General features: G+C 37.5%; 1 protein-coding gene and 2 long non-coding RNA genes across 6 annotated transcripts; 2 read left to right on the forward strand and 1 right to left on the reverse strand.

Annotated features, from left to right (window-relative positions):
- Positions 1–15194: 15194 nt before the first annotated feature.
- LOC131003010 (uncharacterized) lies at positions 15195–17644 on the forward strand. Its single transcript, XR_009094506.1, has 3 exons — positions 15195–15295; positions 16681–16759; positions 17379–17644. It is a non-coding gene; the product is annotated as an uncharacterized LOC131003010 (long non-coding RNA).
- LOC131003009 (uncharacterized) lies at positions 15297–16670 on the reverse strand. The gene is made up of 2 exons (XR_009094505.1): positions 15691–16670; positions 15297–15600 (listed from the first exon to the last, which is right to left on the reverse strand). It is a non-coding gene; the product is annotated as an uncharacterized LOC131003009 (long non-coding RNA).
- A 4879-nt stretch (positions 17645–22523) lies between the features above and the next one.
- LOC131003000 (6-phosphogluconate dehydrogenase, decarboxylating 2-like) lies at positions 22524–25148 on the forward strand. Of its 4 annotated transcripts, none has more exons than XM_057929476.1 (2): positions 22524–22738; positions 23534–25148. In XM_057929476.1, the coding sequence occupies exon 2, from the start codon at positions 23569–23571 to the stop codon at positions 25024–25026; it is 1458 nt and encodes a 485-aa protein (XP_057785459.1). In that variant the 5' UTR covers positions 22524–22738; positions 23534–23568; the 3' UTR covers positions 25027–25148. The 4 variants fall into 4 exon arrangements, with proteins under 4 accessions (XP_057785459.1, XP_057785457.1, XP_057785458.1 ...); XM_057929474.1 differs by having other exon boundaries at positions 22537–22738; positions 23547–25148; XM_057929475.1 differs by having other exon boundaries at positions 22569–22738; positions 23490–25148.
- The last annotated feature ends 46941 nt before the right edge of the window (positions 25149–72089 follow it).

The following is a 72089-nucleotide window of genomic DNA, read 5'->3' on the forward strand; positions in this document are numbered from 1 at the left end:
CTTTTTTTTTTATCTTGATCCTTCTTTTTCTCGCTCTCGCCCTCGTTATTCTTCTTTTTCTCATTATCGGGCTTTCGGCAAGCCCATGTTGGCCCTTCGATGAAGGCTTGCTCTCCTCACACTTTTTATTCTCGCCCTCGTCCTTGTCCTCGCCGTTATCCTTCTTCTTCTTTTGATTTTGATTGTTTTCGTTAAAAGTAAAAGCCAAAGATCGCCCTTAATCTTAATAGGGTGATCAAAGCTACTATAAGGCGAAGACCCAAAGCCCCTTTATAGAAACTGTTCGCCCGCATGGTTAATAATAATAACGTATATAACCAGCCAAGAGCAATTCCATGAGCTTTCGATAAAATAAATTAAAAATAGATAGATTCTCGGCATAGGCCCCACTTCTTAAAAGAGCTTATTAAGAAGGACCATAATCGACCAGGGATTCAATTTGTTAATGTGGCTTCGCTCGATTGGCTCTTGCCTTCTTTTGAATAAATAAATTATCTCGTGCCTTTGGCCAGCGTCTTTACGCCAGAAGTAATTAATAACACTTACTTTTCCATGGTTTTTAATGTTCTTATGATGTTAATTTTATAGGGAATTGAGTGTTTGATGAGTGTTTTGTGCTTAAATTGTTTTATCTTGTGAAATATGATAATTGCTCATACTTGGGTGATGATCACTAATTTATTAGCAACAAAATAAAGCAACTAACACGGTGCAATTGTAGCACAAACGTAGCAATCGAGTATCGTATCCACAGAAACTGTAAAACGAAATTACTAAATCTATTTCCTAAACAGACTCTAACAGTATGCAGGTAAAACAATTATGAAGGTGAATTACGAACTAAGATTAAACAAATAAAAACTGAAGAGCATATAAATAACGATACTAACTCAAATGTAAGGAAAACTCTGACCCTAGGGATGTACTTTCACTAATCAACTACATGCATTCAACCTATTGATTCAATTACCAATTTTAATCCAACCCTGATGAAAGATCACTATATTATTCACAATCTTCTCTAACGAACACCTATGAACGTAGATTAATTAACCCCTTTTCGTATTCAAGACTCCAAGGAATCAATTAACTCCAAATAGCACATAAAAAATAGCTTCCTATAGCTTCACCTATCGCATTCAAGACACAAGGCTAACACTATATCATGCATTCCTGAATCGGCTGAACAATTATCGCATTCAAGACTCAAACTGAACAGCTAGACATGTAAATCATTGATCAGATAATTCACAAGAAAATAAGCACCAGGAATCATGAATCACAAGTTGAAAGGCAAGTTGATATCAATAAATCAAAAACACATAATTAATCAGCTATGTACAAACCCTAGGTTCAGAATAAAAGAACTAGCCAGACATGATAAAATCAAACATAAACATAATTAAATTGAACGCAATTGTAAAAACAAATTGTATAAAAACCGAATGAAAACGATTGTAGCGGCTTGAATCTTAAATCTTGATCCAAGCCTTGAAAACTGGAAAGCTAAAATATTCTACAACTATAAAACTGAAATATGAATGCTCGAGTTTTTTGAATAGGTCAAAAGAAGACCTATTTATAGTTTTCAGATTTCCTTCGATCACCATGAAAGTTGCCATGCAAAGTAGAATTCTAAAGATAATAGAATCGTGTAAAATAAGGCAACTCTCCAGTTGGATGCGCGCTCTTAGAAAATGGGCCCACTCTTGCCGAATTCGCAGCTCTCGCCAGAGGAACGGCTATCGTCAGAGAAACGGACCTCGCCAGAGAAATGGTTATCGCCAGAGGAATGGGTCGCGCCAGAGAAATGGGTATCGCCAGAGAAATGGTGATTTCTCTACTCTGCATCCTTCTCCTCTGCTCAGAGAAATGGTGATTTCTCTGCCCTGCATTATTTCTCTGCTCTGTCTTATTTCTCTGCTCTGACTATCGACTTCTCTGGCGATTGGTTTCTCTGCTCTGCTCTGCAGCGCGTGGCTTCTTGATTTCGCTGCACTGGAGATATCGATTCCTCTGCTCTGGAGACCAGAGCACCTAGAAAACGCCAAATTCATCCAAAATTCTCCAAAATTGCATTCTTCCATCTCGAAAGCCTAAATCTCCTGCAAAGCATAAAATGCACCATAAAACGCACCAATTCCAGAAGATTATCTTAAAATACGCACATACAAACCCTTAAAAATATAGCAATTTAAGCATAAATCAACTTCCCCACACTTAGCCTTTTGCTTGTCCTCAAGCAAAATCTATATGAATCCTAGGAAGAGATTGATTTCAACAAAGTTAATTTCCATCCAAACATTCACAAAGTCAATTCAAAACTTTACAATCAACACACATCTCTCGGTCATGCAAGTAACTCAAAGTTTAAGAAGCAACAAAAGAGTAATGCAAGTAATTCGATCAGACCCAATTCTCCGCTAGAAGTGAATTCCCTAATGTGATCGCCTTTATAATCAATATCACCATTTTTCACACTTTGTGTGCTTAGAATTTTCGACAGTTGAGCCATAATTCATGAAATAAAACCATTTGGATGTAATCCAAAGTCTTTTCACTTGGTTTCCCATGCTCATAGATAGACTAGAGGAGCAGAGACTCAGAGCTGCCACTTTTTCAGAACAGGCCAGATGTTTCAGAGCTGGCAATTTCAGAGTTGGCAATTGGTCCAACTTTTTCATTTTTCACAGATAAGATATGATCGTAGGCAATCACAATGACAACACTCCTTCTAGCATCTACCGGACAAATCACGTTTTACTAACTTACCAAAGTGTTGCAACAAAACTCATAATTCTTTGCACAATCAAAAAACATATATTAAAAGTAAAATAAGAATAACCACCAAACAAACACAAACCCGAAATGCACATTGAAAACCATCTTCTCTTCCACAAATTCATAAAAATTAGCAAGATTCGAGACCAAAAACTAAGCGTAGAAAGATTGATCTCACCCAATTTTTGAAAAAATATAAGCAACAAAACACCCCCCCACACTTAAAGCATGCCATGTCCTCAGGGCATAAAAGAAATACGAAGAGTGTAGAAAACATCCCTGATTATTGGCATTGTCAAACTGAATCATCGTGAGAGGCGGTGAATAGGGGGCTTTGCGGTCTATTGCAGAGGGGAGAATGGCAGCGCTGGACAGGGCAGCGAAGAGAGTGGCTGCCTGAAACATGAAGACCTCCAGAAACCTGACAGAGAAACACATGCCCATGGCGGTGGCATGAACAAAGCGCGAGTTCTCGCAACTTCCAAGCTCAACACCACACTAAAAACCCAAACAAAACAAAGAAACAAAGAGAAACAAAACGAAACAAAACGAAACTGAAAAAAAAAGGAAAACAAGACAAAGAAAAACAGTTGGGTTACCTCCCAACAAGTGCTAAAATTAACGTCTATAGCTTGACGATACCTTCAATCACGGATCAACGAAGTTGACCACTTCCACGTCGCGGTCCAACTCTGCTTTGAAGTACGGTTTGAGGCGATGGGCATTAACAGTGAAAGTAGACCCATTCGACGCAAGCAACTCATAGGTCCCATTCCAATTACTCTTGTGAACCACGTAAGGACCTCTCCATCTAGACTGCAGCTTGCCAGGAAATAGTCGAAGCTTAGAATCATACAAGAGTACCTCATGTCCCGGCTTGAATTCCTTTGTGCGGATGCTCAAATCATGGAACTTCTTCGCCCTTTCCTTGTAGATACGAGAACTCTCGTAAGCTTCATTCCTCCACTCATCCAACTCCGTCAACATATCTCGCCTTGTATGACCGGCCTCCTTGAACTCCAAATTGATTCTCCTCGTCGCCCAATATGCCTTGTGCTCAATCTCAACAGGTAAATGACAGGATTTGTCAAAAACAAGTTGATAGGGAGACATACCAATTGGAGTCTTGTAGGCAGTGCGATACGCCCAAAGAGCATCATCTAAGTGCTTTGCCCAATCTTTCTTGTTGGCGACGCTCTTCTCCAAAATCTGCTTGATTTCTCGATTTGCCAATTCTGCCTGCCTATTAGCTTGAGGATGATATGGAGTCGTCACCTTGTACTTTACTCCATACTTCGCCAACACGTTTGCTAGTAACTTGTTGTTGAAGTGCGACCCCCCATCACTAAGCAACGCTCTCGGTGCTCCGAACCGAGTCAAAATATTCTTTTGCAAGAATTTAATGACTACCTTTGAATCATTGGTGACGGTTGGGATCGCCTCCACCCATCTAGACACATACTCCACCGCAAGCAAAATATAGGAAAAACTACATGAAGGAGGGAAAGGACCCATGAAGTCAATTCCCCAAACATCAAATAGCTCTACCTCGACAATGATGTTCTGCGGCATCTCATCCCGCTTGGTAATGTTGCCCATGCGCTGGCATCGATCACAAGACTTCACGAAAGCATGGCAATCTGCGAAAATAGAAGGCCAATAGAATCCACTATGATTTACTTTCATGGCAGTGCGGTTGACAGCAAAGTGACCTCCACTAGGTGAGCTATGGCACTCCTCAATGATCTTCGGCCATTCATGCTCCCTAACACATCGTCGAATAAAGCCATCGGCGCACCTCCGGTATAGGTAAGGATCCTCCCAATAATAAAACTTGACATCATGGAGGAACTTCTTCTTTTGATAGTGCGACAACCCCTCGGGAAGAGCTCCAATAACCAAGTAATTGCTATACTTTGCATACCAAGGATCCTTAAATAGCACCGCCCAAATCTGCTCATCGGGAAAAGACTCATTGATGGCCATCTTCGGATCATCCCCCTCGATCGGATTCTCCAATCGAGACAAGTGGTCAGCTACCACGTTCTCACTTCCCTTTCGATCACGGATCTCCATATCAAACTCTTGCAGCAATAAGATCCAACGAATCAATCGGGGTTTGGAGTCCTTCTTCGTGAACAAGTAGCGGATGGCGGCATGATCAGTGTAGACAATTGAATGAGTTCCAATCAAATAAGAACGGAACTTATCAAAAGCATACACCACAGCTAGCAGCTCCTTCTCCGTGGTTGTGTAATTCCTCTGAGCAGAATCCAAAGTTTTACTAGTGTAATAAATTACCTTGAATAACTTATCTCTCTTTTGCCCCAACACAGCTCCCACGGCCCAATCGCTAGCATCGCACATCAACTCAAACGGAGCACTCCAATCCGGCGTAATCAACACTAGCGTAGAGATTAGCGCGGCTTTTAACTTCTCAAAGGAGACGCGGCATTCATCGGTGAAGACAAACTTCACATCCTTCTCTAGTAAAACACAAAGTGGCTTGGACAACTTGGAGAAGTCTTTGATGAAGCGCCTATAAAATCCTGCATGACCAAGAAAACTCCGCACAGATTTCACAGAAGTAGGCGGCGGCAACTTTTCAATAGCCACGATCTTAGCACGATCCACCTCCAAACCTTGGGCAGAAACCTTATGCCCCAAAAAAATGCCCTCACGAACCATGAAGTGGCACTTCTCCCAATTGAGCACGAGTGCCGTCTCCTCACAACGCTACAACACTTGAGCAAGATTGTCCAAACAATTATCAAAGGAGGAGCCAAAAATAGAAAAGTCATCCATAAAAACCTCCATAATGTTCTCAATCAAACCATGGAAAATCTCCATCATGCAGCGTTGGAAAGTGGCAGGAGCATTGCAAAGACCAAAAGAAATCCTCCTAAAAGCAAAGATGCCGTAGGGACAAGTAAAAGCGGTCTTATGCTGATCCTCCGGGGCTATCATAATCTGATTGTAGCCCGAGTACCCATCCAAGAAACAGTAGTACTCATATCCTGCCAAACGGTCAAGCATCTGATCAATAAACGGCAAAGGAAAGTGATCCTTACGTGTGGCTGCATTCAAAGCTCGGTAATCAATGCACACGCGCCATCCTGTAACTAGCCTTGTAGCTATGAGCTCATCTCTTTCATCTTTTACCACAGTCATGCCTCCCTTCTTAGAGACAACTTGCGTTGGGCTCACCCACTCACTATCAGAGATGGCATAAATGATTCCTGCATCCAACCACTTGAGCACCTCCTTTCTCACAACTTCTTGCATCGCCGGATTCAACCGTCTCTGCGGCTGCACCTGAGGCTTGTATTCCTGCTCCAATAAAATACGATGCATGCAAATAAAAGGACTAATTCCTTTGATGTCAGCAATAGACCATCCTATAGCAGACTTGTATTTCCTTAAAACTCGCATAAACTTCTCCAACTCCAACGGAGATAAATAGGCAGATACAATAACAGGAAAAGTTTCATTGTCACCTAAGAATTGGTATCTCAAATGCTCGGGAAGCGGCTTCAGCTCAAGTTTGGGTGCGGCTACAGCTTTGGATGATCCCGCTGCTCTGGATGATTCTTCTGCTCTGGATGATTCCTCTGGCGCAGGGAATTCTTTTTCTTTTTCTTTTTCCACCGACTTGCTTCCCCCATCAACGGGTTTGTGAATATCCATGTAAGGCACAGGATTGATGGGATGTCTCTCTACGGCCTCCAGCTCTGCAATATAATCTAAGATCTCATCACACGCCTCGTCTAGATTGGAATAAAGGTATAATATAATGACTGTGTGATGCCTTCCTCCAAGGATCCTCCACGGCTGCAGGGAAATCCACTACAGACTCAATTGAATTGCAATCCTCGATTTGTGGCTCAGCTGGCTTCTTCATCGCATCATAAATGGACAACGTCATCTTTTCATCATTGACGCGGAAAGTCAAATCTCCCTCTTGCACATCTATCAACGCACGGCCCGTAGCTAGAAACGGACGTCCTAAGATCAATGGAGTATTCTTGTCCTCCGGCATGTCCAAGACTACGAAATCTGCAGGAAAAATAAACTGCTCCACCTGCACTAGGACATCATCCACAATTCCCTTGGGATATGTGATGGAACGATCTGCCATCTGCAATGCAATAGAGGTAGGCTTGATATCTCCAATCTCCAACCGGTTGAAAATAGAGAGAGACATCAAATTGAAGCTTGCCCCTAAATCACAAAGAACGCGGGAGAAATTCTGCCCTCCAATCACACAAGCTATAGTAAAGCTGCCAGGATCCTTTTGCTTCAAAGGTAGCTTTCTTTGTAGCACAACACTGCATTCCTCGGAAAGATTTATCGTCTTATATTTCCCCAACTTCTTCTTGTTGGAGACTGCGTCCTTGAGGAACTTGGCATAGCCTGGCATATCTCTCAAAGCATCAAGTAAAGGAATGTTGATGTGAAGCTTTGAAAACATCTCCATGAACTTGGCTAATTTCTTATTCATCTTCGGCTTTGCCAGGCTATTCGGGAAGGGTGCTACAGGCTTGTACTCTGGCCTGGGAAACGTAGGAGTAGGAATAGGCTTCTTAACAGCAGAGGTCTTCGACGATACCTTAGAAGTAGGCGGCGAATCGCACACAATAGTCTCCAGGTCATCCTCCTCCATAATCTCTATATTTTTTTCCTTTCCATTCTTGCCGTCCCGCTGCTCTGTATGATCCCACTGCTCTGTATGATCCCTCTGGTCTGTATGATTTTCATATTGAGTCCCGCTCCTTAGATGAATCGCATTACACTGATTTTTAGGATTGATCTCAGTGTTGCTAGGAAACTTTCCTGGTGTGTGCTGCGCAACTGCTTGGTTGGCAATCTGACCAACTTGAGTCTCCAAAATCTGCACTTGCTTGGACAATGATGAAAAATTATTCCCAATATTTCCCACTTGAGACTCCAAATTAGTCATCCTTGAATTAACAGTTGTCTTCATGCTAGACATCTCTGTTAACATCTGCTGCATCATATCCTCCAGTGCTACTTTCTTCGGCTCATTTATAACTCCTCCGCTAGATACAGAAAATCCAGGTGGAGGCTGCAAAGCATTGTTCGGATTGTCGTAAGAAAAGTTAGGATGCGGGCGTGCTCCTGGCTGGAACTGCTGCTGACCCTGCTGAAATTGTTGATCTCTTCCATACATTCCTGGCTGTCCTCGCTGGAAATTCCCATAGTTTCTGCCATTCACATAATTGACATCTTCCATTCCTGATGGGTCTATCACAGCTTGCTCAGGACGTCCAACATTCAACTCACCAAGTTTTGTAGTCAACTCTGCCAGCTGTGTAGCCATCGCTGTCTGTTGTGTAGCCATCGCTGCTTGTTGAGTCACCATTGCTGCAATAGGATCAAAACTTGACGCAGCTGCAACCTTCTTCAATTGAATTCGCTCAGATGGCCATTGATAGCTCGTAGAAGCCATACTATCAATAATGTTCCATGCGTCAGAACTGCTTTTCTGGAGTAGGGAGCCACCTGCAGTTGTATCCATGTGCATCCTTGTACGCTCCCCGCAGGCATTATAGAACATTATCACGAGTGTGCCCTCATCAAATCCATGGCCTGGGCACTTTCTGAGCTTCTCCTGATACCGCTCCCAAGTTTCCGCTAGCTTTTCTCCTTCGTACTATTAAAACTGCACGATGTCCATCTTCAATTTCAATGTAAGGCCAGGCGGATAAAACTTGCGTAGGAACACATGAGCTAAGTCCTCCCACATAATATTCTTTCCCAGCTGTAGCGTATAATACCACGACTTCGCCTTATCCCGCAGTGAGAAGGGAAAAAGACGAAGACGGATAATGTTATCAGGGACACCATTCATCTTCACCGTACTACACAGCTCCAGGAAATGCGCCAGGTGCGCATTAGGGTCTTCGATCGCTTGTCCACCATATTGGCTCTGTTGGACCATCGTGATCAAACCTGTTTTCAGCTCAAAGTTGTTAACGTTCACTCGAGGAGGCTCCTGATACACATACTATGGTATGAACGCTTCATTGATGGCTGGTTGTTTCTGAGCCTCTCTCGTTTCTTGTTCATCAATCAGCTTCTTCAACTGCTCTTGCAGAGCTCGAATTTGGATTTGCTCAGGAGTAGCCATCGTATCTGTCTCAACTTGATTCTTCTGCTTCTTAAGATCGCGCAAAGTCTTGTTGATTTCAAGGTCCAACTCAAAAAGAGGATTTCTGTGAGATCTAGTGTTCATACGCAACCTACAGAAACACACCTTTTAAAAGTTAGAAAAGAAAAATAAAAACAAATAAAACCTGTAGTACTATAGAGTCCTATCGAAAATATTAAAGCAACTTCTTAACAGTCCCCGGCAACGGCGCCAAAAAGTTGATGACTAATTTATTAGCAACAAAATACCGCAACTAACATGGTGCAATTGTAGCACAAACGTAGCAATCGAGTATCGTATCCACAGAAACTGTAAAACGAAATTACTAAATCTATTTCCTAAACACACTCTAACAGTATGCAGGTAAAACAATTATGAAGATGAATTACGAACTAAGATTAAACAAATAAAAACTGAAGAGCATATAAATAACGATACTAACTCAAATGTAAGGAAAACTCTGACCCTAGGGATGTACTTTCACTAATCAACTACATGCATTCAACCTATTGATTCAATTACCAATTTTAATCTAACCCTGATGAAAGATCACTATATTATTCACAAGCTTCTCTAACGAACACCTATAAACGTAGATTAATTAACCCCTTTTCGCATTCAAGACTCCAAGGAATCAATTAACTCCAAATAGCACATAAAGAATAGCTTCCTATAGCTTCACCTATCGCATTCAAGACTCAAGGCTAACACTATATCATGCATTCCTGAATCGGCTGAACAATTATCGCATTCAAGACTCAAACTGAACAGCTAGACATGTAAATCATTTATCAGATAATTCACAAGAAAATAAGCACCAGGAATCATGAATCACAAGTTGAAAGGCAAGTTGATATCAATAAATCAAAAATACATAATTAATCAGCTATGTACAAACCCTAGGTTCAGAATAAAAGAACTAGCCAGACATGATAAAATCAAACATAAACATAATTAAATTGAACGCAATTGTAAAAACAAATTGTATAAAAACCGAATGAAAACGATTGTAGCGGCTTGAATCTTCAATCTTGATCCAAGCCTTGAAAACTGGAAAGCTAAAATATTCTACAACTATAAAACTGAAATATGAATGCTCGGGTTTTTTGAATAGGTCAAAAGAAGACCTATTTATAGTTTTCAGATTTCCTTCGATCACCATGGAAGTTGCCATGCAAAGTAGAATTCTAAAGGTAATAGAATCGTGTAAAATAAGGCAACTCTCCAGCTGGATGCGCGCTCTTAGAAAATGGGCCCACTCTAGCCGAATTCGCAGCTCTCGCCAGAGGAACGACTATCGTCAGAGAAACAGACCTCGCCAGAGAAATGGTTATCGCCAGAGGAATGGGTCGCGCCAGAGAAATGGGTATCGCCAGAGAAATGGTGATTTCTCTGCCCTGCATTATTTCTCTGCTCTGTCTTATTTCTCTGCTCTGACTATCGACTTCTCTGGCGATTGGTTTCTCTGCTCTGCTCTGCAGCGCGTGGCTTCTTGATTTCGCTGCACTGGAGATATCGATTCCTCTGCTCTGGAGACCAGAGCACCTAGAAAACGCCAAATTCATCCAAAATTCTCCAAAATTGCATTCTTCCATCTTGAAAGCCTAAATCTCCTGCAAAGCATAAAATGCACCATAAAACGCACCAATTCCAGAAGATTATCTTAAAATACACACATACAAACCCTTAAAAATATAGCAATTTAAGCATAAATCAGGTGAATTCTACAGTATGATTTTAGTGAAACTTGTTGATCATCTCGATACAAGTTCATAGGAGCAAACGGTTCGTAACTTGAAGTTCGGACGATAAAGATATGGCCGAAACAAAAATGCGCACCCAACACTTAATAGTGTTTTACGGGAATTTTTGGGCTTTTGAGATTTTATCAGTATTTTCGAGTTCTGTACTGTATTTATCCTCTGTGCCTATATTTAGGTCATTTTCCTAACCTATTAGACACCTCTCTTTACCTCTTTTCATATTTTTTTTCTTTTAGACTTAGAACTTTATTGCTTTCATAGATTAGATTTATTTTCCTGCAAGATTGAAGACTTTAAGATTCAAGCTCTTACTTCAGAATTTTTTCCCAGTTTTATCAATTTTAATTCTTTTAGTGCTTTCTTCTTTATTATGCGTTTAATTTATTTGCTGATGTCTGGCTAGTTCTTTATCTGATTCTAGGGTTCGTAAATTGTTAATTAGATTTATGTGATTGATTTATTGATATATTTTTGTCTTCCAGTTTTTTATTCATAATTCCTGGTGCTTGATTTCTTGTGGATTATGTGGCCAATATTTGCATGTGTAGCTATTCAGTTTGAGACCTAACGGAGATAACTGTTTAGTGTATTCAAGAATGTATGATACTCCCTCCGTCCGTCAAAAGTGGACCACTTTGGTTGGGCACATGATTTAATTAAATTGGTGATAATTTTGATGTAGTGGAGAAACAGTCCCACCACTTTATGAGATGTGTGTTTGAGATTGAATTTGGGGTAGTTTTTTTGTAAATAAAGAGTGTTTGTAAGGATAAAAGATTAAAGTGGACGGTGGGACCATTTCTATAAAAGGAAAGTGGTATACTCTTTGTGGACGTCCGATATAGTAAAAGTGGTCCACTTTTGGCGGACAGAGGGAGTATGATTTTAACCTTGAGACCCAGCGGAGATAGGTGGATCATAGGAAACTATTCTTGTGAGTTATTGAGACCTAGCGGTGATAGAGAATTTATTAATCTACTGTCATATGTTGTTCTAGCGAGAGTGTTTGATTATATTTGTGATCTCTCATCATAAATGGATTAAACTGGTAATTAGGATTAATAGGTCAATTATGTGAATTGGATTAATGAATTTACATCCATAGGATCGATATTTTATTATCTGATTTTCTATTTGATTTTTAGTTGCTTTAGTTTGCATTATTGAATTTAGTTTAATTCATTCATCGTCTTGGTGTTTGCCTGAATATTGGTAGAGTGCTTATTAGGATTATTTAGAGTGATTTCATTTATCAGTCCCCGTGGATATGATACTCGACTTGTTATTTATTGCTACAATTACACTGTTATAGTTGCCATTTTTTGTTGCTATAGTGATCAACTTTTTGGTGCCGTTGCCGGGGACTGTGTAGGTTTTACTCCAATATTTCTGATGTACTTAAGCATTATTTCAGGTTTTTATTTGTTTGTTTTATTTTTTATTTTCTAGCATCTGATTCTTGCCTTTCGTTTCACTTTATAGGAAGCTTGCATCATTTTGATGCCTCTCTTTGCTTTCCACTGTGTGGGGATAGATTGAACCATGAGGTATCGTTGAGCTCTAAACGTTAAATTAAGCACTTGTTGGGAGGTAACGTAACCCAACTATTTTCTTGTTTTTGTTTTCCTTTACCTTTTCTTTTTCTTTGTTTCTCTTTTGTTTTCTTTGTTTTGTTTCTTTTGGGGAGAAAATCACAGCAGAACTTAGAAGATGCGGATTTTGAGTCTCGTCCACACCACCACCTTGGAGCATGTTTTACTGTGAGTAGTGACACACATATCTTCATCCCTCCAAACTTATTTTTTAACATGTGTTCTGTAATAAGTTGGGGAGGGGGAGTGAGATTAGGTATGTGTATGACTTTTATCATTTTGTTGGCTTTATTGTCTTATTTTGTTTGGTTGGGTGGTGTGTGATTTTTTTTTTTTTTGCTCTATTAGATTTTTGGTAAGATGACGGTGATGATTTCTTCTGAAAATTCATGATTTAATTTCAATTTTTCTTAATGATATGAGCATGATTTGAACAAATTTACATGATTGAAAAGTGATTTTAGCCTTGACTTTTGACGTTGAATAAGCCTGTGAGGATTTGAGCCATAATTGTATATCATACACAGTTTATTCTTTGTTGTGAATTTTTTCATGCATGTGGTGATCGTCCAGAACTTGTCAGTGTTTCTGTGTCGAGATTATAGTTTTTGTTGTTAATAAAATAGTGATCAGTAACATGCGATGCTTCCCTGCTGCTATCGATCAACCGCCACATAAACATTTTTAGTTCGTAGTTAGGGACTTAGTTTCTGGCCATTGAGCCTATTGATTCCACACGTGTACTGCTATTTCTGGTTGAAGTCGAAGATATATGCATTTGGCGACATCGAAATAGATGATGTGAAAGGAATTTTTAGCACAGTAACATGCGATGCTTCCCTGCTGCTATCGATCAACCGCCACATAAAGATTTTTAGTTCGTAGTTAGGGACTTAGTTTCTGGCCTTTGAGCCTATTGATTCCACACGTGTACTGCTATTTCTGGTTGAAGTCGAAGATATATGCATTTGGCGACGTCGAAATAGATGATGTGAAAGGAATTTTTAGCATGATGAGTGTGTTGATTTTGAAAAGTTATGTTATGTTCTTAGTAGCAATCAATGGCCTTTTGTTCTTTCACTTCACATAGCTTTTTGTCTCTTTGATAGCCGGAAGTGGGGATGTCAATTTAGCCCGAAACTCATGGGCTGGCCCAATTAGCCCCCCCCCCCCCCCCACCCGAGAAGGTTAGAGCTGAAAATTTTCAACCCAATAAAAATTACAACCCGAATAGCCCGAACCAGATAAGGTTGACCCGAAAATAATTTGAAATCTTATAGGGCCGACCCGAAAATAATTAATGTGTTCACTTGATTATATGATATTTTTCTCATTATTTGATTTCCAATTTCATTACTTTTGCTTCTGAAAATTAATATGATAAAATATTTTTCAAAAATTTGTGAAATATATTTTGATTCAATATTAGAAATTCAAGATTAATCATTTCACTTATCTGTATTTTTAATCTAATACTTAACATAAAATATTTAGATGTAAAAAATAGAAAATGATAATTATTTAACAAAAATGTTGCATCTTTATATATATCTCTAAGAGCTTCATATTAGTTATTATGTAAGTCGATGTTGAAATGTTACTTATTTATATGTGTATTTGTTTATTACAAATATAATATTTTCTAAAGAAATATATTAGTTAATTTTTTATATAAAAAAAAAATTAAGCCCTATGGGCTAGCCCGAAATCCAAATGTTTAGGGTTAGGGTTGAAACTTTTTAACCCGAATTATTTTTAACCCGATTAGCCCACACCCAAATAACTCGATAATCCGGTAGGACTAGCCCGAAACCCGATGAATTAGCATGATTGACATCCCTAACTGAAAGTTATCAAAAAATATGAAAACCTGGAGGACTTTATTGTTGGATTTGTATACTGAAAGTAAGAACCTTTTATGCTTGTATACAATTATTCCTGTGTTCACTGTTTTAATCTCCTATCTGTTTGTGTTCATGATTGCATATGTATGTTCTCTATCTCTATTTAAGTAGATTATATGGTGTGTTGTAGATCACAGAAGACCATATAATTGGATTAACCTTAAGAGATATAATATGATCACAGCCGAGATGACTTTAGGACGAGTCATCGTTTTAGGCTGCGGTATAGATGGAAGTAGTTTGTCTTGACTACTTGTCTATACTGGTACGTCATAACTTATTGATAGGACCACAGTGAGATGTATTCTTCTATCTGACTTAAGTGAAGAATCAAGATCTCGGAGACTTAATAAAATCTTAATACTAATAAGATTTTGAATATATATGTTAATTCGTGTATCACTTTGATTTACTATGAGTGAGAGTTATATAGTAACTTGAGTACTCTGTATGTAATACCCCGTTTTTCCCTACTAAGTTTAGAATAATATTCGAACTTAGAATTACGATGATTCACGCCGGATAAAGAAAATAAATTTATTTAATTCCAACAAAATGATTTACAAAAACGTTTGTAAATATTTCAGCTATTTAAATTTTTGTGCATTGCATATTAATTTAAATATGAGTATAAATATATGTGAAATATTCTACATTGATTTTTACAAGATTTAAATTAAAGTTTATGTTGGACTTTAATTATTCACGTGTGTTAGACTTTGATTTTATGTTTGGGCCTTAAACTTTTAATTGCTATTGAGTAATGAAGATAAGAGCTCATTTATATTTAGATCCAACCCACAAATCAAGCCCATTGAACCCAAGTTCATTGAGCTCAATCAAGTAACAAATTCTCTAGATATTTTGCTAATTACAATTAGCACTTGATTAATGGTGATTAAGGAAGTGTGGAGAGGGTGCATCCACGTTCCAGTTACTGTTGTTCTTCTTTCTTTCTTTCTTTAAAAAGCCACAGCCTGTTCTCATCTCCTTCCTTAAGAAGCCACTGCCATTCATCAATTTCCATCCTGCAGCAAGCCTCCTCGATTGAACCAACATTTCCTCAACACCACCAACTTCAAGGTTTCTCCTAAATCAATATTTTATTTCTTATGTTTATTTCAGAATCGAACAGAGCACCACCAACAAATCACTATATTTTACAAAGCATCACAATTATTGGTTCATTTACATATCTGTGTTTGTAATAAAGAAATGGAAAGAAAAGAACTAAAACAAAAACCCTATTTCTATGTGTTAACTGAATTGGGGGGGGGGATGAGTCTCCTGTCCTTGTGTGATGAGTCGAGAGGGAGGTGAGGTTCAGCCCGGTGGCTACTCGACGCCGGCGACGGCATGGCGGCAAAGGCGCCGCCTTTTTCCTCTTCCTGCCAACGAAAGAGAGAGAGAGAGGAGGAGGAATTAGATTTTCAGATTCTGTATTTTGAGAGGAAGAGAAGGGAGATTTGGGGGTTTACCTGTGCGAGGCGGTGCGAGGTTCCTCGCCGTGAGTCCGGCGGCGATAATGGGTGACGGCGGTGAGCTGTCGTCGCTGGTAGTTAGAGGTAAGCAGAGGCAGGGGGAGGCGTTTTGTGAGCCGAGGTAGGGAGATAGTGACGGTGGTGGCTCTATGGGCTGCTGTCGCCGGAAAATCGCAAGGGGTGGTGACGATTTGGGGGACTAGGGCTCAATTTTGGAAAGGCGAGAGCTGAGGGAGGCGGCACCGTCGCTCGATATACGGGCGATGGTGGCTGAAATAGAGCGACAGAGAGAAGGAAGAGCCGAGGGTGGCGCGGCTTGTCGCTGCTGCTCCTCCGGCGAGCTCCACGGCGGCGGCGGATTCTGAGAGAGGGACGGTGGGCGGCGTGAATGGAGAGAGAGAGAGAGAGACGAAATAGGGGAGAGGGGGCGCAGCTGTGAGTGAGGGGAAGGAAAGAGAGAGTGTGATAGTGAGTTTGGATTTTACGTTTGGGCTGGGGGTTTGGGCCTTGGCTTTATTTCAGTTGGACCTTTTAATTCAAAAGAGTTGGGCCTTGTATTTTGGGCTACGAAATTTTATAAAAATGGGAGGGTGTCTTTGATTTAATTATTTTTAAATGGGCTACTCAATATTTATTAATTAGACTTATAATAAAGTTTGATTAATTATTTTAAAGATAATTAGCATAATAATATTATTATTATGAAGTGCATATTTTAAGTAATTACTTATATGCTAAGCATGACATGACATTGCATTTGCATCATGCAATAAAAGTCTTTATGATTTAATTGGTTTATTTCTAAATCCAATTATTTAAGAAAATCAAGTAAGGATATTGTTGGTGTCCTTGACTCAAGAAAATTAGTTTTCAATCTTTATTATTAAATTTTGAGAACTCGGCGTGATGAATCAAAGAATGTCTAGCACTTCCTCTATGACTTAAGATAAGATTAAGGAGACCTATTAAGAATAGAATTTCTTGTAGGCTTTGTGGACCAAGGGGATTAGCGCTGCTTTCCCAAGACAAGTTATATGTGTATGATCTTCAGGCTTTGCCTATCCAGGTGGGCTTACTTTCCAAATGTACAAAGTATGATTGAGTTATTAAGCTCTAAATGTTTCAACGAAATGCAAATTATTTATTTGATGAAATGCAAACTGTCTATCCAATAAAATGTTTATGTGCACTCTGCTCTGTTTAAGGCTCGCCACAACGAATCAATTGAGGTTCTCTTATAGCCTAACACGTTATTTGAGAATTGTGTATACCGTTAGCTGACTCGGTGGGTTGATCTCCATTCGGGCACTATCTAAGAGGCGTTATAAGGGTGCTTGCTGGATGTGTTCCGAAGCATATAATGTAAGGGCCTGCCTGGGTAGCGTCCCGAGGTCAATTCAACTTGTCTGAGTTACGTCCTCAGGGCAAGTGTAATGGGAGAAATGGATCCGTCGGTGGCTAAAAGGTCCGGGATCATAGCGAGTAACAGAAAGGGAGTGTGACATGTGCGCACAAATGAAAGAAATGTTTTAACATGCTTAGAAGTTATTTCAATTTAAAACCTTCTAAGTCATGTCAAGTATGATTGGATAAACCGTGTTTACGAAAATATGAAATGTTTATGAAAATGCATGTCCACTAAGTACATTAGTACTTAGCCCAAAAATACTTTCAAATGTTTTCAGGTTGGCTGGCCGGTGCTGACGGGACGGAGCTGAGGCTAGGGTTAATTTCCTATGTTAGACTTCCGCTGTAGCAATTACTCATATCAGTCTTTTGTTTTCTCAACTTAAGATCTTCATGTTAAATTTCAAATGATATACCTGACCGAGCTTAGACTCTTCACTACTAAATTTATGCTAATGAATTTCGGTTGTCAGAAGCATGAAACAAAACTTGTGATCCAAAGGGGACTAGCCCGACTTGTTATCTTATTATTCGGGTTCAATAAGGATTTTTCCTTATGTTATTTCTATAAAATGGTTGCACCTCGATTGTATTTATTCCTTCAAGAATTGGGGTGTGACACTGTATCTTGGGTGATAGCGGTTAATATATGATATTTGATTATCTGTATTAGTACTCGTATCCGATATAGGATAATGACATCCCCTTAAGGAGCTCAATAATGTTTATTGCGCTAAACCCTGCAGGTTGATTAAGTTCAGGCGCAATAATAAGGTTTGAGTGGTACTGCTTAAGGATTACAAAACGATTAATTAATTTAAGCTGTCAGAGCTCTAATTAATTAATGGATGTCGGATATTTTAAATACGGGGATTTAATAAGTCTAAATACAAGCCCCGACTCATCACCGACAATAAAGGGGTAAGTCAATATTGGTTCTCTAGTGGAATGAACTAATATTTATAAATTAATTATGGTCTGGGCCGACCATAGATAATTAATTTATTTGAGGCCCATCTTTATTCCTTGTATTTGGTCCCTGGACTGGCCCAAAGTCTCCTAGCCCTAGAAAAGCTGGAATTTGCCCCTCACCCCAATACCTGCGCCCCCTCTCAGTATTTTATTATTATTATAAAATACAGCTGTCAGCTCTCAGGAAATACACACTGATAAAATTAGGGTTTTTGAGAGCTGTGAGAGGCGCAGGAAACATGTGGGAGTTTTCTGGCTTGGGACTTTCATAGTTCGTTGTCCATCCAACGGTGAAAGCTGAGCGGGATACAGTTCAGAAGATCAGAACTGGAGTCATTCGATTCGATCATCGACAGCCTCTGCATACACTTTTCAAGTAAGTATTCCTAACACCAATGTGCAGCTGTTAAATTCATAGGAGCATGTTAGGGATTAATCGTTGTATGATGAATTAATAACAATCCAAGAAACGATCATCGAGCATTAGAGTATTAATTCAATTTAATATTCCTTCAATTTTAGATGAACCTGAGTATCATCAATGAAATAGTAAAAGATGAGTTAAACACTTGAAGAACACCAGCGAAAATATCTTTCTCTCCATGAAAGTACTCAGTTGTATTAGATAGCATCCGGTTACAAAGGTAATGATCCACTATTGATATGAGTGTATGAGTGATACAAATGAGGGTAAAATAGTAAGAACAATTATATTCACGTACGTTGCATGTTAATGTCTAACTTCCTATCATTTATCAGGAGCACTACTACTAACTAACTTCTCAACTTTTGTCGGGTGTCTTTATCCATTAAGTATCTGATATATATTGATTCTTCTCAACGTTGGCTTCTTTGGATTACATCGGCTCCGACTATGGTAAAATGGATGTTTGTGAAATCCCTTTAGATTGTAGCAGCTCTGTTAGGGTGAATGTCAACTCTGAATATGTACATATATATTATTTCTTTTATGCCCGTTATTTATGTTTATTATAGTGAACACAATTATTATACTAGTCAGCGCTGATGTAGGATTTACTTATCATTAATCACAGAAATTATTAATACCTTGCTTGAATGATTCAAAATTAAATTTAAACGAGAAAAATATCGATGTTAATAACATCTTTTATTTTCACATTTCCTCCACACCAACTCTTTTTGTCTTTTTTATTCATTGTAACGTTTTTTTTCAGTTAATTAAATTTTCGAGCTCGTCCCACTTATCGAGGAACTCCGAATTCTCTTTCCAAACCTCACAATTGGTATTAACTTCCTTATTCCGTAATCATGTATTTGCTTATGTCAATGGCTATATTCTCCTCCAATATCTCGGTTAGATTGATGTCTTTTTCCATTGTGGTCATTATTACTTTGTGATAGGGAATATTCCAGAACATTCTCAAGTTCAACGGGAACGAGATGAGAGAAAAGAGGGGAGAGAAGCCATGAATTGAATCGAAACTTCACTGGAGAAAGTGTATGTACCTGTAAAAGTGTAAGATACTTTTCAAAATAATGAAAAGTTACTGGAGAAACCGCCATTGGAATCGGCAAAAAAGATGAAGAAGAGAAAATGGTGATGTCCATTTTGATTTTGCTACAAAATAATTTTTGGAATTGGGGTAAATTTTGTGAAAAATTAGATATTTTAATTTGAAGGCTAAATTTATAAGAAAAAATAGTAAATTTATAATTACTACTCCCTCCGTCCACGAAAAAGTGCTCCATTTGGATGCCGGCACGGATACTAAGAAAGCTGAAAAAGTTGTTTTGAGTGGGGTGAAAATTACAATAGGGGTAGTTCTAATGACATTGATTAGTTTGTTAATATTTTCTTGTCTTTTAGTTGTTGAGAGTTTAAACAATCCTACTCTTTATTGAGTTCGATTATAATGTTAAAGACTAGTATTTAATTTTTATGCCTATTTTAATTGTTGTGTTTTTTTTAACATATTCATTCTTGTTTTTTTTTTATGCCTATTTTAATGTTAAAGACTATTTAATTTTTATTTTATTGTACAATTGTAGAGAAATCAATTGATTAGTTGGCACTAATATATAAAAATAAAATTAGATTTACTTTAATTTGTTAAAATATAAATATAAAAAATATTATCCACACATATATTATGTGTGGTTTAAAAATTTAATAGAGGGTGCACACCAAATATAAAAATAAACTTCATTAAATAAAATAAAACTTAAAAAAGAATTACCGCCATATAATAAATGTTACAAATAAATTTTCTGCTACACATTTTAAATGTCAATAATAATTGAAAGTTTCAAATTGTTTGACCTACACATTTTTCAAAATATGTGTGGATAATTATGTGTGGGTAAAACATCAATTAAGATTTGCATAAATAATTAATTAAAGCCAAAATATAAATGTAGCTAAAAATATTTTCCCACGTTTCTTACATGTCAAGAATAAATAATGATAAAAATTCATTACCCACACATAGATAATTTTGAATTATGTGTGGTTAATAATTTTTATTAGTTTGCCACGTTGGCGAAACAAATTTAAAAATAAATTTTATTATCCATAAATAAAACTTAAAAATAACCGTAAAATAATAAATATCACGAAAATATTTTTGCCACACATTTTAAAAGTCAATAACTAATGAATTTTTTTTGTGTGAATTACCTACACATTTTGAAATTATGTGTGGCTAAACTACCACACATTATTATGTGTGGGTAATTATGTGTATGTAAAAACTCAATTTCTTGTAGTGCGGAATTCACACGTGAAATCGAGTTAATTTTCAGAACATATTTATTATTCCATTGAGCTAATCAACAAACACACATAGCCCAAAAGCCATTAAATCGGGCTGTAGATACAATTTGGAGGGTTTGTGTGTATTTCTTCCACTTGTTTGAGTTTAGAGAAAGAGTAATTTAATTTTGGGGGAAATGGGATTGATTAGGCGTGGGGGAGTTGGTTTCGTAGTTTTAATTAGTGAGTTAATTGTGTGGGTTAATTGCATAGATTAAATAAAAGTGTGGATTTATTAGTGAGTTAATTGTGAGGGTTAAATAAAAGTGTGGATTTATTAATGACATAAGTTGTAAATAAATTGAAAAGTAAATCGTATGAATGTACAAAAAAATAAACAAGGCACTTTTTCGTGGAAAAAAAAGGGGTAAGTAGGGCACTTTTTCGTGGATAGAGGGAGTAGTATTTAAAATGTGGGCTAAAGAGTAAAAAGTGGAGCTATGAATGGAATCAACCTTTAGGCCCCTAACTATCATAAATCATTGGGTGATTCTATTCGTAGCCCCCATTTTACTCTTTATAGCCATTTATTTAATAAAATATTAAAATTATTAATATATGTACTATTTTATCCCTATAGCCCCCAATTTAATTTACATATAACTTCATTGTAGCCCTAAAAATTTGAAGAAAGAATACGTTGTGATTTAATTATAAATTCTTCGAGACTTCAACTACAAAATTTTCAAGCTTTATTTAGGAGTCTGACTCAATAATCGGAAACTTCTCAAGCACATACATTCAGGATTCAGCATTGCAATCACCATGCTAAAGCCATGAAGAAAAAAAAAATTAAAACATCAAATTATCACAATTCAAACCGCGAATTCCGTGAATGTGTGAGTAATAGAAGCGTACAGAGGAACGGAGGGAGATGTGAAAGAAACCCTAGTTTTTGGGCGAGGGACGTGCGCAATCGGAAGCAAAATGCAGAAAAAATTTATCACTGTTTTACTGCTTTGTTCGATTCTCTGGTTTCTCTCACTCTTCACCAATGATTCTTTGCAAAAATCCAAGGCCACGGATTTCAGCGTCGGAATGTCAACAAGTTCAGCAGGGATCTCCTTCAAATCTACTGAGGAAAGATGAAGGTGCTCGATCATCTTGCAGGTTGATGATTCATGACATTCCAAATTTATGTGGGCTTAAAATTAGTTCCTTGCATTTGTTTTTAAAAAAGCAGAGATGTTATTTAGTTGTGTTTGTTTTGGATTATGGAGGGGACACAAAAAAAGGCAATCTGCGTTGGTGTTTGATGCATTGCCGGATGACATACATGTTAAAGATGATAAATTCGAAATTTGTGTGGAAATTAATTAGTACATGTGTTACTTACGATGATGAAATAGAAAGAAGAAAATATTGCTGCAATTTTTAGAACTTTGGTATATACTGGTAATTGAAGGCTTGAAGGATTTGGAATGGAAAGGTCAAAGAATTTATAATTAATTCTCAGCGTGTTCTCTATTCATATTTTGAGGGCTACGAATGAAGTTTTATGTAAATTAAATTGGGGCTATGACTATGAGGATAAAATTGTACATATATTAATAATATTAATATTTTATGAAATAAAAGGCTATAAAGAGTAAAATATGGGCTATGAATAGAATCACCCTAAATCATTAGGCCTAGATTATTGGCCCATCCTAAAAAGTCCACATCGAATAGCCCAATTTACAATTTACCCCACAAGCATCAATGCCGGCCGATTGAGTTATGATTTCACCCAACATTTGGTTTCAGTGTTTCACCATCTCTCTTCCTTAGATTCCAAATTCCGATATCACAACTAAGACAAACGAGGCCAAATTTTTTATTTCTGGGTTCTCAGTTTTGGAGGTTTCTTGATACAGTTCGGATTCAGCAGAGGTAAATCTCGTCGAGACTGATATTTTACTGTTGGATCATAGAATTTGATTCTTTCATTTCTCGACTATATATTCTGCTCAGCTACTGCTTCTTTTAGCTTATCAACTGTATAAAGTCGAAACGTAGTTTGCTATGTTTGAAATGGAGAGTTTACATGTGTATTCTTCTTGTTTTTATTTTCGCTATGAATTTATCTTTGATTAGAATATGGGCTTTCAATCTGAATATAGATATAGTATATCTTACTCTTTAGTGTTTACTCCTTTTATTCATTCTTGTAAATCGTAGTGCATCATTTCCGACTTAGAAACACTGTAGCTTTTAAGAAAAATGAATTCAGTTTTGATCAGTTATTTCAACATTATTTATCCATCCTGCTTTGCTGGGTTGGAATAATGAATTTTGTTTTATCAGTTATTTCAACATTTTCATTACACTTATTTGATTGATAATGGTGTGAAAGTGGTGCTTTCTTACCTGCATTTCTGAAGCTGCTATAAACAAGAGATTGAACTTATATGCTGCAGCAGAGTAATCTGATACTAGATTATTTCCATCATTCAGAATTATTCAGGCTTTTATGGTTAATAAAATAGAACATTGTTCATAAAATTTATGATCTTTAAACTGATTAAATGTTTCAAAGTTTGGTTAAAAGTAATAACATCTGGGATCACAGTCTACTTGTTAGCACCATAAGATTTTGGTCGGTGATGGTAGTATTTTGCTTTGGATCTGAGCCTCTGAGCAGAACTGCTAACCTAATACAAGTATGATTTCCCATGTAAAAATAAGTCGGCATCTTTAGTTGTATTCAAGCAGGAGAGGAAATGGCTACACCAACAAGAATTGGCCTTGCTGGTCTGGCTGTGATGGGTCAAAATCTTGCCCTCAACATTGCAGATAAAGGATTCCCCATCTCTATTTATAACCGCACGACTTCAAAAGTTGATGAGACCGTTGAACGAGCTAAACAGGAAGGAAACCTCCCAGTTTATGGTTTTCATGATCCTGCCTCCTTCGTGCAGTCCATCCAAAAACCTCGTGTGATTATCATGCTTGTCAAGGCCGGTGAGCCGGTTGATCAGACAATAAAATCCCTTTCTGTTTACATGGAGAAAGGCGATTGCATCATAGATGGTGGCAACGAGTGGTATGAGAACACTGAAAGGAGAGAGAAGCAGGTGGCTGAATTGGGTCTTTTATATCTTGGCATGGGAGTCTCTGGTGGAGAAGAGGGTGCTCGTCGTGGACCCTCGCTTATGCCTGGTGGGTCTTTTGAAGCATACAAGTATATCGAAGATATTCTTCTTAAAGTGGCTGCTCAAGTCCCAGATAGTGGCCCCTGTGTCACATATATTGGAAAAGGAGGCTCTGGAAACTTTGTCAAAATGGTTCACAATGGGATTGAATATGGTGATATGCAGCTGATTGCAGAAGCCTACGATGTCCTGAAATCTATCGGGAAGCTCTCTAACGACGAGCTGCACCAAGTGTTTTCAGAGTGGAATAAGGGTGAGCTTCTTAGCTTCTTGATTGAGATCACAGCTGCTATCTTTGGCATAAAGGATGATAAGGGGAACGGGTATCTAGTGGACAACGTCCTCGACAAAACAGGGATGAAGGGTACCGGAAAATGGACAATTCAGCAAGCTGCTGAGCTCTCCATTGCAGCTCCAACCATAGCTTCATCATTAGATTCAAGATTTCTCAGTGGGCTAAAGGAAGAAAGGGTCCGAGCTGCCATGGCTTTCAAATCTATCGGGGTCAGCGACGTCCTCTCAGACCAAGCAGTAGATAAGCAAAAGTTGATTGATGATGTGAGACAAGCTCTATATGCCTCCAAAATTTGTAGTTACGCCCAAGGAATGAATTTGATCCGTGCTAAGAGCATTGAAAAGGGATGGGTTTTGAAACTTGGCGAGCTTGCTAGGATCTGGAAGGGTGGGTGCATCATACGAGCTGTGTTTTTAGACCGTATTAAGAAGGCTTATGATAGAAACCCGGATCTCGCCAACCTGCTTGTTGATCTGGAGTTTGCAAAGGAGATAATTGATAGGCAATCTGCTTGGAGGAGAGTTGTCACCCTTGCTATTAACTCCGGTATCAGCACTCCCGGTATGTCTTCCAGTCTTGCCTACTTCGACACGTACAGGCGGGAAAAACTGCCTGCTAACTTGGTGCAAGCTCAAAGGGACTACTTTGGTGCTCACACTTATGAGAGGACTGATATGCCAGGTTCTTTCCATACTGAATGGTTTAAAATCGCCAAATACTCAAAGATGTGATTCTGTTTTTTTTTTCTTTTTCTATTAGCATATCAAACTGCTTCCTATTATTATGGTCTTAAGATATAAAATAAGAATCAATTTCAGCCCTTAGATCATCAAGATCTACGGTTGATTCGTAACCCTGTTGGATGGATTTATAATCCTGAGTTCGAATCCCAAAGGTAACAAAAATTTATTTTTCACAATTCATACCTTTATACAGCGAATTCATATGTGTTCTACATAAAATTCATACATTAAAAATTGCTCTTATTTCTTATTTTAAGATGTGTTCTCACGGTAGTCCATCCCTATATATATATATATCACCAGAGACTAATTATGAACTAACTGGTTGTGTTTAACCATCCGGGTTCATCCTCTTAAATGTGTATAGCTCCTTCTATGCAACAATTATAAACAGAGTAGTTAGTCTTGATGTTTGCTGTTTTGTCTTGATCCATATGAATGAAAACTATATACTCCATATATTAAGAGGAGAAATCAAGCTCCAGACCTTTGCTTTTGTGAAAGTTTGCCAATATGTTCCGTAATCGTTGTTATGCTCCAACACTAATGTATGCTGTGTATCTTTAGTATATTATCTAACTGTTGTTTGGTTACTGCTGCAAGTTGAAAAATTGTGTTTTTATTGGCAAGTTAATTGCAAGTTTGTTCACTTCTTCTTTCTTTGATCTGCACAAGTTGAAACTGATAACCATAAACCCTATATTCTTTCTTCTTTACGTAAAGATGAAAATACCAAGTTTTGTTGATGTGATTTATAGGGCTGGGAATTTCGGGATCGGGTAATCGGGTACCCGATACCCGACCCGAAAAAATCGGGTATCGGGTACCCTATACCCGAAAAAATCGGGGTCGGGGTCGGGGTCGGGTATTTAGGCTGTGAAAAAATCGGGTATCGGGTATACCCGATCGGGTATCGGGTATACCCGAATTACCCGATTTTTTAATTAAAGTAAATTTTAAACTATTTAATTCCCAAACTCCCACGCCCTAATCAATTCCCAATTCCCAGTCCTAATCAATTCATCCCAAATCAATTCCCAGTCCGCCGGCCCTCCTCTCGCCCATCGCCCCTCGCCAGCTGCTGCTTCTCCTTCGCCTCTCCGTGGAGTCCCGACGGCGGCGGAAATGGTGGTGTGTGTGGAGTGAAAGAAAAAGAACACTTTGTGTGTGCCTTCTTCCGCCGTCAGGCGTCGGCCAACCGACGGCGGCGGAACGAAGGGGCTACTGGGGCTCCTTCCCGCCGGCTCCCCTCGCCGCCCGTCATCGTCCAGCCACGACCCTCGCCCAGTCGCTCCCAGTCGGCGCCCCAGTAGCCCCTTCGTTCCGCCGCCGTCGGTTGGCCGAGCTACGCCTTCTCTTCTTCTTCTTCTTCGAATCTTCTTCTTCTTTTTTTTTTTTTTAAATACAGATTTTCTATGTATGATTTTGTATGATTTGTATGAATTTCGACTAAATTCATTTGGGGAATGGCGTAAAAACTATCGGGTAATGGGGAATTTCGACTGAATTCATTTGGGGAATGGGGAATTTCGACTGAATTCATTTGGGGAATGGGGAATTTCGACTGAATTCTTGATCTGCTTTGAATTGGCTCGATTTAGGGGTCCAACTCTGTCTTTGATTTTTTTATACGTAGAAGAAGTTGATTTCAAAAACCAGAAACGCCGCCCTCTTCTTCTCCTTTTCTCTATTCCTCCGCCGGCTGAACCCTAGCACTTTCCGAGTTGCAGCGGCAGCGTATGGTGTAAAAACTATCGGGTATTAGGGTACCCGATTTCAAATTCGGGGTCGGGGTCGGGTAGTGAGTTTAGGGTATTTTCGGGTTCGGGTACCCGATTTTTTCGGGTAGGGTACCCGAACCCGACCCGATTCCCAGCCCTAGTGATTTATATTGATCTTCCGTCTGTCAAAAAAAAAAAAATTATATTGATCTTCCACTAAAATAGCACCAGACTCATTCATTGTTGCAATATAGAGGATTGATTGTATGTTTGATTTAATTGGGGACTGATGTTGACATAAGCTTGCTTGATTCCATGAAAGTACGAATAAACTATATTTTCTTTGATGGAAAAGGGTGGAAAGCCTATATTTTCATTATTTTTTCACTCTTTTCGTATGTTCTAAATGATGGATAATTTTCTTTGAACAACATGAACAAATAATTCGGGCAACTCATTTTTCCTATTTTTCACATTAATTCATGATAAATTGATAATAGTATCATGGATTAGTGGTGTGTAGTATTTTTTTTCATGTTTTCCTCCTTAGAGAACATGAGATAAAAAATGTGTGATTAAATTTTCATACATTTTCTAATATGCATTCTCTTTAGGGTGCGTTCTCTTTGGTTGTAAATTTATCCTGAGGAAAGGAAGGATAAACAAAATTTCACTCTTTAAATTCTTCCTTTCTTTTCCCATATTTCCTACTTCACCCTTACTCATTCATCATTTACACTACAAATGGTGTGATAATATTATCCCTCATTTGTAGTGTAAATGAGGAATGAATAAGGGTCAAGTAGGAAATGTGAGAAAAGAAAATTTATCCTTCTTTTTCCCATGATAAATTTACAACCAAAGAGAACGCAACCTTAGTTGTAAATCCATCATGAAAAAATTAAACATAAGAAAATATATGAAAATTTTATCACACAATTTTTTTATCACTTGAGATTTGAGTAGGGCCGTCTCTGAGGGCAGGCAAGCATAGACGACTGGTCAAGGTCCATCATTTTCGGGGGCCCAAAATTTTTTATATCCTCTTATATATATTATTATTATTATGGGCTCATTTTTTTATGTATACTACTAGCATTAAAAAAAATTATGGCCCAGAAAGCTGCATTTCAAATTAATTTTGAAGCCCAAAAAATTATATCCCTAAATACTCGTGGATAATAGTGAAATAGCTTAACTGCGTAACTTTAATTCTGTTTCTTCTGCAACTCTTCACCTCTCATGCAGTTGACTCTTCATCTACTTCATCAGAGAGTTCTCAGTTCTCACTTCTCAATTTATTGTTTCAAAAAAATCTTTTTCCAATAATTTTCAATCGTTAATGATTAGGAGAAATTATAGATTGTATTATCCTATAGTTATATCTTGTTCTTCAGATTTCAATCTTCAATTTCTTGCCCAACTTTTGAAATTCATTAATTGCTTTGCAATCTCAATTACCTAAATTCTGAAATGCATTAGTCCCAAATTCTAAGATTTTTTTGAAGAATCGAAGAACTCAGGAAGTACAAGAAAATTCAAGAGGATTGCTATCAGAATTCACGAGGAGAAAATTCATATTGCTCTGCTGCTATTGACAAGTTTCACAATTCCAACATTCTATTATTAATCGATTAGTCCCTTAACCTTTCTTGAAAATTTTTAAAAGCTCAAGCAATATTCTTGATCTCTACGAATATACGTATTGAATTTTGACAATTTGTAAGCTTTATTTTGGTGTCGCCCAAACCCCAGTACAATGCTTCTATGCTTGTTTTTTGTTTATCCTTTTAAATTTTTTATGCATATATAATTTTAATATTATATTAATTATTTTTTAGATTTTCATCTCAAACTCAATCATCAAGGTGCAACAATCTGACATCTCAATCATTAATTTATTCAGTACTATTATTCTTTTATTATTATTATTATTATTATTATTATTATTATTATTATTATTATTATTTGGATAAATTAATGATATTAAATAAAGAAATTTAAAGGTCACACCACATGGGACTCAAACTCAAGATCTTTGGCCTTAGACTTTAACTTCTTGTCGCTTGGCCAACACACGCACAAATTATTCTCTTATTATTGATTTTGTTTGATTTGAGATATATAAGAAAAACAAAATTATGTAATTGTTGTGGGATAATTAACTAATCAACACAAAGGCCTACAACACACCAAAAAGCACTCGAGTCTCCCACACATTTGGCTCAAGATATACTCTGCCAAGAACAAGTGAACAACATGATAGCATTCTAAAAGCAATCATTCCCACGTTAAAGCTATGCGAAAATGAGTGGAACTAACCTTTCAAAGGTACGCCACCTGGATTGCTGGACCGCCGTCGCCGGAGCTCGGACTTGGAGGCGAGCAAAGGCCGAAGGGAATCGCCGATGGATTAGCCGACGAACTAGGGGAAGACAATGACAAATCTTAGGCAGCGATGTGGGTAAGATGCGCCGGTGGGAACTGGGGGAGGGCAACGACATTGCTCGGCGCTTCCCTCAACCTTCGCAGTCGTAGAGTTGCAGAAATTCCGAGGGGAAGGACGAAAGGGAAGACAGAGCCCGATTCTGAAACTGAGGGAAATCGCTGCTTGCTGGGAGCAGTGGCAGATCCAGAATTTTCAAATTGGGGGTACGAAAAAATACCTTAAAATTAGATGAAATAATCGAACTCTCCATAAAAAAATCCGAGGACACGATGAATTTAAAAATAATAAAACTCTTTTTTTAACTTCAAAATTGTCACACAAATTTACACCCTAATTTTTTAAGGTGATGTGGGAATGGAATTATATCTGACTCATGACTTTCGTATATTTGTCAGTTAAATTTAGTTTGTATTTTTTTAATTAACCTATGCATGGCAAAGCCGGCTTTTCTAAGCCCTTCGTTTAAAGAAAAAGGAAACTTTAAAGTTGGGTCCCAAGCCCAAGTGAAATATCCATTGTTGCTTACATTTTAGCTATTGTTTGATGAAAACATTATACTGAGTATTAAATAATATAGGGTTAAGTACCAAATTCCCCCATATCGATGGTATCCCTATCGCGTATAGGACCATATAGTCAGGGTAAGAGTTGTTTACTACCTCAACGTGGTAAAATCGCACCAAATACCCCCCTGCGTTTTAACGGCGGTTAACACCGTTAGAAAGGGTTAAGTACCAAATTCCCCCTTATCGGGGGGTATTTGGTGCGATTTTGCCACGTTGAGGTAGTAAACAGCTCTTATCCTGACTATAAGGTCCTGTACGCGATAGGGACGTCATCGATAGAAGAGAATTTGGTACTTAACCCAATAATATATTCCATAATACTACTAAAAAGAAATAAAAATTGGGGGTACATATGTGTACCCCCACCGCCCCATACTGCGTCCGCCACTGACTAGGAGTGGGAGCCCTATTTTTTTTAATTATTAGTATTATTACAACTTAATAAAATATATACTGTTTAATTATTAAACCAGTTAATTTAGTTTAACCAGTCAGTTACCGGTTAAATCGATTAAGCGGTTTACAGAAAATTATATAATTGATAAACGAACCGAACAGGTAAAATTCGATTATCGGTTAACCGATTAATATGGCTGTAAACAAACCAAGCCGCTCGCGAACTATTCGGAGCTCAACTCGAAAAAAGCTCGTTCAAATTCAATAACTAAACAAACCAAACTTGAGCTTGGTAGTATTCGGCTCATTAGCTCGTGAACATGTTCGTTAAATGATTCAGCTTGAAAATTATAAATTATTAGTAGATACAACTTATATTTATCCACAAAAATAAATAATATTTGTATTAAATCTTGAATTAACTATGTTTATTATAAGAAAATAATTAATATATTTGTTATTTTGAATGAAATAATTTATTTTTAAAAAAAAATAATCATTTTTTTTTATAGAATTATGAATTTAGAAAGTTCGTATAGGCTCAATTAGGCTCGTGAGCCTCAAAGTATTCTGCAAATGAAAATCGGGATTCGATTCGATAGTAAATAAACTAAACTTGAGCACACCACTATTCGGTTCGGCTCGGTTCAATTACACCCCCACCGATTAACCGATTTTTCAGTTCGATTTTGGTTATAACCGGATAACTAGAACTGTTTTACCACCCCTACTCACTATACTAGAAAATTAAGCAATGGTGAGGCACAAGATCGTAAGTGGTTAGTATATAGTAAAAATGTGGATAAAGTGTATTGTTTTGTTGTGGACGTGGCAATTGCTTTTTTAAAATGTATATTTGAAGAAATGAAATTATTTGATCATATATTTAGTATTTTGTTTGATTCGAAAACTTTAAAATCTTTGAATAGTGAAAAATTAAGTAATGTACTGAATTGTATTCGAGCTTGGTAACAAATCATAGTGTGTTTATTTTCTGTTCTTTGTATTATTTGGTTTATTCTATTCATTTGGTTTATTTTGTGTTCTGTGTATGTATTTGGTTTATTGCATTTTTAAAATTTTAGTAGATGTGAATTATTTTTGAATTTGGTTTATTCTATTTAGTTAAAAGGCTGAAGAACATTGAAATTTAGTGAATGTATTAATGATTATTCAGTTTTACAGCTTCTTCTTTGATTTATTTGGTCAAGTAATTATTGTCACAAAAAATAAATCTTGATATTAAGAAATATAATGTTTTAAAATTATTACATTTTTTCACGAAAATTGTTACTTTTACTAACGAGAACTTATAGTTTTAGTTATTAGGTCAAGTAATTATTATCGTAATAAAAAGTAATTATTAATATGAAGAAAAGTGATATTTATTTTTATTCATGAGAACTTGTATATATAACTATTTGGTCAAATAATTATCGTAAAAAAGTAATCATTGATATTAAAAAATGTAATGTTTCAAAAATATTATCTTTATTCATGTTAATTACTCCCCCCGTCCCAATTTTTAATATCCATTTGAGAGTGACACAAGTTTTAATAAAATAGTTGAGTGTGTTGTGAGTGGAATAAGGGTCCCACATTTTATGTGAGTTGGGGTGGTTGCATGTTGTCCAAGAGGTCACAGGTTCGAGTACTCTCGGCCACAATAATCACTAGGTGGGGTGTGTGTGTGGTTTGTATTATTTATAATGTAATTTCATCAAAAAAAAAAAAAAAGTGGAATAAAGGTTCCGCTTACTTTTACTAAAAATAGAAATAAATACCAAAATGTGGGACAAATTAAAATGAAAATATGGATACTAAAAGTTGGAATAAAGGGAATATTATTTTTCATCATAACAATAATTACTTTGAAATAATGCAGAAAAAAAAAAGAAAAAAAATTTATTAATATGAAGAAAAGTAATGTTTATTTTTACTCATGAGAATTTGTATTTTAAAATAATCATTATCGTAAGAAAAAAATAATCATTTGATTAAGAAAGGTAATGTTTCAAAAACATTACCTTTATTCATGTTGACTATTATTTTCATCATAATAATAATTACTTTAAAATAATACATTTTTTTTTTACAGAAAATGCATTTAGTAGGTTTTGAACTCAAGTAAATTGAAGGTGAGAATGATAGTTATCCATTGCACCATAACCTTCCTTTTGTATTTATTTAAGAAAATAATATTTATATATTTTTCCAGCCCGTCCCGACCCACGTCCAACTCACTCCGATTCATCTCTTCCATTTACTTGGTGACAAGGCCGTCTTTGAGGGCCGGCAAGTATGGGCGACCGCCCAGGGCCCAAGAAATTTATATCCTCTTATATATTATTATTGGGAAATAGAAGAAATATCTTAACCTTGTTTTGATGATCCCAAAACCCTTAGATTTTATTTTTCTAGGCTAGACTTTTTTCGAACTCATGTGTTAGAGTTTTTTCTCTAGTTAGACTGAAGCGGCAAAGCTTGAAGACTGAAGACTGAAAACTGATGAAGAGCTGACTGAAGAACTTGAACTGAAGTACTGACCAACTGAAGCTCACCTGAAGTTATTGCAACAATAAATGAAGGACTAGTACTGGAATGAGGAAGCAATCTTTAGTCGAAACATTCTCTGAAGACCTGTTTAAGGATCAGAAGAACACAGCGGATTGAAGCTACAAAAAGACGGACTGAAGATACATTCAAGTACATATCACTTAGATGAATAAAGACAAAGGATATCTTCTGGTAATGCATTAAATGTTGGGATATGGAAAATCGTCCTTCATCGAGCAAAGTTACTTCATCTATGTTACTTTATACTGTAACACCATCTCCCCTTGCCTGAAGACCAGACTCATTTTGGCGAAAATGGAGATAAAGGACGAAGACCCTGAGCACATATCAAATCAAGTGTCAACGACAGTATTTGAAGAAGGATTTCCTCCAACGGATCTATTCTATATCCTCCGCCTATAAATAGAGCTCAAGGAACAACCTTCAACTTCACCGATTCAAAGACTTACGCTGAAGCTCTTTTAAAATATTGAGTCAGCTACATACTTAGCAATCAAACTTGAATCGAAGAAGAGAGTAAACACTGTTGTAAAAATCAGTTCACCTGATTCATAAACACTCTCTTAGAAGTGTCTAGGCAACCATATTCATACATCCTTAGCCTAGCCCTTGATTACTCGAGAGCATGTTCTCGGTAATCCTAGTTGGAAGATTTTCAAACCCCTTTTCAACCAAGCGAAAATAAGTGTTTGAGTTATAAAGCTTTAGACGGTTGTCTAAACTCGAAGAGTTCTCAGCCCCCGCAAGCAAGACGAGTGAAGTTTTAGCGTATCTGCAAGATTGAGAAAAGAGATGAGAAATCCAACCCAGCGTGTTGGTACCGAAACACTTATTTCAGTTGATAGGTTTGATGTGCACCCGTAAGCACAAGCATAATCGATTGTCAGTGTGATCTACTGACCGTGGACGTAGGAAAGGATTTTCCGAACCACGTTAAAAATCTCTGTGTCATTTACTACTTTCAGTATTTCATATTTTATCTGTGCACAAAGCTTCTATACTGAAACTGTTAACTTGAAAAGAAAAACCTTAAAATTGACAACCTGTATCACTAAAGGCTATTTCTTTTAAATCGTTTCCGCTCACCAAGTGTTATCAGTCTAACTGACAAACCTTTGGGTAGTCAGTAAGATTTATAACACTCACTCTGTTTTTCAACTTATTAGACTGAAGCCTTAACTGAACTATTAGTTTGTCGACTTGTTCTTCATACTAAAGTTATTCACTGAAACAATATCAGTATCAGTCTACACCTTCTTTCAACTGATCTTGCTTCTCACTGATCATATCACACTACTGACTTTAGTCAACGAAAGAAGTTTTAAAGTTTTAAAATAGCCTACTGGTGTATCCCCCCGACACCAGTTCAGTGACCCTTCGGGACACAACAATTATTATTATTATTATTATTATTATTATTATTATTAGTATGGGCTCAAATTTTTTTTGTGTATACTTCTAGCATTAAATAAATTGGGGCCCAAAAAACTTATAAGGCCTCATTTTATTTTTTGTGTGTACTATGTGCATTGACTATATAATGAAGCAATTAGAAAGTCTAATATCATTTTTTGAAAACTATAGGAATGAAGGTTTTGATACAAGTTTGACTATGCTAAGAATCTTGCATCCAATATGAATATAGAGTCAATATTTTCAACAAAACGTCGTATTAGTAGAAAAAACAATTTGATGAGGGAGAAAGTATTGAAGTTTCATTATCACCCAAAGAGTCATTTAGAATTGAGTATTTAATAGTTATTGTAGACATGCTGATTGCTTCTTTAAAATGTAAATTTGAAGAAATAAAATCATTTGATCATATATTTAGTTTTTTATTTTATTCGAAAATTTTAAAATATATGGATAGTGAAAAATTAAGGTATTGTTGTGTTAATTTGAATCTACTTTTACTCATGATAATATATCAAGTGTTGACTTAAATGCTTTATTTACTGAATTAAAAATGTTACAAGTGGCATTGCCAAATAAAATAATGTCAGCTATTGAAATTCTTGAATGTGCAAAAATTGCAGATTGTTATCTAATTGTCAATAGCTTATAAGATCTTGATGACTATGCTTGTTACCGTAGCTTCAGTTGAGAGGAGTTTCTTGAAATTAAAATTGTTGAAGACATATTTGAGATCGTTAATGTCACAAGAAATATTAAATGGTTTATAAATTTTGTATATTGAAAAAGATATCTTAGAAAATTTTGAAATAAATAATATTATTGATGACTTTGCAAGAAAAAAGGCGAGAAAAAGTCATTTTTTTATAATTATTAATACTTTTTTTCTATCGAAATACTATAACATAACTTGCAAAAAAAGTATTATATTGTATTTTCATGAGGGTGGATAGAGAGCCTATTTTAGCGTTTCGCCCTGAGCCAATTTTTTGTCAGAAACGTCGCTAGTTGGGCTTTGGTCCAAAGAAATCGAAATCAACTTATATTTCAAGTGGAGTTGCGACTTCAAAATACTAGAATTACGAGAATCAGCGTGAGTTAATTATTTTACTTGGAAAAGGAAAATAACAGTTGTCATTTGCCTCTCGTCGTGGATTTGTTTCATTGCCCTCTAAGAGCACTCACAGTGGGTGACTCAATCGAGCACACTCGAGTCACCCACAGATCGTGTCCCCCACTGCAGAGAGGGATGACTTGAGGCTGACCCGATTTATCGGGTAAGGCCCGATTTCTTCAAAATTCGGTGCGTGTCACTCACGTCCTATTAAAAAAAATATTTATTTCTTTAAATTTGAATGTAACGACTATTTAGCCAATTTTTTCATTGTTTTTTTTTGTTCTAACGGCTTTGTTGCCATTTTTCAACCTTTTGTTTTTTTTCCCTTTCTATAAATACCTCTCCCCCATTTCTTTATTCACACACAAATAATTTTCTCCTTCAATCTTCCTCTCTTTCTTTAATACAATTTCATATCTCTTCCTCTAAAAATGGAATGGTTCGATGATACTTCGTTGTCTGAATGCGACGGGGTAGCGCAAGAGATCGTCGATGAGATCCAGTTGCAGAAACAATTGATTGTTCAAATGTACTCCCAATCGGAGCCGGAACGTGTTGTTCATCACCAGCAATACGTCTACCGTGATTGTGATACGTCTACCGTGATTGTGAGGCTGCTTATTTACGTATTATGCAAGACTATTTCAATGACAATCCGACGTACGGGCCTACAGTTTTCCGACGTCATTTTCAGATGCAGAAGGAGTTGTTCTTGCGCATCGTCGATGCTGTGCAAGGTGAAGATACTTACTTCCAGATGAGCCATGATGCACGAGGTCGAGACTCTCTCACGCCTTTGCAGAAATGCACGGTGGCTATCCGCCAATTAGCCACCAGCGTCAGTGTGGATACTTTTGACGAGTATCTCAAGGTCGCCGACACGACGAGACGTCTATGTCTCAAGAAATTTTGCAAGGCTGTCATCTAGGCTTACAGAGCCAATTATCTTCGCCGTCCAACGCCGGAGGACGTCCAATGCCTTTTTCAGATGCACGAGGCGCGACACGGATTTTTCGGGATGCTCGGAAGTCTTGATTGTATGTGTTGGGCGTGGAAGAATTGCCCAAAGGCGTGGCATGACGCATATACAAGCGGTGATCAAGGGGAGCCCACCTTAATCTTGGAGGCCGTTGCATCCCACGATTTGTGGATTTGGCATGCCTTCTTCGGTGCCGCTAGTTAGAACAACGACATCAACGTTCTAAGCCAGTCGCCCCTGTTCTCTGACGTGTTGGATGGAACGGCGACGCCGGTGATCTTTGAGGCCAACCGACACTACTATCGGATGGGCTACTACTTGTGCGACGACATATATCCAGAGTGGCGTTGCTTTGTCAAGAGTCCACCGATGGCGACCAATCCAAAGAAGGCGAGGTTCAAGAAGATACAAGAATCGGCACGGAAAGATGTCGAATGTGCTTTTGAAGTGATTCAAGCTCGATGGGGAATCATTTGAAGTCCGGTGCGGGGTTGGTACGTCGAGCATCTCAAGGACATCATGATGTATTGCATCATTCTCCACAACATGATTGTGGAGAACGAAGGTGCAAGAGCTACCCATTGGAGAGATGACGACGCAGGACACTGGCCGTCTAGCAGTGACTCGACGGAGAGTGCTCGAGCAACCCCGGTTTGTTTCGAGCAATATATGCAAAGAGATGCACTTCTCCGAGATAGGCAGATACATGCTCAGCTCTAAAATGATTTGCACGTTTTAGACCTCTGGCGCCGGAATAGTTATTTTAGGATATGTTTTTAAATTTTTAAGATTTATGTAATTTTTAGGATTTTAAAATTAATGCAATTTATTTTTTAACTAAATTGTGTTATTTAAATTTGTGCAATTAAATTTAAATGAAAAATAGAAAAATCAAAATTAAAAAGATCAAGTCAGCTATCAAGTCACCCCATTGTGGCCTCTTTAGTCACTGTGGTCCCCCTTCTATCAAGTCAGCTATCAAATCACACCCACTGTGGATGCTCTAACACAACACAATAAACGACTGCCACGATTTTTTCCTACTTAGATTATTTTGTTGATTTGATTCCACCTTTTGAAGGAAATTTAGAACAATAACATTACAAAAAAAAAAAAAAATGGATGAAATTTTTACTATGGGATTCTGATGTGTTCTCTTTCACCAACAAATATGGTTTCTGTCAACAAGAGAATGATATCCCCAACTCAAAAAGATTATTATAATTGTTCATTAACGAAAGTTTGAATTGATAATGATTAGCATTTATAGCTAGATTAATTGAATATGAAATGTAGCTCGGTTGTTAAATTTTTTTCTTTCCAACCACTAAATTGGGGATTTGAGTTGTTTTGTGTGTGTCGGTGAGTGTGTGACTCTAAAAATATCTATAGATCAATCCTAAAGAAATTCAATTCTTGTATAGACACAGTTGTTCAACTAAAAACTACTCCCTCCGTCCGTCAAAAATGGACCATTTTGACTGGGCACGAGATTTAATAAAATTGATGATAATTTTGATGTAGTGGAGAAAGGGTCCCACCATTTTATGAGATGTGTGGTTGAGATTGAATTTGGGGTGATTTTTTTGTAAATAAAGAGTATTTGTAAGGATAAAAGATTGAAGTGGATGATGGGACCATTTCTATAAAAGAAAAGTGATATACTCTTTGCGGACGCCCAATATAGTAAAAGTGGTCCATTTTTGACGGACGGATGGAGTATGAAAATTGTGAAAACTCTTGCATTAAATTTTTTTTTTTTGAGGAAACATTAAACTTATTTTTATTTGAACCACAATATATAGATAAAAGAATTTGATTGCACAATACAAAAACTTCTTTTCACAAAAAGCAATGGTACATTGAATTTGAAAGAAAAGTTATAACTTTATTGTGATTTTGACGATAGAATTCACTCTTTTTTTTTTTAGGATTGTGATCCGACTCCTCCCACTTAGTTGTGGTAAAGTTTATTTTGAAAAATTGGGAAGACATGTGATGTGCCGATAGTACGGCAAAGTACAACCTACGCCTAAAAAGGTCATATAGATAATTTCCAAACGCAGAGGAAAAAAAAAACTATACTCCATTTGTTCTTATACTGCATTTTCACACAAGTCGCAAAACATGGATGTTATCCAGTTTGAAATCGACATATTTCTTAATTTCGAATAGATCAACAAAAAAAAAAAAGAGGATACAACTAGAAGTTTCAAGAAAGAAAAAAATCTAATTGACATGAACCAAAATAGCTTTAAAAAGTCGCATAAAATAGAAATTAACGAGTTGATCAAACAACAAGAATGAGGATATTAGGATGGGATTATTTTTACTAGAAATAAGTAAAACCAGATTGGGCCGTACCTTGTATTTTTATTTCGGACTAATTGATTGTTTTTTTTTTTTTTTGAGTAAACGGACTAATTGAATTAAACTAAGGAAAAAGTCCAAAAACGATGAATTGAGTAATTATAATAAGAAGAGCGTAAGAGATTAAATATTTAGTGCATGATTGGCGAGCATACTCAATGATTTTGAAAAGGGTTGATTAGTGTTGATACCTTTGCGAAAAAATTCTCACAGTCGGTGGAGTATAGTATATAAAAAGTAAAAGTATATATGTTTGGATGAATGAGAGTGCAACACTTTTCATTAAAAATTTGTTGTTAGTTGAAAAGAACAAAGAAAGTGAGAGTGCTCTTTTCAAAAGCGTAGCTCCTTAACTTGGACCAATCATCTTAGCAAAAAAAAAAAAGTTGAAATGAAATATAGAATATCGATCCATACACTCTAGATTGTGCTCCTCTATGTCGATTGACAGAGATATACCAATGCTATATATATATATATAGAGAGAGAGAGAGAGAGAGAGAGAGACCACTCTCCAATGTGTAGGAAAGAACGTGCATAAATATCAATCAGGATCCATGTATTGGTATATGGGGCCCTTCTATGCTTTTGATCACGATATTAAGTTCATGTTTATGGAATGAGATATTTTATTTCACACTTTTGCATATTATTTGTATTGCGCCACCAAATTTATTATTTTATATATTAATAGTTTGTTAAAAGGATATGAATTATCAAATAATCAATTGTTAATTAAAGAAAATTTCAAAAAAACTAAATGAATCAACTCACTTAGTAATTTTATAATTAAGTCTTGAAAAATAAATCAATTTTCAAATTAAGAAAAAAAAACAAATGATAAAATCTTAACACAATAAGTTTAAATTGAAGAAGAAAAAGAAAAAAACAATGTAAACTTTGATGATGGTAACACTAAGAATTAAGGATATAGAGGAACTCATTTGCATGTAATTATGAGTAAAGTTTATATATTTATTTATATTAAATTGTGCTTACTTGATTTATTATTCCAAAAGTTCAAATATCTTAGTGTACTAATAGCTAATGATGATAATATAAGACTAAAAGATGAAATTAATGCTATATAAAATTAAATAAAGGATCCACTAGGTTAAACACAGGTGATCACACGCTATAGGCGACTGCTGCTTTAAGTTAAATTAAGATCCTCTCCCGATTCTTGATAATGCAAAATATAAATGGAGCACTGAAATAGATTTTGATTGTTCGTTTGTCTTGGCCTGTTGGGCCAAAAGTTGTATACATATATTAATTCAAATACATGTATTGTTATATTAGTTTATATCTTGCACTCCCCTCCCCCCCCCCAAAAAAAAAAATTTGCTGAATTTACTAATTAAGTAACAAATTCATTTCTTTCATCAAATAAGTCCTGTTTTTGGCCAAAAAATTAAAGTTCTTGGATGCAAGTGGGTCACGAGATCTAAGTAACTTGGATATTAATATTCTCACTTTATGCATGCATAAAACATTTATATATTGCTAAACACACGTGAGGAATGTTATTATATATATAAATAGTTTGTCAACGCCGAAACACCAAGATTAGCTAAATTACTTATATATTGTCTGAGGAAAGATCGTTAAAATCAAAACTCACATTAGAAGTAATTTTTTTTTTCTATAGGTAGTGTAGTCCAGCCCAGAAAAGGATAGGATCTCAACTCTCAACACCCATGTTGTATATATTATATTACATGCAGATGCAGTGATAAGAACAAAAAGCAAATCTTAATCTTGTCGTCTAAAATATTAATCGCATATTACAATAATATTAATTATATTCGTCTCTCGCACAAGATCGATACATTATTTTAACTAACGCTTCATCTTTTAACGGCAACAATGTCGAGCTCTGTTCCAAGAGTCTATAATAATTAAGATCATACACTATTAATCTATATGTGTTTCAAGCAAAGAAATTCCTCCTCTACAAGAAATTTCTATGGGCAAAGGCCACTGAACTAAAAACGAGGAGTGCAAAAAGTTGTTCCCCATGAAATTAAAAAAAAAAAAAAATCTGATGTTAATATTTTCGTCAGTGACTAAGCTTAAGTGGAGTACTTATCGAATGTTGGGATGTTAATTGCATCTAACGTTAAGTTGGAGGTTTAAGTGCAATTGTAGTGGTAATATTAGGGGTTTATTTGCATATTAACCCATTAATAAAGTTTGGAATAGAATTTAGATAAGCTACATTTACCATTTTATACCTCGTTTGCTTTGATGTATAAAAAAATTCAGACAAATATAATTTTTTGGGCAGCACCTTAACCCTTGGGAAAATGATAATTTTATACCTAAGAGAGGATGATATAATTTTATACTCCCTTATGAGGAGTGATAAATATATTATCCTTCAAACCAAATAAGATATAAAAATTGTGGTCCTCACTTTAAGTGATAAATTTATACCTCATTATATTATTCCTCCATTTAGAGGAATAAAAAGCAAACACGTTATGGGTGTGTTTGCTTTTTATCCCTCTAAATGGAGGGATAATATAATGAGGTATAAACTTATCACTTGAAGTGGGGACCACATTTGTTATATCTTACTATTTGGTTTGAAGGATAATATATTTATTCACTCATTTTAAGGTAGTATAAAAAGATACCACCCTCTCTTAAGTATAAAATTATCCCTTTCCCAAGGGATAAGGGGCTGCCCGAAAAATTATACAACCTGCCCGAATTTTTTTTTCCATCAAAGCATACGAAGTATAAGGTGGTAAATGTAACTTATCCCTATCTCATACCTCAAAACAAACACACCTGGATATGAGATACGAGAGTGGGAATTATCACATATAGCAATCTTTCATAAAAACATAAGTTTTATAGTCTTAGTTTATACTCCCTCAGTCCCGTTATTAACGGCACGTTTCTTTTCGGCACGGGTATTAAGGAGAATTGTATTAGGAGAAAAGTTGTAGGGACCACATGTTTAATGTTACTACTAATTAATTTTAACTTTCTTCTTCATCAACACCGGCGAGGCCGCCGCCGCCGCCGCCACCACCGCCCCTTCGCCTCGTCAGATCTCAACTCAAGCCTCGCCGACATTCTACTGGGTGTGGCCGACACAGAAATGCCCACACCAGCCCTCCCCTTTACAGAACTCCGGCGGCACAAACACTTCCTCCGTCGAAAACTCAAATCCCACCTTTCCTCCGTCGACCGCCACCGCCACCGCCACTTAGATCCCTCCACCATCCAAACCATCTCCCACCGCTTCTACAAACTCAACACAAACAACAGGAAACCCAGATCTGCGAACAATATTCAAAATCTCAAACTTCCATGGCCAACAAACTTCAAAAACTCCAGATCCCACAAATTCAACATACCTCGCAAAAAAGCGACCATGGGAAGAAAGGCTGCGAGAGATAGACGAGCCCTAATTTCTGGCGAGGTGGAGACGGGCGAGGGAGAGGACAGAGGTCACCGGACTTCAAGTAAAGAGAGGGGCGGAGGCTGCGAGATATATGCAGTCGCCGGACTTTGAGATTAATTAGTAGTGGGAGAGAGAGAGAGATGGAGAGGGAAAGCGGCGACGGCGAGGCTGGGAGCGGCGACGACGAGGCTGGGAGCGCGGAGGCCGGAGGCGAGGCTGGAGGGTGGAAGCGGCGGGAGGGTGGAGGCGGCCAGAGGGAGAGACCGAAGTGGGAGAGAGAGAGAGGGAGAGGGAAATTGCATGTTTTATTAGGCTTTTAATTAGGGATTTTATTAACATTAAACACTCCCTTATTTTTTCCAAAAAAGGAAACGTGCCATCAATAACGGGACAACCCAAAAAGGAAAACGTGCCATTAATAATGAGACGGAGGGAGTAATAGATAAGTTATATAGCCATTTTAGACTTAAAAGGCTATAAAACCCTTTGATTTTTTTGTACTCGATGGTGTACTCGATGGCACCATCGAGTATACCATCGAGTACTTCGAGTACTCAATGGTGTACACAATGGTGCCATCGAGTACACCATCGAGTAATGAAAAAACTGAAAATTTTCTATAACACCATCGAGTAATCGAAGTACTCGATGGTGTACACGATGCCACCAATAAAAGATGGCTATAATAAGATTTCCCCCATATTAATATATGTACTTATTTTTAATTAACTTATAAGGCGCCTGATTAATAGATCGCTGAGAATCTAAGAGGATCAAGACCAAGATCTAAGATTAATTCTAAAGAAAAAGACCAAGATCTAAGATTATAAGTCGACGTTTCTTTAATCACATACCACACAACAATTAAGAAATATATATATAACCTCAAAAGTCGATCGATATCATTTTGGGACCATTTTAACACTTAAAAATTTGATTAATTATTAAATTTGTAAAAGGGCCCGTAACATAAAGCAAGTAACTGTAAACATGGAAAGCTATTCGTACGTGGTAGCAGTCATCTACGTGGATTTAAGATTGCAAGTTGTTTTAATTCACAAAAGTATATTTGCATTTAGGATTATGATGTTTGGAGAGGGCGAAAAAGTATTTTAAATTACTTATAAATATCAAGTGTATATCGAAATTTTAAATTAAACAAGTTGGTTGGTGATGATTTTAGATAATATAATAGACAGCCATCAACGAGAATTGCATCCAAGTTGGTCCTACTTGTTTAGCTAGACACACTTGCTCTATCATCTCTTTGGTTACAATTACTCTCATTTCTTGTCGCGATTGAGGGAAAGTTTACTGTCGCTTTTTGAGGGTGTGCTCTCAATAAATACTGATTTTATTATATTTCGTCCGTCCTATTTCATACTCATCTATTCTTTTTTAGGATATTTCAAAATAAAGTTCACTTTTTTAATTTAAATTGTATTATTTTTTTTATTAAATTAATGTGTAGAACAATAAATAAAGGCAAAATAAAATAAGTACATATAAATTATCATTTTCAAATAATATTAATGTATGAAAAAATAATATAAACTATAAAAATGAAACAGAGTAATTAATAATTTGACACGTGAGAGATAAAAACATTGAAAAGAAATTGTGTACCACGTGCTCAACCTATAAAATTAAGGGGTGAAATTTAAAGTACTCACTTTGATAACATGTCTATGGAAAATACCCATCCATATAATATGTCTTATAAAATTACCCAAAACACAATTGATGTTGATAGGTTTGCATGGTTTTTTGTAAAAGTTCTTACACTTTTCTTACACAAGTACAATCGTGTAAGAAAATGTGTAAGATAAGTAGTTAAAAATGGTTCAAAATATGAGAAAATGACATTAATTGCTAACTCACGTAACCCTAATAAAAACCCTAAGTTTGAAAGAATGAGGGCACGTTTGTGCGTTATAACCCATTAATACAAATGCTAAAAAATTCATATTTATGTATATTGTGAAGAAAAAAAAATTCTAAAGGCAACGGAGTAACAAGCCTCCGATAAACCCTAGCCGCCTGTAGAAGCCGCGCGTGAAAACTGCAGGCGGCTAGGGTTTATCGGAGGCTTGTTACTCCGTTGCCTTTAGAATTTTTTTTTCTTCACAATATACATAAATATGAATTTTTTAGCATTTGTATTAATGGGTTATAACCCACAAACATGCCCTCATTTCGTGTGTATATATATATATATATATATATATATATATATTCTAAAAAAATACATATGAAATACCCAAAATGATGATATTTATATAAATAATTAAATAGATATATTTGAAAATGACCCAAAATAATTCTCGGATATATATATATTGGAAATAATTCACAACAAATAAACAAGAGGAATCCACATTGATTTGTAGTAATCCATATTGGAACCAAAAAAGAGAATCTGACGCCTTTTGAGATAGATTGGAGGGCTCACGGCTCACGGGTTTTGCAAAATCATATTTGACCCAAATAAATAAGAGGAATTCACGACTTTTGTAATTCACGGGTTCTCCAAAACAAGATTCTCACTCTCACTCACTCATTCCATTAAATTTTAGGTTAAATATACCTAAGCCGCCCCACTCATTCAAAGCAAAGCAACTCATTCAAACCAAAGCCGCCCCACTCATCGAATCTCCGGCTTCAAGAATTTTTTGCTGCTTCAAAGCCGCCCCACTCATTGGTTTTGTGTTGCTTCAAGAATTCACTCCATGGCTTCTTTTCAAACCAAGTAAGCATCGAATCTCCTTGAACATATTTTATGTATTTTAAGTATGTTAATTCGTATAAATTGAGTTTTTTTTAGGCGATGATTTTTCGTTTGAAGCATGTTTGTTTAGAACCGTGACTTTATTTTACTTTCTTTGATTTTTTAGTTCGGTGGATTTGATTTTTGTGAATAGGGATATTACTTTAGTGGATTTATTTAGTGTATACAGACAATTCTCGTAATTAGTTAAATGAAGCTTTATATTAGTTTGGTGGATTTATTAGTTTTAGTCCTTTTATATGATAATTACGCATAATAACGTTTTTTAGGTTTTTCATAATTATAAAATTAAATACATATTACTGAAATTTAAACAATTTTATTTAACCAACAACCCTCCGATAATTATGCTTTTTCCGCGCAAGCCGCGGCATGTAGAAACGCCGGCGGCTTGTGCCCTAAAAACATAATTATCAGAGGCTTGTTGGTTATTTAGGATTTTTTAATTTTTTATTTATTTTTAGCGTGCTTTATGATTTCATAATGAATTAGTTTGTATTTATTTGAGGTTTTTAAGAATTCATAACATTGATTAAACATTAAAAATTTGAAAAAATTGAAGAAATACTAGTTATAATTAAACAAAAAAATTTAATCAAGAAGCCCCTGAAATTTATGTTTTTTAAGCACAAGCCACCTCCACTTGAAAACCGGCGGCTTGTGCTCAAAAAGCACAAATTTCAGAGGCTTGTTCGTTATTTAGGTTTTTCAAAATTTTTAATGTTTTTTTAGCATGCTTTATAATTTAATAATGAAATAGTTTGTATTTATTTTAGGTTGTTCAGAATTCATAACATTGATTAAATATTTTAAGCTAGTTATTATGAAATTATTAATATGGTATGTGTGTTTGGTTAATGATTTGAGCTATTTTTTATTTTGGAATAGGAGATTATCGCTTATTGGAGGCCCGAGACGATCAATCGTCTTAAGACAGCAATTAGTACGTACAACAAGACCAAGTACCTAATGAGAATAGTGCTGAAGCTAAATGACACTAGGGGTGATGTAGTGGAGAACACATTCCAACAGGGTTGCTTTGGTCACTTGTTGGATTGGGCGCCAGGCCCCAAGTGCAACACGACATTGCACCATGTTGTCTCTCGTCAGATTAAGATAAGAGGCGACGACAGCGAGGATGAAACCATCTGGTTCTACATCAATGGGAGGAGGGTTTGCTTGTCACCGGGAGATTTTGCCCTCGTCACAGGATTGTCGTACGGGGCGTCGCATTTTGATCCTGACGCAAAGCACGATTTGAGGAGGTCACAGACCTTCAGCCTATTTTGCAACGGGCAACATATGTCAGTCGGGGCATTGCACGATAAATTTATGGCCCAACAGGTGAACGACCCCGACGGCAGGATATACCTCCGTGTGGCCCACTTGTTGGTGCTACACACATTCATTTTAGTAGTGGACTTGCCACGACCCGTGGAGCCCTGGACTTGGGCTTTAGTGGATGACTTGTAGGCGTTTTCCACATTTCCTTGGGGAGGGTACACGTATAAAGCCCTGAATTACTGGATGAAGAATATTACCCCAGATATTCCTGAGAAAACAGGGAAGTACAACTTCTACGGTCCTTCTTGGGTCCTATTTGTTTGGGCTCTTGAAGTTATCCCCGACTTGGCCACAACTGTGGCCATATGTAATGCAGAGAGATACCCTAGATGCAAGAAATGGACGTTCTTGAAGTCTAGCAGATATGAGTTACAACCCTTATTTGAAATAGAGGTAATAATTTACGTGTTTATTTGTTAAGATACTGGATTTTATGAATATTAATCTTCAACTACATATTTTTTTATTGTAGGGTCAAGAGTTTTACGAGATGAGTACGAGGCCACGACGCCTTACTGGCTATCGGTGGTAGGCGGCGGTGATATAGGTGTCCGATTTCCAGGTCCGGAGGCATTCGACCCCAGGCACGCTCGGGGGCGCCACAGTGGTGGGGACTAGAGCCAGGCTTCTGTTCAGCCTGAGGCACGACGTCGCAGTTCAAGGCAAGATACTAGAAAGCGCCCGAGACCACATGTGGTGGAGTCCACATCGAGCAGTAGCCATCAGGATCAGAGCGGCGACGGCGATCATCCCGTGACTTCCGGTCGGAGGTCTCATAGGGACTCGAGGCACAAGGGAGAGAGTAGCACTCTTGCGCATTCACAGTGGAGCGAACAGGATTGGGGGCGCATGCAGACCATGATACGTGCGAGTGCGGATAGTATATTCTCAAGGGTAAAGAATTGGTTGGAGGAGAAGATAGATTCTATGCGTTGTTGATGCTCGCATAGCATCAACATTTCATCTCCCTGCCAAATCGATTGGTCGCCAAATAATACAATTGGTAGTTCAGGCTCAACGAATGCGTTGATGTTGTACATCAGGCTCGCAACAGTTTCTGTCACAACCCAAAACCATTTATTTTCTTTATAATTTTTATTTGGAAATTTTCAACTTATCAATTTTTTTTTTAAATATTTCATATGTCAAATTTGTGAATCTAGTCACGCCCCTAATTATAGAATGTTTTTAAAAAGGAATGTATTTGAAATAACGATTAAGCTTAAGAATATATAATTTATTCATAAGTAGAATAATATATATATATATATATATATATATATATATATATAGGGTTGGGTTCATGTGGATCCCTATGCTTATAATAGATCCGTAGATCCAAATCTAGACCACACATTTATGACATGTAGCGCATCAAGATGGTGACACGTGGCAAGGAGTTTCCAAGCATTTCAAGGCAAAATCTGGAGAGGGGTAAAATTGGAATGTAATTTTCAGATTTAATAATTAAAAAAAATATATATTTTTTAGATTTTCTCAAAATAGATATATTTTAGATGCATATAGTTTCACACAAAGATGCATAAAGTTTTCACATAAATGCATGACTTTGAACAGAAAAATGCATTTGATTTTTACAGTTTTGGTACTTTCACCACCCCACCCGCACCACCCCCCAACCCACCCCACACCACCCCCCAACCCTCCCCATTACCACCCCCCAAAATAGTCATGTTTCACATGCATATAAAATCAAACAAAAGTGCATAAAGATTTTACATAAAAATGTATTAAATTATACAAAAAATGCATTTCATTTTAATAAATCTGATATTTTCGCCACCCCACCCCTGCCCACCCCCCACCCAATTTTTTTTTTTAAACTGATTTTCTGACCACTGACCCCCCACCCCACCTCCCACCGAATTTTTTTTAAAAACTGATTTTCTGACCACTGACCCCCACCCACCCCCCACCCCCACTCCCCAATTTTTTTTTTATTTTTTAAAAAACTGATTTTCTGACCGCTAACCCCCCACCCACCCTCCAGCCCAAAAAAAATTACTCCCTCCGTCCACGAAATGAGTACCCATTTGTGGACGGCACGGGTTTTAAGAAATGTATGGAGTGTAGTGTAAATAGTTTAAGGGTCCCACTTTTTGAGTGTATTAATTAAAGAGATGTGTGGGGTACACTTGCCAAAAAAGGAAATGGGTACTCATTTCGTGGACGGACGAAAAAGGAAATATGAGTACTCATTTCGTGGACGGAGGGAGTATATTTTTTCAAAAAATGTAATGCATTTTTGTGTGAAAAGTATATGCATTTTTGTGTGAAAGTATATGCATTTATGTGCGAAAGTATATGCATGTAAACCATGTAATTTTTTTATGCATGTAAAAATCAGTTTTTCAAAAAAAAAAATTTTGGGGGGTGGGGTGGGGGGGTCAGTGGTTAGAAAATCAATTTTTGAGAAAATGAAAAAAAAGAAAAATTGGTGGGGGGGGGGGGGGGGGGGGGGGAGGGGTGGGTCAGTGGTCAGAAAATCAGTTTTTAAAAAAATAAAAAAATAAAAAAAAATGGGGGGGGGGGTGGGGAGGGGTGGGGGGTAGGGGGTGGGTGGGGGTGGGGTTTAGGGGTGTGGGGGGTGGGGTTGGGGTGGGGTGAAATCTTATGCATTTTTATATAAAACTTTATGCATTTTTATATGAAAGTTCATCCATTCTCGTATGAAACTTTATGCATCTAAAATATACCTATTTTGAGAAAATCTATTTTTTTTTTTAATTTCGAAAATTACATTCCAATTTTATCCCTCTCCAGATTTTGCCTTGAAATGCCTTTATGCATCTTGATGCGCCACATGTCATAAATGTGTGGTCTAGATTTGGATCTACGGATCTATTATAAGCATTGGGATCTATATGATCCCATTCCTATATATATATATATATATATATATATATATATAACTTGATTTTTCTTAAGGCTATGATATATATAAATAAATTATAAAAGTTAATGAATTATAATATCTATATATAGAAATGTGTATAATATGAATATGTATAATTAAGACAAAATGCTTGGGAGTTAAGTAATAATAATATACACGTGTATGTATCAGCTATTAAGATACACCTATTAGTTAAAATAATATATTATTTTTTAGCATGAGATATATATGTCTAGTTATAGATAGGCATATACGTGTAACAATTTTAAGAATTAACAAGCAAACCTATGAGTGATTTGTAAAGTCTAAAATTTTAGATTAGGTGACTCATTGTAAATGGGTATAAATAGATGTGTGACTTGACGTTTTAATTTTTTTTTTGAGGGTAGAAAAAAATTTAATTAAAATCCCGATAAAGAATATCTAAAAGCCAGCTCGGGAAGTCTGACTTGACGTTTTAATTCACAGACACATAAGCGTGCACACACACAGTATATAAAACATTCAAGTTATTTTGATTCTTTATATATTATTGTTCTAATTTTTATATATACGCAGTTAAGTGGCGCGATTAGGATGTGAATTTTAAATTGAATTACTCAAATTAGCTGTCAAAGTTCAAGTTTCAGGTGTGAGATTTATTTAAATACATGCTGTGATTATTTATTGTCCATTTTAATAATATGTGTTTACCATATGTGTTATGACGTATATTTTGAGGATATCGCTAGAGGTCCGTAAATAGGGTCCAGGACTGTCCTTGGATTGCCACAATGCGATTTGAAGTTTATTTTGAAGATGTCGTCAAGGGCCCGTAAATAGGGTCCGGGACTTTAATAGTCTCTTGGATGCCACGGTGCGAATATTGAGGATATATATGAAATGACCGTATGTTTTACCGTGTTATTATTCTGGATAATTATTGCATGTTCCCACACTGAGTATACTTTGTATGCTCATTCCATATTTAACAATTTCAGGTTTCTAAAATTGGAGGTGCGTGGAAGGTCGAATGGTACTACAAATTATTTTAGGAAAGTGATATTTTATTAGTAATGTATTTTATAATAAAAATATTTATTTCATGATTTTCACATCAAATATTTATTTACATATATGATTTTTCGCATGAATTTTCAATAATTTTTTTATTAGATTTGGGTATCACAGTTTCGTTGACGAGGGGAAGAACCTCCGTATCCCCGCCAACATAGTATATACAATCGACGGCTCCATTGTATCTCACATAAACGTATCTTACGAATTTTATTTATAAAACCACATAAAATATAGTATTAAAATATGCCTAACCGCCTAAACATGGACATCACAATAAGCACGAAAAATGAACAAGCCGCCCAAACATATCACTACCCGGCGGCACTAGCCTCTGACCTTGTGGTCTGCGGCTAGTGTCGCCGGTTAATGAGTTTTGGGAAGCTTGTTTCGTTTTCGTGTTAAGTACGTTCTATTCAACTAGAAACAAGTTTAATATCTCCATAAAATATTTTTATTATTAAAATAATAACTTATTTCATAAATATAATGTAAAACATGCTCTTTTCATTAAAACCAACATACAATCAAACACGAAAACTATAATTTATACGAAGAATAGGAGATAATCACCTTTTAAGGTAGAAATTCAATACAAATTGCACCACCTCACACAAAAAACCACTACTCAAATTTTTAGGGTTTCTATTATTCAATTTCTTCTCTAAACTCACGAAAATCTATGAGTATTTGAATTTATGTTTTCTCATTCATAAATGCAGCCTTATAAGGATTAATATTAGATTCCTTAGTACAATTTCACGTGAAATGTATTGTTCATTTAGTACAATTCAATCTATTATTTCATGTGCAATGGAATGCATGCATAAAGTGAACATTAAAGCCTCACTACAATCCAAATTTTTCAAGAGTCACCTTCTCTTATATTTCATATCGGCATGTACTTTTTTTACTCAAAAATTAATAAAAAAAATACAAATACAAAATAAGGATACATATATTACATTTAAACATTCATGACAATGCGACAAATTAAAAAATCATATATATTGTGAAACAAAAAAATATTTCCTACCTAACAGACCAACAAGCCTCCCAAAAACCGTTCGCCGGAATCACTAGCCTCCGGTGAATTTACACGAGGCTAGTGACGCCGGCTAATAGTTTTTGGGCGGCTTATTACGTTGTTAGCTAGGTAATATTATATTGGTTCAGAATATATGAGGTTGGATATTTTTAATTGATAATTTTATATTATTTTATGTGCAATTTTATAATTTTATGTGTAAGTCTATTATTTTATGTGCAATCAAATCATACATAAAGTGAGTATTATTACCTATACTATAATACAAACTTTGGCAGATTCACTCTCTCTCATGTTTCACATCTATGTATACTTTTTGTATTATAAAAAAAATGAAACTTAAAATTTATAAAAATAACGATACATATATTATAAAATATCAATACGAAGGCAAAAAAATTCATATTTATGTATATTGTGAACAATAAAAAGGCAACAGAGTAACAAGCCTCCGATAAACCGTAGCCGCTTGCAGAAGCCGCGCGTGAAAATACCTCGCGGCTTCTGCAGGCGGCTAGGGTTTATTGGAGGTTTGTTACTCCGTTGCCTTTAGAATTTTTTTTGTTCACAATATACATAAATATGATTTTTTTTGCCTTCGTATGGATATTTTATAACACACAAACGTGGCCTCATTTTTTCAAAATTTTCAAACGTACAGTACATGAAAGTGACGCGAGTTAGCCTTTATTGCCATGTTCTCAGATTTTGAACAATTTTTAACTAACTTTCTTACACATTTTCTTACACAATTGTACTTGTGTAAGAAAAGTGTAAGAACTTTTGCAAAATTCAATTTCCACCTATCAACATCAGTTGTGCTTTGGGTAGTTTTATAAGACATTATATGGGTGGGTATTTTCCATAGACATATTATGAAGGTGGGTAGATTCTCATATTTAGACTAAAATTAAGTTGGCACTTATAATTCGCGGTAGGATATATGTGTTGTACTAATTAATCATTTTTCATACGAAAAGCATTTTATCAAACATGTATTACTCCCTCTGTCCCACTTATCTTGACACTTTTATTTTAGACACAGAAATTAAGAATAAAGGGTTAAGAGTGTAAAGTGGATGGGGACCACTTGTTTAATGTGTGCAGAGAAAGTATGGATCACATACTATTTTTAGAAAATGCATGTCATTATAAATGGGACAAACTAGAAAGGAAAGTGTACCAAGATAAGTGGGACGGAGGGAGTAGTATTTAGGTTGCAAGGAACGTCCCCCGTAACGAATGAAGAAAAGAAAGGAGGGCGTTTCAGTGGTTGGCAGCAGCGGACGATTGTCGGAGATGAAGAAGGTGTTCATGTGTGTCTTTTGTAGAGAGAAAAAGGAAAACGTGACAGGTGTGGCTTGAGTGTTGGTGAATTCCATGAATGAATAACACTTTTTGTCTGCATCATTTTCTAAAATTTATAAGTAGTTAGAATATTTTCATGGGAGTGTCATACGTTCATGGTCCTCACATAGTCACATTCAGTTATATTTAAACCTTGAATGAGATTAAGAAAGTTGAGTGAAATTAAGTAGGGATTAATGATATGATCCTATTGACCCATCTTAATTTAAGTTAAACCCTAATAAGAATTGAACTAAGTCAATCTCATACCTTCACAGAGATTTGTTTAGTAACAAATGAGCTATACCCCACTAGAAAGATAGTTACGCAGGAAGTGAAGTGCACTCTTTTAGTCCACTTCTTTTAATTTATTAGGATGCATTAGATTTATCATGGAATAAGGAAAGATAACAAAAAAATTTCTCTTTAAATCTTCTATTTTTTTTTTCTCACTGTAAAAGAAAAATTCATCCATTCATCATTTTCACTTAAAAGAAGGATAATATTATCACACAAAAAATGAAGAGATAATATTATCTCTTCTTGAAGTGAAAAGAAAAAATAAAAAATTATGAAATTTTCTTTTATAAAGAATGAGAGAGAGAGAGAGAGAAAAAAAGAGACATTTAAAGGGAGAAATTTTTATTATTCCTCTTTTCATCATAATAACACAACCTCATACTATTAGGGTGTATTTGTTTTTTTTGTCCATCTAAATAGATGGTTAATATAATGAGATAAAAATTTATCACTTAAAGTGGAGATCAATTCTATTTATATCTTGTTTGGTTTGAATGATAATATATATAGTGTTAATATATAAGAATACCCACTTTCCTTTAGTAAAATTAAAAATTAGCCACTAAAATAAAAACTTTAAAAATACCCACATTTACCATTTTACCCTTACATATAGGGCATGTTTGTTTGGCACGGATTTTGTCCTGGGAAAGTAATCTGATTCCAAAATATTAAATTCCTATGTTTGGTTAAATTTTTGTCAGATAGAGAAAGTAATCAGAATCTTGAAAACAAGGAAAGTAGTAGTACAACTTTCCAGGATTCTTATTCCTAGCTTTTCTTAGGTATTCTTTTTCCTCATTCTCAGGATTCTTACTTACATATATATCCAATATTATTTTTTTATAAAATGAAAATTATTATTATTATTATTATTATTATTATTATTATTATTATTATTATTATTATTATTATTATTATTATTATTATTATTATTATTGTTATTATTATTATTATTATAAGAAAATCATAATTTAATTTTTAGAATTATGAATCATACTTATTATTATTATTTAATTAATTAATTAATTAATTGATTCATGAATTATTTTAAGAAATCATAATTTAATTCTTAGAGTTATGAATCATACTTATTGATATTATTATTATTATTATTATTATTATTATTATTATTATTATTATTATTATTATTATTATTATTATTATTATTATTATTATTATTATTATTATTATTATTATTATTATTATTACTATTATTTTAAGAAAATCATAATTTAATTTTTAGAATTATGGATCATACTTATTATTATTATTATTATTATTATTATTATTATTATTATTATTATTATTATTATTATTATTATTATTATTACTCCCTCCGTCCCGGCCAAGACGCTACATTTGCTCTTCGGCACGGGATTTAAGGAGTTGTAAATTAATGTTTTAAGTATATAATAATAAAGTGATAAAGTAGGAGAGAGAAAATAATAAAGTGATAAAGTAAGAAAGAGAAGGTAATAAAGTGATAAAGTAGGAGAGAGAATGTAATAAAAAATACTTAATTAGTGTTAATTAAGTGTTTAAATTCCTTATTTTTGCCAAATATAGAAATGTAGCATCTTCGTTGGGACGGCCCGAAAAGGAATATGTAGCATCTTGGGCGGGACGGAGGGAGTATTATCTAAGAAAAAATGAATTTAATTTTAGAATTATAAATCATTTAGTTAATCTTAATAATGTACTTTGTTGTTACTATAAAATTAAGGGTAAATATCACTTTAAACCCCGAACTATTTTCACACTATCAATTATATTCTGAATTATTGAAAATAATTTTTTAAACCTCAAAAATTATATTCTGAATTATTGAAAATTAAGGGTAAATATCACTTTAATTCATACATATATTAATTAAATATATTTATTTAATGATACAATCCAGAATCCTAATAATTAGTTTTGATATTTCCAAACACTGGATAATGAATCTATTAGGATTCATTTTCCATGGAATCATTTTCCTGAGAATAACAATCCCAATTCAGATTACTTTCCTGATAAACAAACATGCCCATAATTTTTTTACAAATACCCACTATTCACTGGTTGTGAATTCAACTCGAATTCACAACTGAATTCAAGTATTGGTTGTGAATAACAAGTGTTGGTTGTGAATTTGCGTGAATTCACAACCAACATTATTTCGAGTTGTGAATTCACAACCGATAAAACTTAAATTCCCAACCAACACTATTTCAAGTTGTGAATTCACAACCAATAAAACTTGAATTCACAACCAACACTATTTTAATTGTGAATTCACAACCAACGCTGATAATTCAGTTGTGAATTCATAAACCTGGTTGTGAATTCAAGAACATTTGTACAAAATTGCGCGATTTTCATCAATTTCTTCGTTACTTATATTTTTTTAGATTAAATTCAAATTGAATTAAACTTTTCCTCAAATTTCTCTTCTAAATGGCATACTTTCTTAAAGTAATTGAATAAAAACAATCCCCAAGATCTAGAATGCCTAAATCATTCTCATTCTCATCCCAATGATTCCAAGATGGAAAAATAATCTGAGATTCTCGTAGACGATGACGGAGATCTTCAGATCTGTGCCTTACTCTAGCCGGAGCGAGGCGGCGATGCAGATCCGGGGCGGCGCGGCGCTGAGGCGGCGTTGTGGTAAAGGACGGGGCGGCACAGCCGAGGCCAAGCTCCGCTGGACGAGGTCGGAAGTAGAACAATGCAGTCGCCGGATTTCCGCAAGCAGGGAGGAAGCCGACGACAGCGGCGGCGGCGACACGGTGGTGGAGGCGAATGATTTACAGAGAGAGAGAGAGAGAGAGAGATCGGCGCCGGCTGAGATCGGAGAAGCAGAGACGGCAGATGCGCCGCCGTCGGGGTCGGTGGCGCTGCTGCTGGCCTCGTCGTGGGTGACGGAGTTGGCGGTGGCCGTAGGAGCATGCGGCGGCGCCGCTTGGAAGAGAGAGAGCCAGAGAAAGAAAGAGCGTGTAGAGAGAGAGAGAGAGAGAGAGAGAGAAATGAGAGAATGAGAGGAGGCTAGGGTTTCCCATTTATATAGAAGGGTAATTTAGTCCTTTAACACAAAAGTGGGTATTTTTTAAAATTTTTATTTGAGTGGGTAAAATTTATTTTTGCTATATAAAAGTGGCTATTTTCAAAATCCACTCATATATATATCCGCTCATCATAAAGTTAAACCAGCTTTTGTTAGGTAAAAAGTCATTCAACTCTCAAGAAAAAAAGTGTTGCCCACAAATTTTATATCATCTACTCAGATTTTTTATTATATCAAAACAAATAAGATATAAAGTGGTAAATGAGTTTACTTCTTCATACATCAAAGCAAATACACTCTTAGATTAAAAAATTGATACGTTGATTCTCTCCCACTCCGTGACTAGGGATGGCAATCGGGTACGACAGACATGGATAGTGGCTATCCATACCCATACCCACGAACTAAATGGATAATGAATTTTAACCACGAAACTATCCGTAGATATCAAATGCTATCCAAACCCGTCACCCGCGGATACCCACTACCCGTCGGGTATCTATCAACCCGCTATCCGTCGGATACCCACCACCCGCTATCCACCGGATACCCGCTAAACATAATTTAAATATAAATTGATAACAAATTTAACACAAAAAAAGAAATTCACCACAAATCACATAGTTCAAATCCACATCTTGCATCGATGTTCAAATTCACAAACCATAGTTCAAATCCACATTCATATTTTAAGGGTATTTTAAGATTATTTGACGGATATTTTTGCGGGTATTTTTCGCGGGTAAATGAGTTTCGCGGGTATGGATAGTTATAAGTATCCAAACTCATACCCACGAACTAAATGGATAGTGAACTGTAACCACGAAACTATCCGTGAATATCAAATGCCTCTTAAATCCGTACCTATTAGGGTCGGATAGTTACAGATATCCGTTACCCGCGAGTAAATTGTCATCCCTATCCGTGACTGCAAATTGACTCCCAACTCTTTTTTAACCTTTCACCACTGTGGGATATTTTAAATTTCTATACCTAACCAAACCCTTTTTCCTTTCTTTAATTACACTTTTACAACCTAATACATACACCAAAATTGTGTAAATTGTTGTGCTTGATGAATAGAAACATATTGGATAGTGGTGGTGCACGTGAACCATTAATGCATGTGAGATTTCCCAAATTTAAGGGGATGTTTGGTTTTAGCGCTTTCCATGTGGTGTACGAAAAATATAATTTTTTGTAGAAAGGTAATGATTTTGATATAATGAATGAATTTAAAATTCTCGTTTTGTACTCGAAAAAGGGTCTTACTTACTCATTCTTTTTATCCATTAAAAAGAGTTTTATTCAACTTTTTGAATCATTACATCATATTTTTTTGATTATATTTAATTATAAATTATACTTTTATTCCACTTTTTTAACTAAATAATGTACTAACACAACTCCTATAAATTTTACCTTTATTCTATTTACAACAACTTTAACAACTTTATTAAAATTCGTGTTCATCCTCAAACGAGACTCTTTTCTTTGACAGGGGAGTAATAAATTTGGAAATTGAAATATGTTCATCTGATTATTCTTTAACTTTGAATTTGTAGTATATATAGAAGATCAAATAAGAATGGACAAATATAATGAGAAAAGAGAATGAATCAATAACGTTAGGTTTTTAAATCCTATGGCTGATAAGTCAGTATCCTCATTTCTCACATAAAATAATATTCTCATAGGTTAGATTATAGTGAGAATGCTATTTTTCGTGACAAATGAGAATACTGCATAAGTCAATATATAGTGTTGCATAAGCTACTTGTAATGAATGAATAATAATATTCAATTAATTGATAAAAATTTCGCTCCCTCTAGGATTCTAACCTTGGTAAATTTTCGCCCCCATTAGGTTGCATAAAATTGGAAAATCTAACATTGTTGATTCATTCTCATTTAATCTTCTCCATATATATATATATATATATATATATATATATATATATATATATGTGTGTGTGTGTGTGTGTGTGTGTGTGTGTGTGTATTAATATATACATGAAAAGATGAAGATTTTTGTAGTTAGAATGAACAAATTATATAATATTCAAGTGATGTCTCATTATACATAATGATGATATATAATTATTAAAATACGATTTTATTAAAAAAGAGAAAACCTAAAAAAATCCTTGAAAGCACAAAAAAGCAGACTAAGGGTCGAGCCTCAATAAAACCTTTCTACGGAAAACCCAAAGGAAAAACCGTAGAAAGGAAAAAGAGTACTCGTCTACAAACTAAAAAAGAGAAGAGAGGGGGGGAGAGCGGAAGAGTAAGTTTCCGGAACTCCGGCCTAACCATCGTCCCCAAACCAACCCGGCTCTCACCCCACAGAAAAGAAAAAGAAGGGGCAGATGGCCAGTGATACGTCGTCGCCAAATAGCCCAAAAAGAATAGCTAAACGGCCGGTTAGACTCCGTCGCCGTTAGCTCGAACAAAAACAACACACCAACGCAAGTAGCACAGCCGGTAAGACGCCGTCGCTGCGAACTTACAAACAAACCCAAACACGAACCTGTAACAACCCGCTCTTTTATCAGTATTTAGTTCCAGTATTGCGTGTTTATTTATCTTTCTGCCAGTAAATGAAGCACCTTATGTTTTCAGCTATGTTTCTGAATTACGTATTTTGGAGACAGAGTCACTACACTAGCAGTATGCATTTTTATTTATCTTCGCGTGTTTAAGACCGCGACGAGAATCTTTGAGTCGATGAATAATTATTATTCAAAGTTATAACCAACTTAGCAAAGTTGTGTTATTTATCAAGATGGAGTTTATTTCACATTGTTGCTTAAGTCGTGAATTACTTCCGACTTTGAAGCTAATTAAATCTACGGATTTAATTTAAGAATTAGAATGTCGAACGAATTAAATCTACGGATTTAATTTAGCATTTATCGATTTTAGCAGAAACGCGAAACCTGTATTTCAAATACAGAGAAATCAACACTGAAGGATTTTACTTAGATCTTTTTCTCTTAGATCACATCACCACCCACGCCACCCTATCCTGCCACCTGCCAACGCCATAATTAAAGAAGAAAAAAAAAGGAAAAAGGGGAGAAAAGAAAAGGTGAAAAAGGTGCTGCAGCAACAGCTCTTCCCTATGGCTGGGCAGCCGAAAGGCCTCCCATCAAGCTGCAGCAACAGCTCTTCCCATTGGCTGGGCAGCCGAAAGGCCTCCCATCACCTCACCTGCTGCACCCCATCCCACGCCATGCAGTACTACAACCAATGCCCTCCTTTTAGCACTCAAGTGCACATCAACCGAGCTCCAAGTATAAATTCACTCTTCAATCCTTGAGCCACCCCTTTCTCCTTTCAACACTTAGAATTTCAGCAGCAACAGCAAGAAGTTTCATCTCTCTCGACGCCTTGCACGAAGGGGAGTAGAGCGAGATTCTTGCTGCCGACTTGAACAAGTTTGCACTTCGACGCTCGAAAAGCAAGAGAGAAACCATCGTCCTTACCCGACCAAAGCACGCGAGATATCAAGGTAACCTTCGACCTCTATTGCTACTCCAATCGGCATGAATCACACTCGCAGAAATCATGTTTTATGGGCTGTAAACGAATGAACAAAAAGCATGTTAAGTCACGTTTTTGTGGAACCTACAACTTGAACCTGGATGAACGACGAGAACTTTAGCTTTAAACGTAGACGAACGTGAATAATCACAGCATGCCCGCATAGGTAGAGATTAAGGTCTGTATACGAGTGAGAATCGAGGCGAGATAAGGACGGAGAATTCTGGTTTTGGAAACTGGAGTCCTCGCCGCTCTTCCCAGACCAGAGGAATGGCCAGAGCAGAGGAATGGCCAGAGGAATGACCAGAGCAGAGCGGAGAAAATGCCAGACTAGAGGAATGGTCTTGCCAGAGAAGTCGTTCTTCGCCAGAGGAATCACTTCGCCAGAGGAATCGCCTCGCCAGAGGAATCATTCCGCCAGAGGAATCACTTCGCCAGAGGAATCGTTCCTCGCCAGAGGAATCACTTTGCCAGAGGAATCACTTTCACCAGAGGAATCGTTCCTCACCAGAGGAATCACTTCGCCACAGAGCTAACTCAGCCAGAGCTGACTTAGAGGCCAGAGCTGACCTCCAGAGCAGAAAGCGAAGAAGCAGAGCAGACCGAGAGAGAGAGAGAGAGAGAGAAGAGAACATAGGGTGTTTAAATCTTTATTATTTTCTTTCCCTTGCTTACACGGAGGGAGATTATTATATTTTACTGACAGTTTAGAACACCCTAATGAGAACGAATCAATGTAGTTAATTACTTGACTTCATGGGACGGAACCTAGTTGGGTTAATTGTTTAATAAAAAGGAATATGAGCCAAGCATAATTACATTACGCATACTCATTTATTTTAGAATTTCCTCGGACTAAGACCTTACGTTATTTCTTTTCCGAATCAAGGTTGAACGCAAGAGTTTAAGGCTTAGTCGTGAGTCTCCACTACCAGGTGGGCTTTCTTACGTATAAACTAAAACCATATTATAGAATTGTTACGACTTTATGCTTATGAATTTTGAATGATGTTGTCAAAGCCTAAATGCTTTATGTTTTGTTATTAATTGCCTATCTGATGTTAATCGAATTCGGATTCTGAATGGGACCGCAAATCCCTTCGGAATTAGTGTACACCTTTGTGATCGTGAGTCATCTAGCAGGTTGGCCGATCATAGTGTCCGCAGAGGGAGGCCTCCCTCTCGGCACGAGTTACTGATATGGTGATTAATGATATTAAAATGCCTGCGCGGGTTATTGATGAAAGAAATGATGTTATTTTAGGTAAATACGAGTCTTTAAAGGAAAACCCTCGTATCTTACTACTGTTAAGGGCTTGACAATAAAATATTATGCATGTATGTAAATTTCGGCAAGTGTGCACTAAGTACTCCCGTACTTAGCCCTGCATGTATTTCTAAATGTGCAGGTTGAGCTGTGATCGGGGATGTAGTGTGCAAGCGGAGCTTTTGTCAATCTAGGACGAGAACCTCAGAGTGGAGTATATGTCTTCATACATATACTCAAATTGTTGTTTTTCCGCTGCGAACACTGATTACGAAAAGACATTATGTCATTTGTCAAACAATATGTATTATTTAACAATGTACTCGAACTCATTGAGTACCCTTTTTGGATAATATTATGTACGGTCCCCTTGTGGCCTTCGTTAATATCTAGTTTTTGAATGTTTCCCTTATACAAAGTCGAGTCATCAAGAAGCTAAGCATGTCCCTTTCTAATCCCGCTCCTAAATCTCCTCCCCTAGTCGCGGTTTCTCCGAATTTGCTATCCTTAGCAAGTGCGGTCGTGACAGAATGATATCAGAGCGTTTCTTTTAGTCTGAGTACTAATCATTCCTTCTAAGTTGAGTCTAGATTAAGTAAGTCAAAATACTTTTGAACTAGTTGACAAAAGCTTGGCACTACATCTCGTCACGCTCAACGGAGGTTATGGTAAGTGCTTTCAAGTTTTATTAAGTTAATTTCTTGAAATGCATGAAGCATGAATAAGTATGATTATTGTATGAATCACAAGAACTTAGAACTATTAAGTTATATACATACTCACTCTCACGATGGAACATAGGAGAGTACATCATCATCGCATGACAAGCCGTAAGATCGGTAGACTATAACACTAGAACTTTATGATTGTCGAATTCTTAATCTGTGATTAAGTATTAAGGACCTCTATGACATGTGCTTGAAAACTAGATTTAGATGATGTTGTGATGTCTAGATTTTACAAGTTTTGATTTTCGAACCGATTCTTGATTGCCAAATATAGACGTTTGGAACCTTATCGCTTTTAGGTAATTGTCGCGTGTTACTTTTTGAAGATAGAACTTCTTTTGTTAGATGGCGAGGACTGTCTTTACTCGACGACGACCATTGCCCCCATGGGCTAGTCCAGAGGAGGTCGAGCGGTCCTACCGCACTTATGCCCCATGTCACGGGGATAACCTCGGACAGTTCCTCGCGGGTTTTCACAGACACTGGGTCGAGGCGAGTGCACACGGAGTGTCAGGGTATGACGGCATCCTGAGGTTGATCTTTCTGTTACCTTCTGAGTGGCAGGGATGGGCTAGACAGATCTCTGCCCACTACATCTTTCGCCGGGAGGATTACCACGACCTCGTGGGAGACTTCCCTAGTTTCATTGCAGAGCTCCAGGCCTGTTTCACCTTGTGGGGCAGCGCCCCTCTAGGGCCCTACATCCTCCAGGAGACTACGTACAGGTAGGGACGCCTTTGCCCGCTGAGGCACCCGCTGTTGCACCCGAGCCCCCGATGGCCTACCACGTGCCTCAGTTCTAGGGCGCCGTGGTAGGCACGATGACGAGGCAGGCCCTTCTCGTCCACGGGCTCGTAGGGATTTCCCGTCGCCTCCCGACTCAGCTCTCCGGGTAACTACTCCTCCACCACCACCGATACCTATGGTAGACGCAAGGCTTGCAGCTGCTATGGCAGACGTCGACATAGTCATGGCCAACATGAGAGAGTTCCTAGATAGGGGCAAAGCCCCTATGCAGGAGGATGATGATACAGCACCGTATGGTACGATGAGGATTACTCGCCCCGAGCCGTTGCCACCTCCAGCCCTGACCGAGCCTCGTGCCACGGCCAGGATCCGCACCAGGGACGATCCGATCCGTGAGATTATGGACGACATCTTCCGCACAGCCCAGATCATGCGGGAGACGGGTGAAGGTCAGGGAGAGACCCTGTCGCCCAGCGAGGAGGAGGAGGAGGATCCCGAGGAGGATCCGGAGGAGGACCCCCTGGCATCACCGAGGAGCAGCCGTACCGCGACTCAGGGTTCGCAGATCTGATAGTTTTAGCTTATGGGTGTATTCCGGAAATGATGATTCGTTCCGATGTTTTTGTAACCCTATGACTTTCTTTATTTTGTTGTCATTAGCTAGCCTTAGTACGGAAACGTTGATCTCTAGGACGTTCCGTGACTGAGTACCTTTTGTGATTGCTTAGCTAGTAAGTCGGTACATCATATCGAGTACTTGGATAGACTTTTTCTTCGATTTGAGGCGATGATGTAAAAGTCCTCGTAGAGGCAATTTTCCATGATATATATGACCCTAGCATGGGCTTTTTGCGACAATCTCGCGTGTGTTTTATGTTTCTCTATGGGTTTTACTCTTCACAAGTCAGTTAAGGATGTAGTATCTATGAATAATGTGACCCGTGTATGCAACGGTTCCTGTTAATATCTTTGTTTTTGGAAGTTATGATAAGTCATTTTGGACCAACAGTTCTTTATTAATTGCCTTAGAGACTCCCGTATAGAATGTGTTAAAATAGGTGTTTTGTAATTTGCAGAATGCCGCCTAAACGAGGTCGCCCCGCTAGGAGAAACGTTAACAATGATGGGAATCGCGATGAAATACCAGAAGGACCGCGAAACGACAGGGAACCTATCCCACCCCTCCACCCCTTGCTAAAAGAACTGAAGAACTTTTTCTTTGACAAAATCCGCCCACGTTCACTGGGACAGGTGACCCAGCCGAGGCCGAAGCTTGGATACGCGCTTTGGAGCGTATTTTCACCTTTCTACACTGCACAGAAGAGGAGCGACTCTCGTGCGTGTCTTTCCAACTAGCCGGATCGGCTGACTTTTGGTGGGAAGCCCGCCGAAAGACTCTGACTCCTGAGCAATGGGCAGCCTATACCTGGGAAGACTTTAAGACTGGGTTATACGATAAGTATATCCCCAAAAGCTACAGGAAGAAGAAAGAGGCTGAGTTCTATAGCCTGAAACAGGGAAAGAAGACAGTGACAGAATATGACAGAGAGTTCTGCGATCTATCACGTTATGCTCCACAGCAGGTGGATACTGATGAGAAAATGGCGGAGAAATTTTGTGCCGGTCTGAGGCACGAGATTCGGATGACTCTAGCTAGTCATGGTGGACTCTCATACACTGACTCTTTGAACAGGGCACTGGACATCGAAGCTGCGATGCCAGTGGAAAGGTTGGCTCCGTCACAGACCTCAGCGCCAGTCAACCCACCTGCACGCCCTCAGAACTTTAAAGGGAAGCGCAACTGGAACGACCAGGGAGGGAGTGAAAACCAGACTAACAAGAGGCCATGGCAAGGAAGTGCGCCGTTTGGACAATTTCAGCTACAAGGACAAGGGAAACAACAGGGTCCTGCCCCGGTCGGGGGCAACCAAAGACAAAATGAAGTTCCCCTTTGTCCAAAATGCAACAAACCACATCGTGGTGTCTGTAGGGCTGGAACTGACAGTTGCTACACGTGTGGCCAGAAGGGCCACTACTCCTCTCAGTGCCCCAACAAACAGCAGGGCGCGACAATTAGGGCCACTTGTGCCCAGCCCCTGCGAGCAGTTCAAGGGCAACACCAGCCCCGCCAACAACACCAACAGCGCCAACAGCAACAGAAACAGCCGCAACAACTGCCGCAGCAGGCAAGAGCCTTTGCTATCACCCAAAACCAGCCCGAGAAAAACCAGGGAAACCTGGCAGGTATGGGCAAGCTTAAAGGTTTTTCCATTATGATTCTGTTCGATACTGATGCCTCGCATTCTTTTATTTCTGCCCCTTGCGTAGATGCCTTAGAAATCGAATCAGAACGAGCTAAGTGTGCCTACACCCTCAGGAGGAAGATCTACTACCACTCATGTTTGCTCAAACGTAGAATTTGAAATGGGAGAACTTAAGATGGCAGCGAACAATCTTAATATTCTGCTCATGTGGGACGTAGATATGATCTTAGGAATGGACTGGCTAGCCGAGAATTACGCCACCATCCTTTGTAATGAACGAAAGATTTCTCTTCGACCACCTGGAAAAGAACCAACAGAATTTCACGGCATCGGTATGAAGAAAAGAGTACCAGTGATATCCGCACTGCAAGCCAGAAAAGAGATGATGAAGGAAGGAAGCACAGCTTATCTCGTCTACCTGAACGGGGAAGCTAGTGATGACAAGAGGGTGGAAGATGTGGCAATAGTACGAGACTTCCCAGAAGTTTTTCCAGAAATATTGCCAGGACTACCTCGAGACAGGCAACTAGATTTCACCATTGATCTAGAACCTGGATCTGCCCCAGTATCAAAGGCACCGTACAGGATGGCCCCAAAGGAATTACAAGAATTGAAGGTGCAACTACAAGAACTCTTGGACTTGGGTTTCATCAGGCTCAGTGTCTCGCCTTGGGGAGCGCCTGTACTCTTTGTCAAAAAGAAAGATGGAACCATGAGGATGTGCATTGATTATAGAGAGTTGAACAAACTGACGCTTAAAAACAAATACCCTCTCCCAAGGATAGATGATTTGTTTGATCAACTCAAGGGAGCCAGTGTATTCTCAAAAATAGATTTAAGGTCTGGGTACCACCAGCTGAAGATCAGACCGGAGGATATACCCAAGACCGCTTTCCGCACAAGATATGGTCACTATGAATTCGTTGTCATGCCATTTGGTCTAACCAATGCACCGGCAGTATTCACGGACCTCATGAATCGAGTTTTTCATCCATACTTAGACAAATTTGTCTTAGTATTTATAGATGATATCCTCATCTATTCTAAGAATGACCAAGAGCATGAAAAGCATTTGAGAATCATCCTGGAGACATTAAAGACGGAGAAGTTGTTCGCCAAATTCAGCAAGTGCGAATTTTGGCTGAAAGAAGAAATGTTCCTAGGACACATCGTGTCAGCAGATGGAATCAAGGTAGACCCCGCCAAGGTGCAAGCAGTGCGCGAGTGGAAATCACCAACCACACCTAATGAAATCCGGAGTTTCTTAGGTTTGGCGGGATACTAACGGAGATTCATCGAAGGATTCTCTAAGATAGCAAGGCCAATGACGCAATTACTTCGCAAAGGAATCAAGTATAAATGGACCGAAGAGTGTGAAGCCAGCTTCCAAGAGCTGAAGAGAAAATTGACAACTGCACCAGTGCTAGCAGTTCCAGCAGCCGATAAAGAATACGTGATCTTCACAGACGCGTCCAAAAATGGGCTAGGTTGTGTGTTGATGCAGGAAGGGAAGGTCATCGCCTACGCCTCACGACAACTAAGGCCACATGAGTTGAACTACCCCACTCATGATCTGGAACTGGCAGCAATTGTGCATGCTCTGAAAATTTGGAGGCACCATCTATACGGAGTTAGATGTGAAATCTTCACTGATCACAAAAGCCTTAAGTACTTTTTCGAGCAGAAAGACCTGAACATGAGACAGAGGAGATGGCTCGAGCTCGTGAAGGATTACGATTGCGGTATCAATTACCACCCGGGAAAAGCTAATGTAGTAGCTGATGCTTTAAGTCGTAAAACTCAATCCGAGTTAGGACTTCTTCTCACTCAAGAGGACACGCTTGTAAGGGATTTTGACAAATTGAAAATAGAAGTGGTTCAGCCACCGGCAACGACAAGAGCAATTATTGCAACTCTGGTAGCCGTCCCAGATCTCAGAGGAAGGATCATCAGTGCCCAGAGAGCGGACGAGGGCTTGGAAATAGTTCGTCTCAAGATCCGAACAGGCACGCCCGGAGGCTACCAAGAGGCAACGGATAACGCCGTTCTTTTTGAAGGAAGATTGTGTGTTCCCCACAACGAGGAACTCAGAAACGAGATCATGAGTGAAGCTCATGACACGCCCTATACCGCTCATCCCGGGAGTACCAAAATGTACCAAGATCTGAAACAGAAGTTTTGGTGGGACGGGATGAAACGAGATATAGCCTCGTTTGTAGAGCGCTGCCTTGCATGCCAGCAACTGAAAGCTTTACATCAACGACCATATGGGAAATTGCAGCCTTTGGAAATCCCAGAATGGAAGTGGGAGCACATAGCGATGGATTTCGTGACGGGTTTACCCAAGACGAATAGGGGCAACACAGCTATTTGGGTAATAGTAGACCGCCTCACGAAGTGCGCTCATTTTATACCGATTCCAATTATCCATGGATCGGAGAAGCTAGCCCAATTGTACATCCGTGAGATTGTACGGCTACATGGAATACCAATATCCATTACTTCGGATAGAGATTCAAAATTTACTTCTAGATTTTGGATCAGCTTGCAAAAAGAATTGGGAACAAGATTAAACTTTAGCACCGCGTTCCACCCCCAAACAGATGGACAATCGGAAAGGACAATCCAGACCCTTGAAGATATGTTGAGGACAGTGGTGCTAGACCGAGGAGAAAGTTGGGAATCGATGCTGCCGTTGATCGAATTCGCCTACAACAACAGTTACCAGGCGACCATTGACATGGCACCTTACGAGGCGCTGTATGGAAGAAAGTGTAGATCACCACTTTACTGGGATGAAGTTGGTGAAAGAAAAATCCTTGGGCCAGATGCAGTAAGTGAGATGATCGAGACCATCCGCCAGATTAGAGCAAGAATTAAAGAGGCCCAGGACAGACGAAAGTCTTATGTTGATACCCGACGAACCGAACTACAATTTCAGATTGGAGACAAGGTTTTCCTTAAAGTATCACCCTCGAAAGGGATTGTTAGATTCGGTGTTAAGGGTAAGTTGAGACCCCGTTTCGTAGGACCTTACGAGATCCTTGAAAGAATAGGTCCCGTAGCATATAGGTTGGCACAGCCACCTAGCTTTGGAAACGTCCACAATGTGTTCCACGTGTCACAACTGAGACGGTATGTGTTTGACCCCAAACACGTGATTCACCAAGAGGAAATGATTCTTAACCCAGACTTGACGTACGAGGAAAGACCTGAAGCCATTTTGGACCGAAAGGTGCAAGAGTTGAGGAATAAATCGATCGCGTCAGTCAAAATACTATGGAGACACCATGGACCTGAAGAAGCAACGTGGGAACTTGAGGACCAGATGAAAGAAAAATACCCAGAACTTTTCACATAGGTATGCAAATTTCGGGACGAAATTTTTGTAAAGAGGGGTAGTATGTAACAACCCGCTCTTTTATCAGTATTTAATTCCAGTATTGCGTGTTTATTTATCTTTCTGCCAGTAAATGAAGCACCTTATGTTTTCAGCTATGTTTCTGAATTACGTATTTTGGAGACAGAGTCACTACACTAGCAGTATGCATTTTTATTTATCTTCGCGTGTTTAAGACCGCGACGAGAATCTTTGAGTCGATGAATAATTATTATTCAAAGTTATAACCAACTTAGCAAAGTTGTGTTATTTATCAAGATGGAGTTTATTTCACATTGTTGCTTAAGTCGTGAATTACTTCCGACTTTGAAGCTAATTAAATCTACGGATTTAATTTAAGAATTAGAATGTCGAACGAATTAAATCTACGGATTTAATTTAGCATTTATCGATTTTAGCAGAAACGTGAAACCTGTATTTCAATACAGAGAAATCAACACTGAAGGATTTTACTTAGATCTTTTTCTCTTAGATCACATCACCACCCACGCCACCCTATCCTGCCACCTGCCAACGCCATAATTAAAGAAGAAAAAAAAAGGAAAAAGGGAGAAAAGAAAAGGTGAAAAAGGTGCTGCAGCAACAGCTCTTCCCTATGGCTGGGCAGCCAAAAAGGCCTCCCATCAAGCTGCAGCAACAGCTCTTCCCATTGGCTGGGCAGCCGAAAGGCCTCCCATCACCACACCTGCTGCACCCCATCCCACGCCATGCAGTACTACAACCAATGCCCTCCTTTTAGCACTCAAGTGCACATCAACCGAGCTCCAAGTATAAATTCACTCTTCAATCCTTGAGCCACCCCTTTCTCCTTTCAACACTTAGAATTTCAGCAGCAACAACAAGAAGTTTCATATCTCTCGACGCCTTGCACGAAGGGGAGTAGAGCGAGATTCTTGCTACCGACTTGAACAAGTTTGCACCTCGACGCTCGAAAAGCGAGAGAGAAACCATCGTCCTTACCCGACCAAAGCACGCGAGATATCAAGGTAACCTTCGACCTCTGTTGCTACTCCAATCGGCATGAATCACACTCGCATAAATCATATTTTATGGGCTGTAAACGAATGAACAAAAAGCATGTTAAGTCACGTTTTTGTGGAACCTACAACTTGAACCTGGATGAACGATGAGAACTTTAGCTTTAAACGTAGACGAACGTGAATAATCACAGCATGCCCACATAGGTAGAGATTAAGGTCTGTATACAATGAGAATCGAGGCGAAATAAGGACGGAGAATTCTGGTTTTGGAAACTGGAGTCCCCGCCGCTCTTCCCAGACCAGAGGAATGGCCAGAGCAGAGGAAATGCCAGAGGAATGACCAGAGCAGAGCGGAGAAAATGCCAGACTAGAGGAATGGTCTCGCCAGAGAAGTCATTCTTCGCCAGAGGAATCGCTTCGCCAGAGGAATCGCCTCGCCAGAGGAATCGCCTCGCCAGAGGAATCGCCTCGCCAGAGGAATCGCTTCGCCAGAGGAATCACTTCGCCAGAGGAATCGTTCCTCGCCAGAGGAATCACTTCGCCAGAGGAATCGTTCATCGCCAGAGGAATCACTTTGCCAGAGGAATCACTTTCACCAGAGGAATCGTTCCTCGCCAGAGGAATCACTTCGCCACAGAGCTAACTCAGCCAGAGCTGACTTAGAGGCCAGAGCTGACCTCCAGAGCAGAAAGCGAAGAAGCAGAGCAGACCGAGAGAGAGAGAGAGAGAGAGAGAGAGAAGAGAACATAGGGTGTTTAAATCTTTATTATTTTATTTCCCTTGCTTACACGGAGGGAGGTTATTATGTTTTACTGACAGTTTAGAACACCCTAATGAGAACGAATCAATGTAGTTAATTACTTGACTTCATGGGACGAAACCTAGTTGGGTTAATTGTTTAATAAAAAGGAATATGAGCCATGCATAATTACATTACGCATCCTCATTTATTTTAGAATTTCCTCGGACTAAGACCTTACGTTATTTCTTTTCCGAATCAAGGTTGAACGCAAGAGTTTAAGGCTTAGTCGTGAGTCTCCACTACCAGGTGGGCTTTCTTACGTATAAACTAAAACCATATTATAGAATTGTTACGACTTTATGCTTATGAATTTTGAATGATGTTGTCAATGCCTAAATGCTTTATGTTTTGTTATTAATTGCATATCTGATGTTAATCGAATTCGGATTCTGAATGGGACCGAAAATCCCTTCGAAATTAGTGTACACCTTTGTGATCGTGAGTCATCTAGCGGGTTGGCCGATCATAGTGTCCGCAGAGGGAGGCCTCCCTCTCGGCACGAGTTACTGATATGGTGATTAATGATATTAAAATGTCTGCGCGGGTTATTGATGAAAGAAATGATGTTATTTTAGGTAAATATGAGTCTTTAAAGGAAAACCCCCGTATCTTACTACTGTTAAGGGCTTGACAATAAAATATTATGCATGTATGTAAATTTCGGCAAGTGTCCACTAAGTACTCCCGTACTTAGCCCTGCATGTATTTCTAAATGTGCAGGTTGAGCTGTGATCGGGGATGTAGTGTGCAAGCGGAGCTTTTGTCAATCTAGGACGAGAACCTCAGAGTGGAGTATATGTCTTCGTACATATACTCAAATTGTTGTTTTTCCGCTGCGAACACTGATTACGAAAAGATATTATGTCATTTGTCAAACAATACTCCCTCCGTCCCTGAAATGGCTTCCTCTTTGGGGACGGCACGGGTTTTAATGAAAAGTTGTAAAGTGTATTGATAGTGGAGAAAAAGTGATATAATTAGTATTGAGAGTGGTGAAAAGTGAAAAGTAAGAATAAATAAAGTATTATTAGTGGTGGGATAGGTGTCCAAAAATGGAAAGAAAGAAAGAGGAAGTTATTTGGGGGACGTCCCAAAATGGAAAAAGAGAAAGTTATTTTAGGGACGGAGGGAGTATGTATTATTTAACAATGTACTCGAACTCATTGAGTACCCTTTTTGGATAATATTATGTACGGTCCCCTTGTGGCCTTCGTTAATATCTAGTTTTTGAATGTTTCCCTTATACAAAGTCGAGTCATCAAGAAGCTAAGCATGTCCCTTTCTAATCCCGCTCCTAAATCCCCTCCCCTAGTCGCGGTTTCTCCGAATTTGCAATCCTTAGCAAGTGCGGTCGTGACAGAACCCAAGAAGTAAAACAACGGCCGGTTATACTCCGTCGCCAAGATTACCTCCCAAACAAAAATCCAAATAGTTTCAGCCGGAAAGATGCCGTCGCCGGAAACTAAAACACCGTGAAAAAGACTGAAGCACGATCCGCCCCACAAGATGCCACCACGCCAATCACCTAGCAAGCAATCCACCAAACTAAGAACTCTGGCCGGAGTGATGCCGTCGCCAGAGCCTATAGCTTTGTGAATGTCCCGATTGCACGAGCTGCACAACCAGTCGCTACCACCAAAATTCACTTATATATAATTATAATAAATACTAGTGTTATTACTGTTTAAATTCACTTACTTTCTTCTAATTTCGAATTTTGACATGATAAAATTCATGAACTATAATACTTATTCAGTTTTTGACACCAACCTCATTTCTTCTAAATTGAATCTGAGGTGACCTATTTGAAAGATGATTAGGACTCATCGGTGGCACTTCAATACAACATCGTACTGAAGTACATGTCCTCCACGAGTCTTAATCATCTTTCAGATATGCCATCTTAGATTCAATTTAGAGGAAATAATAGTCTGTGTTAAAATTGAGTAAGTATTAAAGCTCGTGTATTTTAATAAAAATTGAAAATTTATATTAAAATTCGAAATTTGAGGAAAGTTGATGTGTTTAAACAATAATAACCCTAAATACTACTCTCTCCGTCCCATTACAAATATCCCACCTTCCATAATATAGGGGTGAGCAACAGGTCGGACCCGGACCGACTCGGACTAAATTTTAAGAGCGGACTGACCCAGGACCAGACCGAAGCCAAACAACGGCTCCAGTTCGGTCCGGGTCCGACCAGCCGACAATGTAAAAATTTTATTTTTTATGTTTTGCAATTTTCAGATTTAAAACATAAGAAATTCCATACCAACACATATCATAGTCTCAAATATTCGCAATCCACAATCACAACAAAAAACATAAATCAAAATCAATTTATTAGATAATAATCCAAGCACAACAAGTTCATAAAAAGAAATGTGAAATCTTCAATCCAATTTGCATTGATGACCATCATTTGTACTTGGCTTTGTTAAGTTTGGGAACTC

This window comes from Salvia miltiorrhiza, unplaced genomic scaffold (genome assembly GCF_028751815.1).
Source record: "Salvia miltiorrhiza cultivar Shanhuang (shh) unplaced genomic scaffold, IMPLAD_Smil_shh fragScaff_scaffold_57_2, whole genome shotgun sequence".
NCBI classification, from domain to species: domain Eukaryota; kingdom Viridiplantae; phylum Streptophyta; class Magnoliopsida; order Lamiales; family Lamiaceae; genus Salvia; species Salvia miltiorrhiza.

Bases quoted from the DNA above. Each gene is read 5' to 3' on its own strand.
- LOC131003000 (XM_057929476.1), top strand. From the start codon at position 23,569: ATGGCTACACCAACAAGAATTGGCCTTGCTGGTCTGGCTGTGATGGGT.